Below are 72,089 nucleotides of genomic sequence, written 5' to 3'. Positions count from 1 at the left end.
CTCAGGAAAAATCTTTCATATTTCCTTCTCTCTCAATCCTCTCAGGATTTTTGACCTACCAGAAACCCAGAGGGAAGCCTGTTAGGTTTGTAGAGGCATATGCCCTTCCTCACATCATGAAAGGAGCCTGACTACTTCTGTCCAGTTGTAAAGCCTTTTGGTTTTCTATTTCCTTTTTGAAGAAATGAGATGCAACTCCCTTCCTTTTATCATATGGAGTTTTCTGACTATCCCTGATGTAAAGTTCATGGGCATCTAAGAATACGTCTCAAAAACCTTTGGCATTAGTAACCAACAACTTCTTTTTTTAATTTTCTTTTAATCTTTATTTATTTTTGAGAGAGAGACAGAGTGTGAGCAGGGGAGAAGCAGAGAGAGGGAGACACAGAATCCGAAGCAGGCTCCAGGCCCTGAGCTGTCAGCACAGAGCCGACGCGGAGTTCGAACTCACGAACCATGAGATCATGACCTGAGCGGAAGTCAGACGCTCAACTGACTGAGCCACCCAGATGCCCCAGTAACCAACAACTTCTGCAAATTCTTTACGACAGTGCTTCCATGAGTGATATATCTAAAAGTCTGAATCCCTCCAAAAGCGAAACATTTTAGCATAACATTCTAATACTATTTAAAAATATTTTTTTTAATTTTATTTTAGAGAGATAGAGACAGAGACAAAGCGCGAGTTGGGGAGGGCAGGGGGGCGGTGGGAGACACAGAATCTAAAGCAGGCTCCAGGCTCTGAACTGTCAGCACAGAGCCTGAGGTGGGGCTGGAATCCATGACCTGTGAGGTCATGACCTGAGCTGAAGTCAGACGCTTGACCTGCTGGGCCACCTGCGTGCCTCTCAAATACTATTTTTTAATGAGCAGATTCAGTTTTAGCTCCCCAAATCTTCTAAGAACAGAAACTCCCAGAAGTGCATCTATAAACCTTAAGTTGATGATCTAGCACAATTACAGTCAGCAAAATGACCATAATATGCAAAATGCACATACATGGCAGGGGCAGCAGGTCAGTTTTTCCTGAAAAATGGACCTGTGAGCTGATAGAGAAAATACAGGCAGCAGTTAATATGATGTATGTGGGGAGGGTGCCCTGGAGAGTGGGGAAGTGAACAAGACCTTGATTTCTGGGAAAGAGAAGCATCTCTGTACAGCTCCGGTGATGGGAGGTATCACAGAGCTGTGTGCTGCCAGAGGAGCCTGGATAGGTGGGTAAAATCAAAACTTAGAGGCCATAAAAAATTTTAGTCTCTCATGACCAAAAGGGAGCTGATTTAGGTGCCTGGCTGCAGTGTGGGGAAACGGTTGTTGAATACAGGAATAGACATGGGGCCAACCGGGTCAGAGGTGAGGCCGCCCTGGGGAGAACCGACAGCAGGCTGAAGGAGGGCAAGGCAGTGGGAATGGAGACGAGGAAAGGAATCTGAAATCCAGGAGGTGAAACTGACGTTGCTTAACTGTGCATTGACTTGAAGCCTACGGCAAATTCTTTGACTGAGTTCCTGGTTCTTCTCTTGGATGGTTGTCCACACACACTGCCACCCTCATGACTTGACCTCATCTCCCTCTCTCTCTCAGTTCCTGCTATTCCCTGACCATGCTCAGCACTTTTCTACCTCAGATCTTTGTCTGGGCTGCTCTCTGGAGCAAGACCCTCTTCTCCAAATACCCATATGGCTCATTCCACATCTCCTTCAAAGTTCTGCCCAAATACTGTATTCTCACTGGGACAACCGAGACCTTCCTTCCCTCCACACAACTGATCTTCCTATTTTATATTTTCCTATAGACTAATCATCTTCGAACACCCCTAAAATGAATATATCCTTTTCTTATTATTGTGTTTATTATGTATCTTCCCAGTAGGGTATAATCACCACGAGGAAAAAGATTTTAGTCTGTTTCGCTCACTGATCTATCACCAGCTCCTAGAAAATGCATAGGATGCGTAAATGCACACCGGTAGTTGATGAAGGAATGAATAAATAAAGGAAGAAGGAATATCTTAATTATCACAGTCGTCCTGGTGAGGAGACCCACCAAATACCAAAGAAATCTTTCTTTACCTTCATGTCTCATCTGAACTTTGCTTGGTATGCTTGTTTCCATGTTGCTGGTTTTTATACATATCAAAACCAGGTGCCTATGTTTTCTGAATGAAAATAAAATGAACTCAAATTCTGCAGCTTGTCAAATCCACAGCTTGAGAAACGTGGTAATAAAGAACATCCTATAAAGAGAATTAAGGTCAAAATGTAAGTCCATTCATCAGTTAAGTCATCCAAACTATCACTTTAAATATGCATATGCTGGGGCGCCTGGGTGGCTTGGTCGGTTAAGCCTCTGACTTCCACTTCGGCTCAGGTCATGATCTCACGGGCCCGGCCCATGAGTTCGAGCCCCGCGTCAGGCTCTGTGCTGACCGCTCAGAGCCTGCAGCCTGTTTCAGATTCTGTGTCTCCCTCTCTCTCTGCCCCTCCCCTGTTCATGCCTGTCTCTCTCTGTCTCTCGTCTGTCTCTCTCTGTCTCAAAAATAAATAAACGTTGAAAAAAAAATTAAAATAAATAAATAAATAAATATGCATATGCTTAGGTACTACATTGCAATAACTACATCATCTTGGTTTTCATGGTCAAAAAGAAGACACATTTGAAAGTTGTAGCCTCTGGAATCTAGAAGATAAATATTGACCAAACTACTCATCGTTTGCCTTTAACTGACTGTCTTGAACATTTTAACTGAATATGCTCAGTGGCTTGAGAATTAATATTAGCTAAATACTTTCTGTCACTGTATATTATTACTTTTTTGTTTTTTTTAAGTTCATTTATTTATTTTGAGAGAGAAAGTGAAAGTGGGGGAGGGGCAGAGCGAGAGAGTGAGTCCCAAGCAGGATCTACACTGTCAGAGCAGAGCCCCACAAGGGGCTCGAACCCACAAACTGTGAGATCATGACCTGAGCCAAAGTCAGACACTTAATGGACTGAGCCACCCAGAACCCCTACCTCACTTTTTTTAAATTGAGACATAACTCTTATACAATAAAATGTATAGAATTGAGTGTTCAGAGCTGTGAGTTTTGACATATATGCCCTATACTCTCCCTCCATTTGGGCCTCGTGCCCCATTGTAGCCAATACACGCCCACAACAACAGCCAATTTCTGATCTTTATCCCCATAGATATTAGTCTTCCTATTCCTGCAATTCATTAAAATGGAATCTTCAGTATCTATTCTTTTGGGTCTCACTTAACTGCACTCATCACCTAACACAGATGTTTATTTTTAAAAGATGTTTCTTTCCTGTCTCTTCTCAATACTGCAGGGACTTGTGTTTGTTCAATGATGTATTCCTGGTACCCAGAGCAGGGACTTGCACATAGAAAGTGTACAGAATTGGGGCACCTGGGTGGCTCAGTCGGTTAGGCGTCCGACTTCAGCTCAGGTCATGATCTCACAGCTCATGAGTTTGAGCCCCGCGTCAGGTTCTGTGCTGACAGCTCAGAGCCTGGGGCCGGCTTCGGATTCTGTGTCTCCCTCTCTCTCTGCCCCTCCCCCACTTGTGCTCTGTCTCTCAAAAACGGATAAATGTAAAAAAAAAATTTTTTTTTTAAAGAAAGTGTACAGAATTATAAGGATATGCCGTTCAGTTAGGGTGCATGTGGCTATAAAGGGGTAGCCTCAGGGGGGCTTTGTGGTGGGAGAGCAATTCTGTATCTTGATTGGTGCTTACACAAATCTACACATGTGATACAACAGCATAGAACTACACACACACACACACACACACACACACACACACACACACACAAGTACATATAAAACTGATGAAATCTGAGCCAGCTCTGTGGCTTGTCCCAATGTCTGTTTCCTGTCTGTGACATTGCACTATAATTACGCAAGATGTCACCATTATGGAAAACTAGGTAAAGGGTGCACAAGAAACCCCTGTTCATTTTTTTTTTACATCTCCCTGTTAATCTATAACTACTTCAAACTAAATAGTTTTTCAAACTGTTGAATGATTTAATTAATTCATTAAGCACAATATTCAGGTATGTTTTTAAAAATAAGAACTTCAAAAGGAAGATAATATTTAATAGTGTTCAGAGTAGCTTTCTTTGGATCTCGTACTGATGGCAGATTTATTTTTGTCTATCTAGATGTTTAAATTCCTCATGGAAAAAAAATGTAACTTTAGACTTTCACTTTTGTTTTGGTTTGGGTTTCCTTTTGTTTTGTTTTTTGTTTTTTTGTTTGTTTGTTTTTTGGGGGGCTTTTTTGGTCCTTTAGATATTCTTTGAGTCTCTTGCCAAAGAAAGAGGCTTTCAAATAATCCTTGAAATGTAAAGATATCAACCCAGCCCCCTAAGCCGAGCCCCCAGTTTGCCCTAAGGTGAGAACACGTCCCCGGAACCTAGTAAACCACGTGGTTGCCCGGCGAAGCTGCTATGGGCTGTAGATACCAGTGGTCTGTCTCCAGCCAGCCTCTGAAAACTGCTTGATGTCTGCCTCCACTGGAGAGTTGATTTGTCTAGCCTGGCACTGGACAAGCTCATTGGAAAGAACAGATGTGGTTTGTGGGTTTTAGGTAGTTTGCCTAAAGGAAATATTTTCTCCCTCCCCCTCCCACCTGAAACAGAAAGAGAAGTTTCGTGGGCATATAAGGGCATTGTGCTCCTAATGCCATTGGAAAGCCATGCCCGTGACTCATTCTTTCCATTCCTAGAAGGCAGCTCAGCTTTACAAATTGAACCTATTTATTTATTTGGGGGGAGGGGGGGCTCAATTTTCTAGTTTTTTAAAATTTAAATCCAAGTTAGTTAACGTAGAGTGTAATAATAATTTCAGGAATAGAATTTAGTGATTCTTACATATAACCCTCAGACTCTTATTTATTTTAATGCAAAACAACCTCCTTCCTTCTCCTTTCTGCTCCTCTACCCGATAGGCCCTTGGCAATAATTTTCAGAAGGTTTTTGGAACTAGCAGCCTCCAATTGTGCAAAATGTCGCTGATAGCACTCCAGTGAGAAAGCTGTGTCAGAACCAAGAACTAAGAAAGAATTTGATCCTTTAAAAGGAAAAAAAAAGAAAAAAAGCACATTTATCAAGACTAAAAGATTTTTAAGTGGTTTTGTCATTTCTTTTCACCCAGCTCTGTGAATTGCCAAAGTGTGGGAGCCCCACAAGTTGCCATCTATGAATCTTATTGAATCAGGAACATCTCCACCACAAAGCTCCAGCCCCTCGGGCCTCCAATGGGGCCCAGAAGGAAGGAAGGAGGCTTCTATGGACAATAATTCTCCTTTCACTCTCTTTTCCTACCTTACAAACTCCAGGATGTTTATCTGTCTCCTTATCACTTCTCTGAGATAACCTCCTTTTAAACGTGTTTTGAGCTGAAATAGTAGCACAGATGAGGGGGTTTTTACCTCTAAGAGTTTCTGGAATATACAAGTTCCAGATGAGAGGGTGGGAGGACCTTTTCTCGGGCAAGGTCGCAAGCAGTGCGAGTGGCTGGAATGGTGGATCTTCATGAACCCGTGAGGCATAGGAAGGTGCATCCAGGAGCTAAAGACTCTCTGTGAGCCCAGAGGGGGACAAAGCTTCCTTGAGGAGCATCTGTTTCCGTTTTACTCCACCTGTGTTAATGTTGTGCCTTCTTTCTCATCTCAAAATTTCACAGTCCTGACGTATTCCTTTTTTTCTTTAGCTATGTGGAAAGGGAACTCTCTTCATTGCCATGACCTGAAAACTGAGGTGCAGAGAAGAACAAGGGTTACTCAGCATCACACAAGGAATCAACCCCAGAGCACAGCCCCCCCCCCGCCACCCCCCCATCCCCGGTTCTCTACCTTCCATCTGTTCTTTCCGTTGCATGACCCCTGGAGCTGAGCACACTCACACCGGTTCCACATGTTTGGGGCACAGGCAAGGGCGATCCACCAGCCGGCACTCACACGCTCGGCACCCAGACTGGGGTGCAGCCTTGATTCATGATGGCAGAGGCAGACACAGCCCTTCCTCTCCCATCCCCTTTTGCCGTCTCCCCCTCCTGACCCTCCCATCAAAAACAGCTAAGAGAGGGGCGCCTGGGTGGCTCCGTCAGTTAAGCATCTGACTCTCGATTTCGGCTCAGGTCATGATCTCATGGTTCTTGAGTCAGAGCCCCACATCGGGCTGTGTGCTGACAGGGAGGAGCCTGCTTGAGATTCTCTCTCGCCCCTTCCCCTCTCATGCATGAGTGCTCTCTCTCTCTCTCTCTCTCTCTCTCTCTCAAAATAAATAAACATTTAAAAAAAAAAAGGTAAGTAAAGCAGATATTTTTAACACTATTATTGTGACTACCACAGTTCTGGAACAATTTAATTTCCAAAATGGAAAATGACCAAATGCAATTTCAGTAAAAGAGTTGGGCTGTTATACAGCCATTAAAAAACTATGTTTAAATGTATGTATGTGTGGTAAAACGTTCAAGATGTAAATCATGGGTAAAAGAATACAACATGGAATTGTATACAATATACAAAATAATCCCAATTTTATAAATACCTAAATATATGTACATATATAGACTCTATATAGATAGATACTTTATAGATACAGATGTATAATAATCGATTGGAATGTTAACTAGGGTTATTTCTAATATTGGGATTATATATAGGTGATATATTTTTCTATTATTTTTGGTATTTCCTCATTTTCTCTTTTTTAATTTACTTATTTTTGAGAGAGAGAGAGAGAGAGAGAGCGAGCACAAGTGGGGGCAAAGAGAGAGGTAGAGAGAGAATCCCAAGCAGGCTCCTCACTGTCAGCACAGAGCCCAAACAGGGGCTCAGACTCATGAACAGTAAGATCATGATCTGAGCCGAAATCAAGAGTCAGGCACTTAACCTACTGAGCCACTCAGGAGCCCCTCCTCATTTTTTTAAATATTTACTTTAGAGAGACAGAACATGTTCGTGACAGTGGGGGTGAAGGGCAGACAGAGAGAGAGAATCTTAAGCAGGCTCTGTGCTCAGTGCCTTAGCATGGAGCCTGACATGGGGCTTGATCCCACAACCCTGGGATCTTGACCTGAGCTGAGAACAAGAGTTGAACACTCAACTGACCAAGCCGCCCAGGTGCCTCTCTTCACTTTTTATAATAAACATACAGTACTTTTATCATCATAAAAATGTTATTTTAATATAAATAAGTGAAAATATTGGCAAAAGTCTGTCCATGCCTAGATCTTATAAAGCTAATATAGTTATGGTACAAAACCTGGCAAAGTCAGTATAAGGAAAAAAAAAAAAAACCCACAGATCAATGTGTCCCAAAGTTGGTATTCTACAGAAGTCTGACCTATATATTTTAATAAATAGAAAAGGTTTCCTTTCATTTTTAAGTAAATATATAGAGTGTTGCATTAAATAAATTTAAGGAGTATTATTTACTACAGGATTGCTCAGAGCCTTCAATATGCTAACATGACTTTGAATTTGCAAAAACATAGGTAAACATGGCATTTCTTAAAGTTATTTAAGTAGTTCACTTACTAATATGTTCCTGACCACTGTTCCACAGAATAAAAATCTAAAACTGCTGATTAGATGAAGTTCATTGAAAAAAAAATAGATCAAAACTCCTAAAAAAGGATTAGTAATTTTAACAACTTAATGAAAACATAATTTACCATAATTAAGTGCATATATTCTATGAATGTAAGAAGTTAAACCTGAAAATCTCCTGGATCAATAAAAAAAAGGAAGAAATTTAGTAAGATGCTTTGTTCACTCCATATTTTATATATTTTGGCACACTAGAAATAAAAGTATATTTCATTAACATGATTAAGTATTATCTCTCCACTTTAAATCAATAGCTAACATCTCACTTAATAGGTTCTTTAAAACAAAATATCAGTAGCATTCCTTCAGAACAGCAATGGCCAGTTGGAAAATGTAGTGACAAAAAAATGATATTTTAGGTGAACAAAATAAACAGGCCATAAATAGGATTTACATCAGTGTCTAAAGTCAAAACCTCACAGAATCACAGTGGTTACATACCTGGCTTTTCGTTTGACTTCTTCAGCCCCTCTGCACTTGCCATTGAAAGTACATCAGTCCTATTGGGAGCCTGCACCATCTGTGAGGGATCTTTCTTGGCAATCCAATGGGTATCCAACCTAATGGGGATGTGTAGTTTTCTATCCACAGCAAATAAAACAGGGGTGGTGGGTTTTTGTTTCTTTTTGGCAGTAGCCGAGGGTGAGGACAGACCCCACCTATCTACCTTGTAGATAGAGAGAGATTGCTATGAGCATCGCCTGGCCATCGCTAGACCCCCCCCCCCCCCCGGGGGCTTCCAGGTCAGATGGAGGCCCTAGTGGGTTAGGGGCAGAACTGACAGTTAGCTCAAGGGGTGCGGTGGGTTGAGAAAAGGGACTTTCCTCACACCCAAGGGTCAGTTGGAGTCTCTTGCCTTTCAGAACGCATGAACCTCGGTCAGCTTCCAGCCTCTTCCAGGACTTCCAGCCTAGCACCTGGAAGAAAAAAAAAGGCGGGGGGCGGGGGGGTTGAGGGCACGACATTTGTCTGGCTCAGGAGGTGTGGGTAGGTTGGGAGGCTTCTGCTGCCCCTGGGTCTGTTGGAGCCGCCCCTAGTGTCTTCAGGAAATGGGAATTTCCTCCATGAATGGCCAACCTAAATCCAACTTGCCCAAGGGTTATACACCTGAAATCCAGGCCCTGGATCTGAGGGACTGGGGCCCTAGGAGGAGGCTAGCTGAAAGAATTGGTTGGCCTTGGAGGCTCCCTTGTCCCCAGGCTCTGTTAGTGTCGTCGCCGAGGAACATCCATAAGCCAAGAAGTGTCCATGAGTGCCCCCTAAGAGTGTCCAGGCCTGCGTCAGATCTGTAAAGACTTGTTTCTGGATCCTTTCGAGTAGGTTATTTTTCTTCTTTTAGAAGGATGTTAGTGTATTTTGTTTTTCTTTCCCCAAACCACCCTATTTGAATTTCCTACATGGGATTTAAAGACAGACAGATTGAGAGAGAAAGAGACCACAGATTTAGGGTGGGGAGGCTATCTATTTCAGTGACCAGGAGAAAAAAGGCCAAGGCATTTTTTCAAGTCAATGTAAAAACTGAACATTTGAGAAATCTATAAAGGGAAATAGGTAAAATCCTTCCAGGAACATGCTGGTTAGCCTAAATGCTTCTTCTGTTAGGAGGCAGAAACAGGAAATTCCATGTAAAGATGGCAGGAGGCTAGGTCACAGAATCCCTTCCATCAATATCTAATGAAATTAAGGTAAAGAAAGGTGTACAAGCATAAAAAATACATTTCTTAGTATAAAGCAAAGAAGGAATGGGGCACAACATCATTCCATGAAGCTTAAACGTGAATATAATTTAAAAAATGCATGACATTTACTGAGCCCTTCTATGTACGAGGCTCTCTTCAAAGATGTCTTATGTAAGAATGGATATTTGAGGCCAGGATGTTTGGCTCCAAATCCTCTGCAAAAACAAACAAAAAACACGATTCTGGTTCATCTTTGAATGATATTTAAACACTCTCCCCTACTCATTCTGCCAAGAGCTCCCCCAGAGCCTGAGAAATTATGCTGAAGGTGAGTTGACAAAATGCTAGGAATTCTTGCTATTATTGGCCAATCCTGAGATAGTGGACTGGTGAGGCGCGTAGCTCTGGCAAAAGACAGTAAAATCTTTCAAGGTAGAATCATCTCTCTACATCCAACATAGTCTTCACAGAGCCCAAAGAAACCTTTAGCACTCACAGTTTCCTAGGGTTCAAAAGTGCTGCACCCCAAGAAGACATATCCAGTCAAGCGCAGAAAACTTTGGTTCAGAACACTTTGCAGTATTTCAGACATCCTTGCTACAGAGACACATTTAGCTGAGCAATTCTTTGGCTTCTTAGTTGAATTCAAGTTCACTTAAAAGTGACACTGCTAGGTACCAGGGGGGCCCTGGGTGGCTTAGTTGGTTAAGGGTCTGACTCTTGATAATCGGCTCAAGTTCGTGAGTTTGAACCCTGTATCAGGCTCTATGCTGACAGTGCAGAGCCCATTTGGGACTCTCTCTCTCCTCTCTCTGCTCCCTCTATGCTCTGTCTCTCAAATTAAATAAACAACAACAACAACAACAACAACGACCACAACAACGTGACACTCCAGCAAATTGTGAGAAAAGTATTTGTTTTCAAGCCATCCAGCTACAAAAGTTTCGTTATAGCAGCCCAAAGCGGCTGGGACTAGTTAAATATCTTTTAAATTAAAAATAGCAGGTGCAGTATAATCCTCTTTTTTCTTTTATTTCCATCTATTGATGAACTGTATTGCTTTCATAAAAATAAGGAATTTGTCATCCTAAAAACAGAAGATAGCACTTAACCATTCTTTAAAAAGAAAAATGGGGGTGCCTGAGTGGCTCCAGTTGGTTAAGCCTCGGACTCCTGATTTTAGCTCAGGTCATGATCTCACGCTTGTGAGATCGAGCCCACGTCAGGCTCTGCTGGGACTCTGCGCCCCCCCCCCCCGCCCCGCCCCTCCCCAACTTGTGCTCCCACACACAGGCTCTCTCTCACAAAATAAGAAATAATAATAATAATAATAACAATAATTTTCCCACCAGTCTTCCCTCATTTCTCCCCCATCCTTCCACTGTTCCTAATTTTGATTATATTTATTGCTCAGTGAAGTTCCTAAGACTCTGAGCAAACTTGATTTCTAAATACAAAATGTTCCAAGATAAGCTTTACAAATGTTCTTCTTTGTACTTGTGTTTGTAATAATTCCATTTTACAAATCAATTTCAGTTCCTATTAAAACCCACAGGGAGGGACACAGGAGGAAGTGAGGGAAAAAAATGGGGAGAGAAGGAATCAACCAGAAGGGCCCTCCAGTAGCCAATTTCTCTTCCTGGAGGCCTTTATCACAGACTATACAGTGAAGAGTTACAATCGGTGTAGGTAAGTGTCCCCCTCTCACCCTACAAGTCCCTTCGATATGCAACATAGAGCTCTTAGGGGTATGGAGGAGGAAAAAAGGCTCAGGCAAACACTCAGGGAGTGAGGCCCACCCAGTGTTCACCCTCCATCTCTGTAAATAAAGAAAAGCCCCAGGGAGTTGTCAGTGGTGGCCATAGGCAAAGCCCCAGTGGAGACCAGAAGCAGCTGAAACAGCAGCAAATTCCAAATGAATAACCCTGGGGGGGCAGGGGTGTGGAAAGGGGCCTGCCACAGTCAGCGCTCTCCAGAGGAATAGACCTACCGGGACAGATACACTCGGTGTATCTGTGCGGATAGTACATCACACACGGATTTATATCGAGGAGTTGACTTGGGCGATCGATTGTGGAGGCCAACTCTACAGTCAGCACACTGAGGACTCACTGGTGAAACTCCAGTCCCAAGGCCAACGGGCTCAACACCCAGGGAGAAAGGACAGGAAGAATCCTCTTACTCAGGAGAGATCAGCCTTTCTGTTCACTGGTACAACCACCGTCTCCTGCTCTCTGGAAATCTGCAAGCCGCCTGTCCTCTCTCCTCGCCTCCCTGCCAAAGCCTCGTCTCCCTCAGAACGGCCCCCACCAGGCCTGGCCACAGAGTGGAGGGCAGACATGGGGGTTCAGTTCTCAGGGGTTTCTAGAAATGAGCAACCAGCTTCCCAGACACAGAGGGGCCGTCTCTGACTAGAAAGTCCTCTGAGGGTGAAAGCAAAGCCAATGTCTGGGCATGTTTGTGCAGCTGAGAGGGGTGCTTGGGGAGCGGGTTTCTGTGGAGGCAGACAGAGTGTTCCTGAAAGACCTGGGCTTCTTTGGCGTTGAGTTTTCTCTGTCTCTCACTCATTCTCTCTGCCAAGGCAGCTGCGTTTCTCTCTTGCCATATTCCTCCTCCCAGACACTGAGAGTCAGCAGGACACATGCCTGCCTGCCCCCACTCTCTCCCCTGACACACTCACAAAACCCACCATTTTCAGTTGTTTTTCCTGAGCATTTGGTCATAGACTTTGAGAGTGAAAACATCTCACCCAACCTCCTTTATGGAAAAAAAGAAACACTGAATGCAGACAGCAGAAAGAGTTAGCAATAGGTAGCAAGAAAGCATGACCTTGACATTTCAATACCCACTGAGGCCAGTGCTTTCAGTACAAAATCCCCCTGGCAGAGATCCCTGGGCCAGCCCTCTAGGCTTTGCTCCTGGTTGGGGGGGGGGGGGGGGGGGGGGCGGCTGGCAAGAGACAGGGCAAGTGCAGCCTGCAAATCTCCTCCACCCAAGACAGCACGGACCTCAGCCAGCTAATCCCCTGCCAATGGGGGGCCCCGGCTGTTCCGCTCAGTTCCTCTCCTCCCACAGCTGCCTCCCCACACGCCAGCCCCCTAGGCCCTCCTCCTCTGAAATCACCGATATGCTCTTTGAGGACCCTCACTGGGCCTGGGAAGGAAAGTTCAGCCTGGGGTGAGGGTCTGGAGAGGAGGGGAGAGACAGGGAACTAGTACAGACAGCCACCAGTTAAGAATCTCATATCTCGAGGGACGCCTGGGTGGCTCAGCGGGTTAAGCCTCAGACTTCAGCTCAGCTCATGATCTCCTGGTTGGTGAGTTTGAGCCCCTCGTGGGGCTCTGTGCTGACAGCTCTATGCTTGACAGCTTGGAGCCTGGAGCCTGCTTGGGATTCTGTGTCTCCCTCTCTCTCTGCCCCTCCCCACCTCTCTCTCAAAAATGAATAAACATTAAAAAAACAAAAATGACGTGTCTCACACGTTATCATATGTGTTTCAACAACCCTGGAAAGCACCAGCTTTAAGTGGCAGTAAGAGCACACAGCCAAGTGTCCTTTTGATAAGGTGTTCCACCCACTACACTTTCTACCTGTAAAGAGGGGAAGTTATCTGGGGGACAGAGGCAAACAAATGCAGGAAGAGAGCAGATGAAAAGAAAGAGAAATACTATAAGCACAAAAAAGGAGGTGGGATTTAGAATTCACGGTGGACTGCTGGGTCCAGGATGGAAAGGGAACTTAACAGGTCAAACTCGCTCAGAAAGAAGTGAAACAGAAGCAGAGAAATATGCAGACACAGGCAGAGATTCAGGCGGTGAGATGGTCGGCTTTGGAGATGGGGCCCAAAAGGCAACGAATTTGGGCAGCCTCCAGGAGCTGAAAAAGGCAAGGAAGTGGAGACTACCCCTAGAGCCTCCAGAAAACACACCCCTGTTACACCTGGATCTTAGCCAGTGGGCTCCTGACCTACAGAAGTGTCAGATAATAAATGTACTGTTTCAAGTCCCCAGATTTGTGGCCGTTTCTTACTGAGGCCCCAGAAAGCAAATGCACTCCCCAGCTGGTAAGCTGGTAAGCGGCAGTCGATACAGAGTCTAGGTTTTTAGTAGCCACACCTTTCTTTCTCTCTCTCATGCCCAATATCTGTCACCTATTTGTTGGTTAGTAAAATTGTTGACACCTTCGTGTTTTATGTGACTTATAAAACAAAACATGGGCTACTTTAAAATAATTCAATGGTTATGAAGATATCAATTGCCAACTTCTTCACTCTTATCTCTGCCCTTCATATAAGCGATGCAAGATTTTCTTGTTATCGTATGCTCCATTCTAATGCAACTCGATGCTTTTAATTAAAAAATGTATCTAGGACCCATAGATTAAATTCGTCCTTAGAAATAAGTGTGCACTGTTTACAGAAAAATATATTATAATATGTCAACTGCTCACTTGTTCATGAATACTCTCAGATTTATTTTTCAACAAATTGCCCAGCCGCACTCTACGGGTGCTGGGGTCTCTGCCCCGGATTTGGGGCCGCATCTTCCTGCAGAAACTGATACAAAGCGAGGCCTCTGCGGTCCAGGGGCTGCGGGCCAGGCTCCGCCCCAGCGCTGCGGCCACCAATCAGCTCCCGGGACGCCCCCACTCCCCCCGCATCCCCCCTCCCACCCCGTCTGCCTGCGACTTTCCACGTCCCCAGCGTCGTCGGCCGCCCAGTCCCTTCTCACCTGAGAGGCGCCTTCCCTTAGGGAACTGACGCTGCCCCCTGCGAGCAGGTCTTCTCTGCCCCAACCCGCGCCGCAGGGAAGAGCGGGGCAAACGGTGAGTGGCCCAAAGAGGCCTGCTAGTGACACAGGCCACTGCTTGAAGTGCGGTGGCCCGGGAGGGGAGACCGGGGACAGAGGGATGCCCGGGGAGACTGTGCGTGGTGTGGGGTAGGGAAGGATGGGGACTGGTGTGGGCCTCTGCGGGGCCCCAAGGGGAGGGTGGCAGACGGGTCGAATAGAGGACTTCTTGCTGTTTACCTCTCGGATCCTTCTCTGCAGTCTCTGCAGCTCCGTCTCTCTTTTCTTCTTGCCGCATTGTTTTTCACCCTTGCTTGTCAGGAGGCGATGGATGAACTTCCCCTTCCCCATTTTCTTGCGCTTTTGTGTGTGTGCTCTGCAAGGAACTACGGAGATTTGAGCTAAAAGGGAGCCCTGGAGGTGATGTTACCTCATCTCCTGCGGCCTTGCTTTTGAATTATTTGGGCGTTGCTTGCCTTTACAGGAACACTCCCACCCCACCCCACCCCACCCCTCGAAAGGTAATGTCCTCACCTACTCCGTTGTTCCAGGCACCCAAAGGCTCTGAGCGTGTCAGCTCTGTGGGAGGGAGGTGCAGGGTGCCGGAGGGGTGGCGGTGAGAGTAGGTGTGGAGAAGCAGGCTGAACGTTTAGTCTGGAATGCCTCTGGCCTTAGCAGTAAGTGCCGGATTATAAACAGTTCCCCAGGGAAACAGCCCAAGCTGGCCAATGAATGAGTTGGGTCAACCTGCAATGGACTGTGAATGCCTTACCTATAGAAAGGAAAGATTTATGAATCGCATAATCATGAAACTTCTTGGAACACGTGCAAGTCAAATTAGACATAAAGGACCAAATGTATCTGTCTAGCAGACCATCCATCCATCCATCCATCCAACCATCCATCCATCCAACCATCCATCCATCCAACCATCCATCCATCCAACCATCCATCCATCCATCCATCCGTCCATCCATCCGTCCATCCATCCGTCCAACCATCCGTCCAACCATCCGTCCATCCATCCGTCCATCCATCCATCCGACCATCCATCCATCCGACCATCCATCCATCCGACCATCCATCCATCCTTTCATATTCCAAACTATTTATTTGTCCATTGACTTCATTTCAATGCCTTGCTTTCTTTTTTGCTTTGGTTTGATTTTTTTTAATCATTAAGAGGCATTATAAAACATCTAAGAATGGTCTAGAGAATAATGAATAAAATGCCTGACCACCACCTAGATCGAAAAAATAAGATATTGCAGTACCTTAGAAGCCCCCTTCTCCCTCCCCCGAGAGGTGACATCTCTCCTGAAGTTTGTATTATTTCTTTGCTTTTCTTTATAGCTTTGTGATTTGTGTGTGCATTCCAGAAACATATATGTACATATTTGCTTTCCCTTTTAAATTTTCATATTAATGGCAGTATACTGTACATACTCAAGTTTTTGAAATTCACCGTTGTTGATGGTTCCTTCGTTTTCACTGTTTATGGTATGAGTATACTATAGTTTATCCTTTCTCCATTTAGGCTGTTGCTAGTTTGGAAAAGGTATTAGCTATCTAGTGCTATGTAACAAATTACCTCAAGACTTGGCTTAACACAAAACAAAACAAAAACCTATTAGCTCAGTTTCTGTGGGTCAGGAATCTATCTGGGAATCTCTGACTCAGTATCTCTCATGGGCTGGGCTCTAAGCAAGGTGTCGAGACTACAATCATCTGAAGGCTGAGGGTAGAGGGGAACCCCTTTCAAACTCCCTCAGGTGACTCTTGGCAGGCCTCTTGGCCTCACTGGCTTGGGTTGGACACATCAGTTCCTTGCCAAATGGGCCTCTATTTAGGAGTTAGTCAAAACATGGAAACTTGCTCCCCCCAGGGTAAAGGCTCCCTGAGAGAAAGAGAGAGAGAAAGACGAAGGCCAGATTCTTTTTGTAACCTAATCTCAAAAGCGACATGTGATCTTCTATTAGAAGTGAGTCACTATTTGCAGCCCACACTCCAGGGAAAGGGCTTACACAAGACCATGAATATCAGGAGGCAGGAATCATTGGGGGCCATTATAAAGGCTGCCTACTACAGGGGATATTAACAAATAATGTTGTTCTCCAACACTCTTGTACATGTCTTCTGGTTCTCATGCACAGGCTCACTCTGGTTCCCTGGATTGTATACCTAGAATTACTGGGCTGTAAGATTGGTGTATGTTCAACTTCATTAGGTTATTTCCAACCATTTCCAAAGTATTGAGCCAGTTTTTACTCCCTCCAGCAATGGATGAGCGTTTCTGTTCCTCCACATACTTGTTATAACTTGGTATTATCAAATTTCATTTTTAGCCAGTCTGGTGGGCATGAAATAGTGTTCCATTGTGATTTTAATTAGCATTTCTCTTCTAACTAATGAAGTGTCCATCTTTTCATATATCTGTGAACTCTTGTGCATCCTCTCTGAAATCCTGGTTCCTGTCTTTTCCTCATTTTCTTAGTGGGTTGTTTGTCTTTTTCTTATTGACTCATTGGAATGCTTTCCTTATATAATGTGGAGGATAGTCACTCCTTTGTCAGCTGTATATGCCACAAATACTTGCTTTCAGTTTGGTGCTTAGCTTTTCTTTCTCTGTATGTCCATTTCTCTTAAAGAACTAAGTTTTGAATTTTAATTTCAAGTTACCAAGATTTTCTTTTATACTTTGTCTTGTTTGAGAAAATTGTTTTCTCAAGATAATACATTAATTTTACTACATTTACCTCTAAAAGCATTTATAGTTTTGCATTTGGCAATTAGTCTTAATCCACCTGGAAACTGATTGTTATATTGTTTATTGCACAGGGATAATCAATTGTCTCAACACTAGTGATCTGAATAAATTTGGTTTTTCATATATGCATGAATTTGTTATAAGCTCCCTAATCCTATAGTTATCTATTTTCCTCACTACTCTACTTTTAGAATAAGTCTTGAAATATGGTAATAAAGATCCTGCTATTTATTTTATTCTTCTTCAGAAGTGTTTTAACAATTCTTGGATCTTTGACCTTCCATATAAATATTTAAATAAACTTGTCAAGTTCTCCAAAACAAGAAACAAACAAGCAAACAAACATACCCACTAGAATTTTGATTGATATTGCATTAACTTTATATATCAATCTGTGGAGAAAAGGCCTCTTTAAGATTTGTACCTGGGGTGCCTGGGTGGCTCAGCTGGTTAAGCGTCTGACTCGATTTCAGCTCAGGTCATGATCTCACGGTTCGTGAGATTGAGCCCTGCGGGTGAGATCAAGGCCTGTGTGGGCTCTGTGCTGACAGCATGGAGCCTGCTTGGATTCTCTCTGTCTCTCTCTCTCTGTGTGTGTGTCTCCCAAAATAAATAAGCAGTAAAAAAAAAAAGATGTTTCACCTTTTCATCTATGAACTTGGTATATAATGCTATTTATTTAGTTCATCTTTAATGTTTTTCAATATTTTGTAATATTTTTATTGCTTTCCTTTTGCTTACTTTTATTAAATTTATTTCTAAGTACATTATATTTTTACCGCTATTGTAAATGTTTTCTTTTGTAAGTTTATATTGTGTAGCTTATTGCTGCTTCTGTATCATTCATTTGCCTTTTATATATTAACTGTATCAAGCTTGATAAACTCCATTAATAGTTCAAAAATTACCTATAGAGTCTTTCAGATTTGCTACATAGGCAATCATATCACCTGAAAATAATGACGGTTTTGTTTCTTCCTTTCCAATCCTTATACCTTTAATTTCTTTTTCCTGTCTTACTGCATTGCCAGTATAAAGAATAAAAGTAGAGAAGGGCATCTTGTTTTATCCTTAACATAATAAAGAGAAAAGATTTCATTAGGTCAACTTTAAATATTGCATTTGCAATGGTTATTTTGTAATTGCCTTGTCCCATAAGAAAGTTTGACTCTTCTTCTGGTAAGCACTTTTATTATGAGGAGATGTTTTATTGAATGCTTCTTCTGGAGCTATTGATTTTCTCATATATTTTTTCCATTTAAATATGTTAATATGATGAAGTGTAGTATTCAATCTTTAATATTAATTCAACTTTGCATTCCTGGAACAAATGGCCGATGGTAAATATGCAATAACTTTTATGTAAAGATACAGATATAAAGATAAGCATTAGATGTCTGCATTTGTATATGTGAATTGAGATTGACATGTAATTATACCGTTTGGTTCTAACTTTATCTGTTATTGATATCATCTCATAAAATAAGATGAGTAGTATTCTCACTATTTCTATTCTGTAGAAGAATTCTATGGAATTTGGAAGAATTTGGTCTAGGTTGTAATTATCTGGTTCTTGAGTATTTCCTTGAATCACCAGCAAAACCTTTAGGGAGTGAAGTTCACTTTATCAGAATGTATTAAACTTGTTGTTTCAGTTACTTTAAGGATTTTAGGATTATTTAGGTCTTCTTATGGAATCAATTTTCATTAAACTTGTTTTCTAAGATATTTTACCATTACATATGTGTATTATTCAAACAATATAATAAAATGGTTTTATAATATTCTCTCATTATCTGTTTAAACAGTTTCATCACCTATTATTCTGACCCATTTTTTCATTATTAATGTGTGTATATATTTTCTCATTTTATTTTGACTAATTTTGTCAGAATTTGGACTACTTTATTAGCTCTTTCACATACTTACACACACACACACTCACACTCACACACACACACACACACACACACACACACACACACCCCTTAGGGGTTTTTTTCATTATTTTATTAGTACTTCTTGATTCTTTGAATTTTTATTTATTTTCTAAGCTTTTAAAAAATATATTTATTTATTTACTTTTGAGAGAGAGAGAGAGAATATGCATGTGATTGGGGGAGGGGCAGAGAGAGAATCCCAAGCAGGCTCCATGCTGTCAGCACAGAGCCCTACACAGGGCGTGATCCCACGAAAAGTGAGATCATGACCAGAGCCAAAATCAAAAGTTGGTCACTTAACCAACTGAGTCATCCAGGCGCCCCTTATTTTCTAAGCTTTTAAGGTATATGCTTAGCTTGTTAAGCTCTTAAAACTATAAAATTTTGTCACTGCTTAGCTGTCTCTCACAAGTTTTGATATGAATATTTTGCTATCATGTAGCTTTAAGTATCTGTAATTTTGATTATGGTTTCTTATTTAAGCCATGCAGTTTTTTGGACAGTGTACTTTAATTTTCAGTTATTCACATGAAGATTCTTTATTTTGCAGTAAATGTTGCCTAATTCATAATGTAGTCAGAGAATGTACAATATCAAGTGCTTTTGATTTCTTGAAGCTAGTTTCATAACCTACCACACAGTGAGTTTCATCTGTGTGCTTGAAAATAATGTGTAGTTTCTAATTATATAATGTCCTACATATACCTTTAAAACAAGTGCATTAATTATGCAATCCAGATCTTCCATGCCGTTACCAATTTTTATCTGTTTGAATTATCAATTACAAAAATATGTATGTTAAAATCTCTCACTCCGATGGTAGATTTTGAAATTTATCATTATAGATCTGTATATTTTTACTTTATATATTTTGAGGCTATGTTACTAGTGAATTGGAGTAAATTGAAAATTTTATCATAATGTAGGGATTCAATATTGTGGCTACCTATTAATGCTTTTTGTTTTAAATTCTTAATTTGCTCAGGTATCAAATCAAGGTTTCTCTGGGGCACCTGGGTGGCTCAGTTGGTTGAGTGTCCGACTTCGGCTCAGGTCACGATCTCACAGTTCGTGAGTTCGAGCCCCACATCGGACTCTGTGCTGACAGCTCAGAGCCTGGAGCCTGCTTCAGATTCTGTGTCTCCCTCTCTCTCTCTGCTCCTCCCCTGCTCACACGCTGTCTTTGTCTCAAAAATAAATAAAGATTTAAATCAATCAATCAAGGTTTCTCTGATTAGTGTTTACCCTGATTGGTGTTTACTTCCAAGGAAGATTTATCTTTCTTTCATCCTGTGGCTTTAAATATTTCTGAATCTATGTTTCAAGGATATATATCATGAACTTATTTGTATTTTTTAAATGCGGGGTTTTAAAATTATTGTTTGACAGGGCATTTGGGTGGCTCAGTTGGTTGAGCTTCCAGCTTCAACTCAGGTCATGATTTCATGGTTCATGAGTTCAAGCCCTGCATCAGGCCCACTGCTGTCAGCACAGAGCCCGCTTCAGATCCTCTGCCCCCATCTCCCTCTGCTCCTCCCCTGCTCACGTTCTCGCTCTCAAAAATGAATAAACATTTAAAAAAATAAGTAAAATAAAATTATTGTTTGACAATTTATAACTTACCACTGAATAATTTATTCCAGTTATATTTATTGTGATTAGTAGTGCAAATAGATTTATTTCTGTAATTTTATTTGCTTATTATTTTTTATGCTTTGCCTGTCTCTTTTATGCCTCTCCCCTCTTTTACTCCTTTGTGTCCCCATTTTACTGCTCCTCTTATTTGGAAATTACATGTTGTAACATTTTAGTTTGAATGTTTTAGGAATACTCCAAAATTCCTAAATTTTATAACTTAGTTGTATGATACATTTAATTCATAACATTTATTGAGGTAGAACTGAGAGATAAAATTTGCATGTATAAAAGATATACAATGTGATATGTATAATTATTAAATGATTACCACACATGCTAATTAATTCACTGATCACCACACATAGTTTACCGTTTTTGTGTGTATGAGAACAACTGAGATCTATTTTTTTTAGCAAATTTCAAGTATATATACAATATTATTAACTATAGACACTGTACTATACATTAGATCTCCAGAACTTATTTATCTTACATATCTGAAACTTTGCAACCTTTGACCTATATATCTCCCCATTTCCCCCACCTCCCACATTCTAGTAACCACTATGCTACTTTCTGCTTCTGAGTTCGACTATTTTAGATTCCACATACGAGATCATACAGTATTTGCCTTGAATTATTTCAAAACTTAACATAATGCATTCAAGTTTCATCCGTGTTGCCACAAATGGCCAGATTTTCTTCTTTTTTATAGCTAAATAAATTCCACTGTATATTCATACAACAATGTATTTATCCATTCATTCATTTGCTAGACACTTAAGTTTTTTCCATACCTCAGTTACTGCGAATAATGCTGCAGTGAACATGGACGTGCAAATATCACTTCTAGATATTGATTTCATTTCCTTTGAATATATACCTAAAAGCTGGATTCCTGGATAATATGGTAGTTCTATTTTTTTTCATTTTTTTTTTATTTCAGAGAGAGAGAGAGAGAGAGAGAGAGAGAGAGAGAGAGAGAGAGACAGAGAGGGCAGGGAAGCGGGACAAAGGGAGAGGGAGAGAGAAATAATTTTAAGCAGGCTCTATGCCCAGCTGAGAGCCTGATTGATGCAGGGCTCAATCTCACAACCATGAGATCATGGCCTGTGCCAAAATCAAGAGCTGGACGCTTAACTGACTGAGCCATCCAAGCACACAGGTAGTTCTGCTTTTAATTTCAGAAGGAACATCCATGCTATTTCCCATAATGGCTATACCAATATGCATTCACACCAATGGCGCACAAGTCTTTCCTTTTCTCCATGTCCTCACCAACACTTTTTATCTTTTTGGTAGTAGCTCTTCTAACAGGTTATGAGGTGATATGTCATGGTTTAGATTTGTATTTCCCTGATGATTAGTGGACTTGTGTGCCTTTTCATATACCTATTGGCCATTTGTATGTCTTCCTTTGAGAAATGTCCGCTTACGTCCTGTGCTCATTTTTTAATTGGACCATTTACTATTTAGTTGCTTGAATTCCTTACGTATTTTGGATATTAACCCCTTGTTGGGGATGTATGGTTTACAAATATTTTCTCCGATTCCATAAGTTGTCCCTTCACTCTGCTGATTGTTTCCTTTGCTGTGGAGATGCTTTTCAGTTTGAAGTAGTCCCACTTGTTTATTTTTGCTCTTGTTGCCTGTTGCTCTGGATCCCTTTTGGGGTCATATAAACATTTATTGCCCAGATCAATGTCAAGAACCTTCTTCCCTATGTTTACTTCTAGTAGCTTTACAATTTTAAGTCTTTAATGCATTTTGAGTTGATTTTCGTATATAGTATGAGATAATAGCCTAATTTCATTTTTTTGCATGTGGGTATACAGTTATTTCAATACCATTTATTGAAGAGTCTATTGTTTCCCCATTGTGTGTTCTTTGTACTTTTGTTGACAATGAGTTGGATACAAATGTATGGGCCTATTTCTGGGCTCTCTACTTTTTTCCATTGGCCTATATGTTTTTATGCAAGTACCACAGTATTTTGATTACTGTAGCTTTGTAGTATAGTTTGAAATCGGGCATTTTATGCCTCAAATTTTATTCTCCTTGCTGAAGATGGCTTTAGAAACTTGAGTTCTTTTTTTTTTTTTTTAATTTTTTTTATTTATTTTTGGGATAGAGAGAGACAGAGCATGAACGGGGGAGGGGCAGAGAGAGAGGGAGACACAGAATCGGAAACAGGCTCCAGGCTCTGAGCCATCAGCCCAGAGCCCGACGCGGGGCTCGAACTCACAGACTGCGAGATCGTGACCTGGCTGAAGTCGGACACTTAACCGACTGCGCCACCCAGGCGCCCCAAGTTCTTTTATGGTTCATACGAATTTTGGAATTTTTTTCTATTTTTGTGAAAAAATGCCATTGGAATTTTGATAGGGATTATATTAAATTAATAGATAATTTTGGTTGGTATGGACATTTTAACCTTAATTCTTCCAATCTATGAACATGGAATATCGTTTCATTTATTTGTGTCTTCAACTTTTTTCTTCAACGTTTTATAGTTATCAGTGTACAGATCTTTTTCCTCCTTGGTTAAATTGGTTAAGTATCTTATTGTTTTTAATGCTATTGTAAATGGGGTTGTTTTCTTACTTTCCTTTACAGATACTTCACTGTTAGTATAGAAAAACATAACTAATTTTTATATGTTGATTATGTTTCCTGAAACCATACTGAATATGCTGAATTCATTTATTAGTTCTAACAGTTTTTTGATGGAGCTTTTAGAGTTTTCTATATATGAGTTTTAATTCTATACTGAAATCCTCCAACCTGGCTTCTGTAATTTTTTAACATACTGATCACAGTTATTTTATTTATTTATTTTTTAATATATGAAATTTATTGTCAAATTGGTTTCCATACAACATCCAGTGCTCATCCCAAAATATGCCCTCTTCAATGCCCAATCACCTACCCTCCCCTCCCTCCAACCCCCCATCAACCCTCAGTTTGTTCTCAGTTTTTAAGAGTCTCTTATGCTTTGGCTCTCTCCCACTCTAACCTCTTTTTTTTTTTCCTTCCCCTCCCTCATGGGTTTCTGTTAAGTTTCTCAGGATCCACATAAAGGTAAAAACATATGGTATCTGTCTTTCTCTGTATGGCTTATTTCACTTAGCATCACACTCTCCAGTTCCATCCACGTTGCTACAAAAGGCCATATTTCATTCTTTCTCATTGCCACGTAGTACTCCATTGGATCACAGTTATTTTAAAGTAAGTCCCTAAGAATGCAAATGTCCAAGCCACCTGTGAGTCTGTTTCTATTATTTGTTGTTTCTTTTGAGTTCTTGGCCATGTCTTCTGATTTTTAGCCTCCCTCTAAATTTTTGATGGGGCGCAGGACATCATGAATGAAAAATTATAAAGTTATGGTTGATGTTATTGTTTGTCAAAGAGGACTTTTGGGGGGACGGGGAACAAATAAAGTACCAGAAGATTACTTTCATACTATCAAAGTTGAGTTTTAAGCTTTCTTAAAACTGCTACATTTGAAGTTTTTCCTTTACCCACCCTTAATGCTTACTCCTAACGTGTCATTCTTATTGATACGCCATGGATTTTCTCAACTGAAAGCAGAGTGTTGATAAGAATCACTTACTTTTGTGGGACTTGTCCTCTACTGCTTTGTTCCCAGAGCAGTACAATTACTGAATTGATAGCTCAACTATTTAGCATGTTAGCGTCTATTTTCAACAAGTTTTTTGGGGGGGGGAAGGTGGGGGGGTCTATCCCTGTGTGTGCAGAGCTTGAAAGTCAGTCAGCCAGGGACAAATTAAGGGGAACTTGTACATAGATTTTTACATTCACTTCTTAGGGACATCTTCTTGTCTGAAATGTTGCCCTTTGGGTTCAGTTGGTTTGAGAATCCTGAACCAGTAAGATTGACACTTTCAGCTCATGAAATGCATTGTGAACTGGAAACTGTCCTAAACCAAAAAGCCACAGCAGATGTGGAACTCATGTCCTGTGTTTTTCTTCCCTTGGGACTGTAGCTTCTCAAGTTCTCCCTGTGTTGTTTGCTCTTCAAAGTCTTCCATTGTTTCCTATATTTTGTCCAACATCTATTGCTGTGAATTTTCAGTGGAAGTATTATTCCAAATAAGGTATCCTCTCAACACCAGATTTAGAAGTCTCTTAGCATTTTGTCTTACATTTTAGATAATTTACTTAATATTATTTTATTTCTTCTTGAGATACATCCTTTAGAATTTCCTTTAAAGAGCTTTTGAAAATAAATTCTCAGTATTTGCTGGTCATTTTTAAGACACTTATAATAGAAGATAATGCCAGGACAGCACTAGGGGTCAGAAAGCAGGGAGGGTAGCATTTGACTAGGCGCCAGTTTTAGATTATTATGGATGGTGCTGCTTTGAATATTCTAGTGCATGTCTTTTGGTGACGTATATATACATCTTGGGTATATGTATATACCTAAGAGTGGTATTACTGAGTAGTCCTATTTTTTTTCAAAATTATTTTTGTAACATTTAAAAAATACAAAATATCTAAAGAAAAAAATTACTGGCCAACCCGCCCCACTTCTTGAGGTATCCAAATATGTCCTTATTTTTCCTGCTAGATAAACATAAATACACAAAAGGAGCATTACAAGATTTTCACTGAAAGTATATATTGGGAGCATTCAAGGTATAACTTGAGCTCATCCTTTTTAGAACTCCATAATATTTTACAGTATGGATTTTTAACAAGTTGTTTATTCATCCCAATGTAGCCGAGTATTTACAGAACGTAACATCTCCAAATTTATTTCAGTACTTTCAGGATTTCCTGGAAATTTCTGTTACTCGAGGTAGAAACTGGAAAGAAAAACAGAAACGCTAGAGAAAGTATAAATAAGGAAGGATATAGGATTTAAAACCGAGCTAGTAATGTGCAGTCTGAAAGAGAGAGAGGCTAGAACTAGCTGAAGCTTTAGCAGATATAGAAAGAAAATGATAGGCTGACCTCACGTTCATGTATCTTGTCCATCCATCCGTCAAGTGGACATTACGAAGTACTGGTTTATGGCCACATGAAGTGGAGAATCTGAAGAAGAAGAAGAAGAAAACATAGGTCTAGACTTATGTTTCCTCTAGTGTGGTGAGTGGTAATGAAACGGTGAAGTAATACAGGATGTAGTAATCTATCCCCTTTACCACCGAGTCCGCATTCCTGTGGAAGGTCCAGCCTGGACACTGCTTTGCAGGAGGGGAGAAAGCTGTTTCATGGTCGCTTCCTGAGAAGTTTGGCCAGGGACACCTTCTCCTTAGGCACGCAGAGAACAGGGGCCAGTGCAGTGAGGGGTGAAGGCTGAGGAAACAGGCGAATGTGCAGAGGCCACACGAATCTTTCAGGTCTTTGGGACCGGCAGCCATAAAAGGGACAGGTGGTTTTCCCCCAGCTTCTCATGTTGAGCTCACCAAGCTAGATGAGCAGACATGGACTCAAGACAGGGCCATATAGTCCAGTCCCCGCTCAAAAGTCACCTGTTATATCCCACTCTTTCTTGACTGAAATGAGACAGGACGAAGAACAAAGTTCAAGAATCCCCCACACAGGGAGAAATCATATTTATAGAGGCGTCGCTACCAGCTACTTGAGCAAGGATCTTTTTATCTATTTTAGTTGATTAAATGTACTGTTTTTTTTTTTATCACAAAATGACACATATCACTATTGAAATGTTAAAGAGGGGTGTGAAGTAAAGATACTTAAAAGTAATCCACTCTTAACTGTCTGAACTGATTCTAATATTTTCATGTGTGTTTTCCATATAATTCCTGTGTTTATATAAGCATATATATTTTAAAAGTTTTTCGTACAAAAATGCAAGCTCTCCATTCTTACTACCATGGTTAAATGTTCATTAAAAATATGAATATAGCTACAGCCCAACTCCTGGCACATACATGTAGATTTAACTCATCCTTGTCTTACATACAAATCTATATTTACCAACCCCTCCCTTGTTGGTAAGTAGTCTCACGGATTTATTATTATTATTTTTTTAATCGCCCTGCCGCACTCCCGGAGCCCTGCCGGGACACCGTCCAGCATTCGTGCCTGCATCCTCTCCCAGAACCCGACACAAAGCAGGGCCTCTGAGGTCTGGGGGCGGCCGGCCAGGCTCCGCCCCACCCCCCCACCGCCGCAGCCGCCAATCAGCTCCCGGGATGCACGCCCCCCCCCCCCCCAGCCCCTCTCCGCACTGCAGCCAGTCTACCCCCACACGCCTCCCGCCCCCACCTCCACCAGTTACCAAATCCGCAGGCTGATTGCCCTGTCTCCTTGTCACGTCTCTGCAGAGGAGTCCCTTCCCCCTCCGAAGTAGCCCGGTGTGCAAACTGCTGGATAACGGGTGAGTCTCGTCCAAAGACGTTTCTAGAACCGGGGCAGCCCCCCCCCCCCCCCCCCCGCGCACCGATCAGGCCCACCGATCAAGCCCGCAAGGCCTGGGGGGCGGGGGAGGGGGGAGAAGGACGGACCCGCCCGGGGTCCGGGGGAGCGCGGGGAAGGGGGCGCCTGCCGGGCTGCGAAGGTAGTCGGGCTTTGGGCCTGAGACCGCTTGGGCCTAAGGAGGCGGATGGCTTCCAAAGAGGATTCCCTGCGGTCTCTCCATCCCTGTGTCTGGTTCTGCTCCTTTTCTGCCACTCTGGCTCTTATTTCTTTCGTGCTTCATTCTTGTTCTCCAGGAATTTATGCCTTTTAAAAACACTTCTCATAATGAAATGTTCCAAAACTGCAGATAGGTACAGACAATAAGGTAACAGAATTATCAGATGCGAACATTTTTTTATTACCTTCGCTTCAGCGCACTTGGTCTCCCCCACTCCGCCGTGTGTGTGTGTGTGTGTGTGTGTGTGTCCCCTCCTTCTAAGAAACAAAACCTGACAGTGAAAATCCTTACCCCACCAAATCTCGTGTCCATCCTCAGATGTTGTTATATTCTGTCCTTCTCATGTATGTTTTTGTACTTTTATTGTATTTATCTTTATGTAAGCAATATGTGCGTTTTTGTTTTGCCCCTTAACATTTTTCGTGAAACTCAGTATTTGGGGGTTGTGCCTTGCCGTGCTTCTAGTCGTGGCATTTCAGACTGGAAAGGGACTTAGCAAGTTTCCAGCCCTCCTCCTTCATCATCTGGGAGCCCTGAGCCCTGTGGGAGGTAAAGGATCTGCCTGCTCACTTTCACACAGGTGGTCCTTCACTGGGCAGGAGCCTGAATTGAGGTTCTCTTGGTTTCTGTTCCCTGCGTTCCATGTTTTATGCCACTGAGCTCACCTACCCACATCCCCCTGTTGGCTCTTGCTGATATGATTCGGTTTGGGGAAGGATTTAAAGAAGAAAGGAAATTGGAAAGGGGGTTGAAGGGAGGTGCCGAAAGGAAATATGACTTGGATGCATTTTCCTGAAACACGAAGAATTGAATCTTAGCACAACTTGAATATTTATTTTACTTAAGAAGCACTGGTACAGTCTTACTGATCTAAGAACGTTGTAAGTATTCACTCACCTAATTTAAGCCTTGTAAGAGATCTGTAATATAGGTACTAATTTCAGCATCCCCGGTGTACAGGTAAAACTGAAGTGCAGAGTAACTCTGGGGAAGCCACTCAGCCTGTGAAGTGTAGCACCTCGATCTGAATCCAGGGCATCTGGTGACAGCCTTGAGTTTCTAACCGCTGCGCCACCCAGCACTTCACATGCTGGAACTAGCTAGCACCTGAGGGAGGTGAAGGCTCCAGACGCAGTGAGGAGCAACAGTCAGCTGGTTACTGGAATCGAGTTCGAGGTAGAAATAGGCACGGAAATGGACCCAGATGCATAAACTCTGGCTGCCTATTGTCTGTCTGCAATATCCTCTCATTTTTCACTTACAGAAGTAACGTATGTAACAATGCAGAGCTCTAGGAAAGTTGTCCTCTGCTGTTCCTCAGGGCAGACGGTATTAACAGGTAGAGACGCAGCGGGCCTTCTCCCACCGCAATACGAATACGTAAAGGGCTAGTTTTTACTATAAAAACGAAAGCATTGTCAACAGCTTCCTACAGTTTTTATTTTCCCCTTGGCAGTGCGTCAAGTACATTCCCCCCAACCAAATGGAGATCTAAGCTCCTCCTAAGAACTGATACCCTATCATTTATTCAGCCTTGCCCTGGGTAAACGAGTAGAGTTTATGTCCCTAATCCCGTCCACTCTGCCAGGGTGGGGGCCGTCGCAGCGCCGAGCCCACTGGGCCGGCGACACAAAGAAGCGCTGTCCCCTGCCAAGCGCCGCCCCTCGGGCTGGCGGTCGCGCCCGGGAGGAAGTGGGGAGGAGGAGACTCCTCGGGAACCCCTCCTCCCGGTGCCCGCTCGCCAGCCTGCCCGGCGCCGCCCGCAGGGAAGCCCCTTCCCCGCAGCACCGCGCGTCCCCTCTGTGCCCAGCCCTGCCCCCTCCGGCTGTCCCCGTGGAAGTCGCAGGGCGACCTGGTGAGTGGCCCTCTGCGAAAGCGCAGGGGGGGCGGCCGGCGGTGGCCTCGGCCCGGCTCCGGGGAGGGCGGTGCCGGAGGCCGAGGGGGCGCGATGGGGGCGCGGGCAGACCTGCGGCAGCAGCGCGCCGCGGGGCCGGGGGGCTCCCAGGCCGGGGACGGGCCTCTCGCTGACCGTGTCCGCGCCCCTGCTGGTGATGTTCTCTGGCCTGGGCGCCGCGTCGCCGCTGCCGCAGTGCTGCCTCTCTCCGGGCTCTGACATCTGATGTTTGTGTTTGCGTGCTTTGTGTCGTCGAGACGCGCAGGCCCGAGCGGGAGCACAGCATCTCGTCCGCAGCTGCGTCGGAGGAGAATGCCGCAGCCCAGGGAGGAGGCAGGGCTCGCGCGGGGTCACACAGGTGGCTGGTGACAGAGCATCACTTCTGTCTTACTGCCCTTTGATCTTTGCAAACACCGGCGCGGGGACTGAGCTCCCTTGCCCACTCTCACCGGCCCGCTGGAGGCTGGGGTGTGTGTGTGTGTGTGTGTGTGTGTGTGTGTGTACACGCGCGCGCGGGCGCGTGTAAGTGCAGGAAGGGCCAGTGGTCTGTCTGTGTACCCCTACCTCACCCCAACCGTGCCAGCGGGTCTGGAGCCATTCCCTGCCAGGCAGAGCTTTTCCGCTTCGCTCCCCTCCTCCCCATGCTGTCCTCCCCCGCCCCCCACCCGTGTACCTCCCCCGATCCCAGCCCCTCTCCCTTCCTCCCTTGACGTCACCGCCAAGCTCTTTGCCTACTGGTTCTGAGCCTGCGTAGGATAGTCTGGCTGGGGTGGGAGCCTGGAGGTTAACGGAGAGGATCCCACACCAGAAGAAGGTATCAACAACCCCTCGAGGTTGAGAATGACCTGTCTTGCACGTTGTCCCTTTGATAGAACGCTCTGCTCTCGGAGGCAGGCCGGTCACCACTCCGGGGCTCCTCCGTGATGCCTTCTCCTGGGAGTTTCCTGGTGAGAGAACTGAGCAAATATGAGTGAGGGAAAGAGAGCCCCAGGGGAACTCAGGAATTAAGGGAATGTAGTGAGATAGGAACAGGAGAACAGAAAACAGCATTTTGAATCGCGCTTTTTAGGGAATGGGGGAGGGATGGGACAGGGCCACCAGGAGGCCTTCAAAAACATTGGTAATGGTCTGTTTTTTAAGTTGGGTAGTAGCTACATAGGAATGTTTAATTTTTTAACTTGTTTTACCATCTGTGTCCTTCCACACACATTACATATTCCTTACCATTAAAAAAAATTTTAATGTTTTTTTTTTGAGAGAGAGAGTGTGTGGGGGAGGGGCAGCGAGAGAGGGAGACACAATCTGAAGCAGGCTCCAGGTGTGAGGCTTGAACTCATGAATCATGAGATCATGACCTGAGCCGAAGTCAAATGCTCAGCCTACTGAGCCACTCAGGTGCCCCAATGAAACCATTTTAAGTGAAAAACAAGTAAGATTGATCTGTAAGTATGTAGGACAGAATGCAAAAGAAGGGGGAACCCACCCCAACTCTAGTTTAGTTGATGGACACTGGAAAGGATATTGGATGTATGCAGGGAAAAAGAAACAGGGGCTCGTGGAAGAAAATGGCATGGAGAAGGGAGGACCTATAGGACTGGATGTCTGTGGTATTACTCATTCATCAAAGCCAAGGTAGCTATTTGCTGGAGAAGTGATCCTAGGCCTGCCCTTGATACCCACATCCATCTCCCAGTCACCCATCCATGGAGTACGTCTTCATTCTCCTAGGGAATCCAAAGAATCAAACATATCCACTGATTTCAGACACGTATCCTGCTTTGGGGATTTGAAATCAAACCATAATGCAGGATGTGGCACATTATCCAAGACCAGCCCACTACCCTCCTTCCCTTCCAAATACAGCTCTTACAGGAAAACACCATTTAGGTAGCATGAGGCCTCTTTGTGGTAGGGGGAGGGATTTGTAGAGTTACAAGTTGTGCTTGAGGTACTTTCTGCTTTATGGGTGCCTTGGGTTCCAGCAAGCTCAGAGGCCAGAGTTGGCCCAAAGGAGAGAAAGCAGGAGCCATGGAAGGAGAATGGAGGATGAAGAACTTAGAGAAATAAAAGGGATTCCCCCAGGCCGTGTCCATCTGCGTTCCCCAAGCTAGGAGAGCAAACAGGGATTTGGGCATAAACAGGAAGCATTTCGTTTAACAGTCAAGTGCTGCAGTCCTGGATATAACTGGTTAAAGTGGGAACAGAACCAGCTGCAAAGTTCAAGGAACCCCACAGAGGAGGAAACCAGATTTCTTGGTGGGTAAATGCTCAACCGATTGGGAGATGAACAAAGACATTTTAGAATGAGTGAGAGATGATCGGTTGAGGCCAATGATGTGTATACTCATTCATTTAATGTTTGCTTGAAGTTCTATTATCTGTGTTATTTTTCACTGTGATACACACAGCAGTTCAAAGGATGCAGACTTGTGCGCCTCGTCCCTTCCTGATGCAGTGAATGTTCGCATGCTGAAATGTGGCCTCCGTAGATTTTTTTTTTTATCGTATATAAAATCCTGGTACTTAAGAGGCTTATCTATTTCCGGTATTTACAAGTGTGGACTTCAGTATAAGATTCCCCAGGTTTGGGGCGCCTGGGTGGCGCAGTCGGTTAAGCGTCCGACTTCAGCCAGGTCACGATCTCGCGGTCCGTGAGTTCGAGCCCCGCGTCGGGCTCTGGGTTGATGGCTCAGAGCCTGGAGCCTGTTTCCGATTCTGTGACTCCCTCTCTCTCTGCCCCTCCCCCGTTCATGCTCTGTCTCTCTCTGTCCCAAAAATAAATAAACGTTGAAAAAAAAAAATTTAAAAAAAAAGATTCCCCAGGTTTGAATCCTGGGTCCCACCGCTCACACCTGTGTGACTTGAGCAAGTAACACATTCTCTGACCATCACATTTTTTGTTTTTGCCCACCTATAAAATGGAGATAGTGATAATACATACCTTACAGGTGTATTGTTAGGATCAAGGAACTGATGTAAAGCGCTTCCAGTAACGTCTGGAGCCTGGGAAGCACTTACTACTACTAAAACGATTACTATTTTCATTCATACAAAAATGGGTGTGTGTCCTGTGTACAGTGATTTGAAAGTTTCATTTAAAACACACCTAGGGTGTTCTACGTACATGCAAAATTTAACACATTCTTTGTAACAGTGATGGGATATTCTACAATATAGATGATCATACTTTATTCAGACATTCTCCCTCTCAAAAGCTGGCTTGCCACACACACAGTGTTGGTATAAAGCTGAGGCTGCACTCAAGTCCCCACTCGTGATGCAGGACGGAGAGGAGGTGAGCTTGAGTGTCCCCACCAAACCCCACTCACCTCGGGCCACTCACTAGTCCAGCCCAGGAGACAGGTAGAAGGAGGCAACTCCACAGGAAGAGCCCTCTTCATTCTGGTCACCTCCTTTTCAGGTGTCGAGGCCATCTGCCTGTGTCTTTGTCACTTTTCCACAGATAGTTCTTCTCCCATGAACTAGCTGGAAAGACAGCTAGTGAGAGAAAAATGTGAGCTCCCTGCCCTGAGCATTTTTGGAGGATCCGCACTGGCAGCGACAAGGGCCCCCAGAGGAGGGATCTGACGGGAGGCTCTTTCCAGGTGGGGCGTGTATGGGTGGCTGCCTGGGGGCTGCGCCCTGGGGTCTTATGTTGCCATAATGGGCTGTGGGGTGCCACAGTTTGTGGAAGTGGGGTAGGTGTGCTTTAGGGTAGAGAGCTGCACCCACAGGAGTCACAGATGGTTCCAGAAAACATTCTTCGTCATTTATCTCCTAGGTTTGCATTTATCCGTCTCCATTCATAGTTTCGTATGGCAGCGAGCATCCTTGTACATATATCTGTAATGCTGCTCTTATTTCTGTAAGCAGGGTAATCAGAAGAGGGATTGCTGGTCTGGGGACAGGCTCGGCCCTGAAACGGAGCTGCCACTCTGTTGACAAAGCAATCTGTCAGATCGCTCTCAGCTTCTCGGCCCGTCCGGCAAATTGCAGTGGTGTCCGCTTAGCCTTTTGGACATTGGGCATTATTGTCTGCCTTCACCTTCTCCGCCTTCTCCTCCTCCTCCCTCCCTCTCTCCCTCACCATCTCCCTTTTTTGACAATCTTGTGGGCAGCATCATGCATCCTATCGTGAGTTGCCTGAAAGTGAGATTGAGCATATTTTCATAGACTAATTGGCCATTTAAATGTCCTCTTCTGTGAATATCTTCTCTTAAAAGGATAGGATTTCAGCAGATAGAAAGATGTGGGAGAGGGAACAGGAAGGAAAGAGAATCTAAAATGACAGCAGGGTATGTCCAGGGATGCCAAGTGTTCTGGAAACTGCAGAGTGGCCGGAGACATGGCTGGAAAATGGAAGGAGCAGCCCACCCCGGAGACCTTAAACCCCAGGATAAAGGTGTCCGATTTAACCCCATAGGAAAAGGCGAAGCTCCAGGCGGGGGTTCTCTTCTGGGAACTAATGTGATCTGTGGCTTTAGGAGAACAGAGGCCAGATCATCAAGACCCTGGTGACTTAGAAACTGGATCACTTCAGTCGAGGAATGAATTACCGAGCACCCGAACTAGGTTACTGGCAGTGTGGTTGGAAACCATGAACGATGACCTTGACAGGCCTGTGACCAGCTGGATACGGGACAGGAGAGAGAAGGGACACAACCGTGCCTGTGTGGTTTGCCGTCCTGGCTATTTGTGGACACCAGGAAGAACGGAGAAGGCACAAGCCCTTGGCAACCAATCACTTGCTGATTCTGTGGTCTCAAAGCTTCTCTGAGGTAGATGTCTCCTTAACAACTAGGGCCACTAAGCTCACATAGTTTGCCTAAGAGGAGCTAGTTTAAAGGGAAAAGAATAAATTTAGTACTTCTTTAGTTTTAGAGGCCTCTGCAAATGGTAGAACGTGCTCCTTCAGGAGGGATCTTGGGTTTATTCATTACCTCAGAACCAGGGCCTTTTTGACTGTGCCTTGGACCTTTACAAAGGCCCGTGGAAATATTTGAGAACTAAATGTAGTCATCGTTAGTTTTAGTGTCAGCATTGGCTCCAAAATGTGAAAACTATAAAATCAGAATCATTAGGGGCACCTGGGTGTCCCAGTTGGTTACGCATCCGACCCTTGGCATCGGCGCACGTCACAATCTCATGGTTCGTGAGACCCAGCCCCGCGTCGGACTCTGTGCTCTGGCAGCATGGAGCCTGCTTGGAATTGTCTCTCTCTCCCTCTGTCTCTGCTCCTCCCCCCATCATCTCTCTCTCAAAATAAATAAACTTAAAAAAAATCATTAAATGCTTAGTCCAGTATTTGTAAATTCTAACATTAGGTTTGCTTGTTGTTCACTTTGTAAGAATTCTCTATTATGCACGTTGGCAAGTTAAATAGCTTACCCTTAACTAAATAATTATAGGCAAACATACATGTGTATGTGTGTATATACACATATAAGTGTATATATGTATATATATATAGGTATATATGTATATATATAGGTATATATATATGAGTGTGTATATATACAGGTATTTCATATATATACAGATGAATATATGTATGAAATAAGTAATTGAAAGGCACTTAACCTGTTACTTCCTTTAATCCTTGGGACAACCTGATGTGGTAGATACTCTTATCCCTTCTTAATGAATGAGGAAATGAGGACGGAAATGTGCTGCCCATCTCACAGTCAGTAAGCGAACAGCTGAGATTCAAGCCCTGGTAGCCTACCTCCAGAGTCCGGGCTTGGAGCCGCTTTGCCATATTGCCTTCAGAGAGAATATTCTCTGACAAGGGAAACAGAAAGTAAAGAGGTTACGGGCCCAAGACTAAAAACCTGGGACTTTTCAGAAGGGGTAAGAGAAGGCTGGAAAGTAAATGGGTCAGCAGGTTGAAGATGTTGCGCTTGGCCCAGGCAGTAACGTTACTGGTGGTGACAGCCTCGGGGACCGGCCCTGTCCGGTGCCACCGGGTGGGCAGTGAGAACAGCAAGCCCTCGGTGTCCTGATGATGAAAACACATCTGCTCTTGAGGGGATCGCTCCAGTGCCGTGCCCACAGTGGAGGTCAGACTGTAGCGCATCCCGAGCAGGGAGCTCACGGGGAAGCAGCAGAGGATTTATGCGAGGCCACAGCCACAGACATACACACCCGTCTCCACGGTGTCTGGGCACAAGTGAGAATCAGCCATCGTTTCATAATGTGTTGCATACATTCCGCTTCTGGATTCAAGCCACAGAGGACTTCCGCTTTCCTCTTCTCCAGCTGTGACTGTGACCAAGGACACTTCTCAGAGGACGCAGGCTTTCCAGACTGAAACTCTGGGGTCCCCGAGCTGCACTTAGTGAGATCGGTGTGGGAGCTGAGTGGGGTGGGGACAGCATGCTGCACCAGTGTGTGTGTTTCCGGTGGCTGCTGTAAGACATTCCCACGAACTGGGGGACTTCAAACGGCAGAAATCTATTCTCTCCCGGTCCTGGGGGCACAGAAGTTTGAAGTCAAGGTACTGGCACAGTGGTTCGGTCTGCAGGTTCTGAAGGAAAATCTGCTCCTCGCCTCCCTCTCTTGGCTTCTAGTGCTCACCAGCAACCTTTGGCCGCCCTTGGTGTAGATATATCACTCCCATCTCTTAGCATTCTCCCCTGTGTGTCTTGTCTGCATCCAGATTTCTTCTTAAAGGACGTGACTCATTGAATTAGGGCCCACTCAAATCCAGTATGGCCTCATCTTAACTGGATTGTACCTGCTTCCAAAGAAGGTCACATTCACAGGTACCGGGAGTTAGGACTTGAACGTATCTCTTTGGGGACACAATTCTGCCTTCATTTCTGTTTGTTTCCTTCTGCGGTAGAAAAGTGCCGGGCTCTTTTAGTTTAACCACAGGAGTTTAGGAGGACTGGTCAGGGTGCGATGCATTCTCCTGGATTGGATACCTTGACCCCCCTTGGTGAGTCCCTGAGTCATTTCATAGAGTCAGTCTCGTCTGCATAGACAGAAGAATTGCCCCAGCTGGGGGAGCAGTGAACTGTTTGGCTTGTTTATTTATTTGTTTATCTGTCCTTCCCCAAACTGAGTCTTTGATTTTCTCTCTACAGAAGCCGATCCAGCCATGGCGACTCCCTCTGCTGCCTTTGAGGCCCTTATGAATGGAGTGACCAGCTGGGATGTCCCCGAAGATGCCATCCCATGTGAACTGCTTCTCATTGGAGAGGCCTCCTTTCCGGTCATGGTGAATGACATGGGCCAGGTCCTCATTGCTGCCTCCTCCTATGGCCGAGGCCGCCTGGTGGTGGTGTCCCACGAGGACTACTTGGTAGAAGCCCAGCTCACTCCCTTTCTCCTCAATGCAGTGGGTTGGCTTTGTTCTTCCCCTGGGGCTCCCATTGGCATACACCCGTCCCTGGCACCCCTGGCCAAAATCCTTGAGGGTTCTGGGGTAGAGGCGAAGATTGAGCCCGAAGTGAAAGACTCCCTGGGGGTTTACTGCATTGATGCCTACAATGAAACCATGACAGAAAAGTTGGTCAAGTTTATGAAACGTGGAGGGGGCTTGCTCATTGGAGGCCAGGCCTGGGATTGGGCCAACCAGGGCGATGATGAAAGGGTGCTTTTCACGTTCCCTGGCAACCTCGTGACCAGTGTGGCCGGCGTGTACTTCACTGACAACAAAGGGGACACAAGTTTCTTTAAAGTCTCCAAGAAGATGCCCAAGATCCCAGTCTTAGTTAGGTAAGTGCATTTACCCCGGTGGGGATTTGGTTGCAGGTTCAAAAACAGACATGGTTCTTGTCTTTAGGTTGCTCCCAGGCTAACAGAAGAGAACTTGGCACTTAGGCATTGATTCACCCTAAATCAACCAGATTTTAAAAATATTCTGAGGCACAGGAGGGTTCCTGCCTTCTCAGACCAGGCACTCAGACCAGACCATTGCTGTTGCCTCCCAAGACCAGACCACTTGGCTCTTTGAGCAGAGAAACTTCTTAGTGACCATGATGTTCCCTGACGTCTAGCTTGAAATATGTTGTTTGTGCTAAGTCTAAGAGTTAGGGGAGGATTTTATGTCTGCAGGCAAAAGACCTGATGATGGAGAATTAGGGATGCCGATGATAGGTACAGAGACAGGCTACATGGAAGGTTCTTTAAGAGCACTAACCAGCCTGTTCTGTACACACTATGCTCCAGCATCTCATACAGTGCTGGACGTAAGCAGGTTTGTAGATGCTCAGTAAACATGTGTTGGCTGGTGACTGGATGGATGAATGAGGGAGAGTAGAGGCGGTGTAGTTCCAGGAGTAGAAGAAGTGTGCCAGGCCACACCCTGTTGTACATTAAAACTCACAGCATCCTTGAAGCAAAGAGCACTGGTATTTCTGACTGGTGGGAGCATGGTAAAGTAGGGTTGGGTGAGGAAGGCACAGCAGGGTTAGAACAGACATACAGATCATGGGCTGTGGCCTCTCCTTGGCATGGAACATTTGAAACAAAACCCCATATGTGCAAGGAGGAAAGACACGGTTATTCTGGGGCATAGTGATTGATCAAATTGATCAAATTTCAGTTTACCAATGACCTTCATCCTAAGGAATAGGGAGGGAAGGCTTGGCCATAATTCTCTTTCTTAACTACCTAACCCCCCTTACTTGCCTTCACAGATGTTTTTCTCTATCAAAACCATACTTCTTTTTTCTTTGGCTCTACCTAAATCATTTCTCATCATCAGTGATTCTGAATTGCGGGTGGAGCTCGGTTGTGTGTGTGTGTGCACTCATGTATGTGTATGCACACGTGTAAAATCAACTGGAAGACTGATGCTTGAGGGAAAATCAGAGTTAATAAGGCAAGTATGCAGACTCTGTTGTGGAGATTTTGGGTTTTAGTTTTGGTTGTTAACTAGGTGAGATGGCATCACAATCATTGACTGTCTTTACTTCTACAGGTAGTTATAGCAAAGTGTTGCTCATATGTTATGTGGGTCATTTTAGACGTGTAGATGGATTGAAGATGGCAATACTGATTTTCCTGAGCTGAGCGTGTGCATGTGTGTGTGTGAGGGAGAGAGAGAGAGGCGTGAAATACTGATTAAATGCATACGTTGAGATTAGTATGGGAAAAGAGAAAACAAGAACCCTCTCCTCCTCTCCCCATAGTTTTAATATTCACTCTCTTGTAGCCAAGGCTGAAAAGTAGACGTTGAGGGATATTTCTCCCACCTGATGTTGTTGCAGTTGCTAAACTATATATTTATCCACATTCATTAATTATAAACCTAAATCTGGGGCCCCTGGGTGGCTCAGTCAGTTGAGCATCCAACTTAGGCTCAGGTCATGATCTCGCAGTTCGTGAGTTCCATCCCCACATCAGGCTCTGTGCTGACAGCTCAGAGCCTGGAGTCTGCTTCAGATTCTGTCTCCCTCTGTCTCTGCCCCTCCCTTGCTCGTTCTCTCCCTCTCTGTCTCTCTCTCTCAAAAATAAACATTAAAAATTTTTTTTAATTATAAACCTAAATTGAGTAAATTTTACTTTATGTAAATTAGACCTTAATAAACCTTTAAAACTAGCATTTTTATTTTTATTTATTTTTATTTTTTAATTTAAATTCAAGTTAGTTAATGGGTGCCTGGGTGGCTCAGCCCATTGAACGTTTGACTATTGATTTCAGCTCTGGTCATGATCTCACAGTTTGTGGGTTCAAGCCCTGCACTGGGCTCTGCGCTGACAGTGTGGAGCCTGCTTGTGCTTATCTCTGTCTCTCTCTCTGCCCCCTGCTCCCCCGTTCATGATCTCTCTCTCTTTATCTCTCTCTCTCTCAAAACAAATAAACATTAAAAAATACAATAAAATAAATTTAAGTTAGTTAACATACAATGTGGTATTGGTTTCAGGAGAAAAAATAGATTTTTTAATAGGACTTTAAAAAAAATAATCAGAGACAATCAGATTCATGTCCAAGTATATGCAATGCAGCACTATTTGTAATAAGGAAGAGTAGTATAGCTAAATAAATTATAGAATTATTAACCAACCATTAAAACTATTTCCAAGAATATAGTTTTAGGCATGGGGAAAAGGGCATGGTAAAAACCTCTCAGGGGGTACTATGAAATGAAATAAAGTAGGATACTAACCTGTTATTCAGTATGTTCCCACTTCTGTTCAAAAAATATAGCTATGTGTAGAAAATATTATCAAAGGAGAAGGCCATAATATCACTTCACATACAAGAACATTAAAGACAAGAAAAATAATTTAGAAGTCCTGTTAAAGATCTTCCACATCTATCAATGCACCATTCTATGACATAAACAAAAAATATAAAACCAAATTTAGGTCTCTTAGTTCAATTTTTTTGACATCTCTGATATACATATAAATGTGTGTGTGTGTATGTGTGTGTGTGTGTGTGTGTGTGTATTGCCAATTGCCAATACTTTTGAATTATGTTTCTTCTTCATGGATGGTCTTTTAAACCACTTTTTCAATATTGTGGGATCTGTTATTTTTTTAATTTTCATTTTATTTTAAAAAAATTTTTTTAAGTTTATTTATTTGTTTTGAAAGAGAGACAGCACATGCATGAGCAAGGGAGGGGAAGAGAGAGAGGGAGACAGAGAATCCCAAGCAAGCTCCCCGCTGTCATTGTGGAGCCCAGTGCAGGGCTTGATCTCACAAACCAGGAGATCATGACCTGAGCCAAAATTAAGAGTTAGATGCTTAACCAACTGAGCCACCCAGGCGCCCCTAATTTTCATTTTAAAAAGTAATGTCATAAACTCACAATACAACTCTTTTCATCTTCATATATTATTTTCCCCATTCATCCATAATTTTACATCATTGTCCTCTTAGTATACATGCTAGTTTGAATTCTACTCACGAATATTTTTCATTCTATATAATCTTTAAAGTTTTATTTGATTCACTTCATGAGAATGCAGTGCATACACCATATTTATTTAATCATTTGCCTGCTGTTGAGCATCTCTGGATCTTTCTCTACTCTTGTTCTTATAGGTAGTACTGCAGAGAATATCTCCCAAACATTTTAGAAGTATTAGACAATACAAGACACCAAGATGATTCTATTAGAATTCAAAGGAGATTATTTCCATCACTGGCTGAGTGAGGTTCAGATGGAAAGCCCCTATGGATTTAGTTACTCTGCCAAAGTATCTTATTTATTTTTAAACCCTCATTTAAACATAAGAGTGTGAATTAAGCTAACCTTAATCTTATTACTTGCATATTTCTTACTAAATTAAATTCTACATAACGATCCTGGGATCCTCTTAGCCTTCTAAAAGAGTAAACTGTCCACAGGTTGTTATCAAGATGAATCACATTTTTAGCAGAGGAAGAGTCTAATTTATGATCAGAAAAATAATATCCCTAAGTAATAAAACCAGATGATCTACTTTTAGCCGGGTGAGAATACCCACAGTTGTCAGGACATGAGCCTCCTAGTCACTGCCCTGGTTTCCTGCCTGGAAAGCAAAGCGTCATCATCTGCATTTAGAACACTAGCCTCCATGGGCCACCTGGGTGGTTCAGTCGGTTAAGCTTCTGACTTCGGCTCAGGTCACCATCTCATGGTTTGTGAGTTCAAGCCCCACGTCGGGCTCTGTGCTGACAGCTCAGAGCCTGTAGTGTGCTTTGGATTCTGTGTCTCCATTCTGTCTCTGCTCCTCTCCCGTTTGTGTTCTCTCTCTCTCTCTCTCTCTCTCTCTCTCAGAAATGAATAAACATTAAAAAAAATTTATTTGAAGAAAAACACTAGCCTCCACGTGCCCTGTAAGACCAAGCCACATGTAGGCTGTTCCCTGAGCGATTTCTACTCTCCTACCAGCTTCATTCAGTGCCTCGATTGCACCTTGGTTCTGAGGCCAGTGGCACTGCACTTTATGTGCAAAAGAAGCCTCACCTTCTATTAAGTATTTCATTTGAAAAACACTGGGTCCATTGTCATAAACTACCTGGTCCCATTGCAGGACTCAGTATTCATATAACCTGGAAAAGGCCCAGATTTTAGAGTAGGCAGACTTCAGTAAGTTCCCAAGCTCTGTCTGGTGCATGTGCTATAACCTCGTGTTGGAGCCACCCTCTCTAAGCCTCATCTTCAAAGTGGGATTAACAATGACTACCTTTCAGGGTGGTTGTGAGGATTAAATGAATGAAGAAAACATGCTCAAATACCTAAGGCACTTTAATTATTCTGACATCCAGCCTCCACACTATGGTATGTAAGTTGTAGGATGCCATGAATATCATCCCCAACCACTGATGATTACCTAGCATCCATCATTATGCTGCTTTACCCCAGGTCATGTGTGTTCTCCGAGTTGTGTAAAGTATTGGCCTTTTAGGAAATTATTTATTTATTTTGAGAGAGAGAGAGAGAGAGAGAGAGAGAGCGCATGTGCATATGTTCGCATGCAAGAGGAGAGGGGCAGAGAGAGAGGGAGAGACAGAATCCCAAGCAGGCTCCAGGTGGTCAGCACAGAGCCTGACACGAGGCTCCATCCCACCAACCTTGAGACCGTGACCTGCGCTGAGATCAAGAGTTGGACGCTTAACCGACTGAGCTACCCAGGCACCGCAAATATTGGCATTTTTACTCATGTTTCCACCTACTTCCTCTACCAAACTGAAGCTGCATCATCATGATCAATTGCCATATTTTATCCTCTTTATACATTTAATAAAACAGGTACTAGGGACCGAATTGGCTCCACCAATAAGAGATGTGATGTAAATTAAACGCATCATTAGATGATCAACCTAGGGAGGTTTAGGAGAGGAGGAGGTTAGGGAGACAAACCAGAATAGTTTGTCTGGTCCCTCTTTTAAATTTTTTTTTTCAATGTTTATTTATTTTTGGGACAGAGAGAGACAGAGCATGAACGGGGGAGGGGCAGAGAGAGAGGGAGACACAGAATCAGAAACAGGCTCCAGGCTCCAAGCCATCAGCCCAGAGCCTGACGCGGGGCTCGAACTCACAGACCGCGAGATCGTGACCTGGCTGAAGTCGGACGCTTAACCGACTGCGCCACCCAGGTGCCCCTGGTCCCTCTTTTAGATAAGAAGTCCCTTATCTCACTTTTACCAAAATCTCAGGCTTCTATTACAGAGTTCTATTAAGGAATGTTGTTCGTTCATACATTTATATAGCCAGCAATTTATTGAATACATTCTATATCCCAGGCAGTATTTTGTATGTCAAGACAATGATTTCCAAAGATCTAGTAATTAAAAACACAGAAACTTTCAGTAACAAGACCTGGAAGAATTTACAAAAAACAAATAACTGTGTTAGGAAGAGGGCTGTGATACTGAGTTTCACTGGAACCTGGAAACCTGTGATCTTCCTGCCAGTATATGCAGCAAGACATGCTTGGCATGCAGTTTCACCTCTTCTTCCCTCTAAATGGAAAGTGCTGGAGTAGAAACATCCTTGTCCTCCTTTTAGCTATTACTCCATTGAGACTGGTTTTCTGTCTACGGTGATCCCCATATATATTCAGTCATCAGAGATGCATAGAAAAGAATGTTATACCAATGGTCGTGCTCTCCAATGTCTGCATGCTCCAAATTCCTTGGCCCTGTGAAACCTGAATTGACGAACCTTACGCAGATATTAATTAATAAGCTTACTTATAACAAGGATCCACAAATCGTTGGAGGTCATTGCTTGTTACATGTTAGGAATATTCAGAATGCTAACTATAGAATTTTATGTCAGGATCATGGCGGGGCGTGGTGGGGGTAAATATCCTCACCTAACTCCTACTCTGTCCTCACGGCATGCTTAGTTATGTAGGCTAAAATGGCATAACTGGCCTTCAAAAAATAAACAAGACATTTCAGAGAGCGAATCCAAGTGGAAAGACAGGCCACGTTAGAAGAGTAATTGCTAGGGGCTCCTGGGGGCTCAGTTGGTTGAGCTTCTGACTTCTGCTCAGGTCATGATCTCGCGGTCCGTGAGTTTGAGCCCCGCGTCGGGTTCTGTGCTGACAGCTCAGAGCCTGGAGCCTGCTTCGCATTCTGTGTCTCCCTCTCTCTGTCCCTCCCCCACTCATACTCTGTCTCTCTCTCAAAACTAAACATTTTTAAAAATTTTAAATAAAAAAGAGGAATTGCTAAATCACAATTTAGATTGCTTTCCCTTTTTTTTTAACGTTTATTTATTTTTGAGACAGAGAGAGACAAAGCATGAATGGGGGAGGGTCAGAGAGAGGGAGACACAGAATCTGAAACAGGCTCCAGGCTCTGAGCTGTCAGCACAGAGCCCAACGCAGGGCTCAAACTCACAGACAGCGAGATCATGACCTGAGCCGAAGTCGGCCGCTCAACCGACTGACCCACCCAGGCACCCCTGCTTTCCCTTTTTATGAACATTTTCTTCCAGTTTCAAAATACATGCTTGCTGGAAAATAACAGAAATAATCCAGAAGTAGGCAAAGTAAAAAGGGAAAGATCTTCATCTCTGCCTGTCCCTCTGCCCCTGCTGATTTGTTCCTCCAGAGTTTGGACTCTTATCTTTTCTGACTTTTCCCCCATTTGTGTGGGAGGACGGTGTGGAAGAGCTGGGGGAACAGAGAGACAGAGACAGAGACAGAGAAACCTGCAACTTGGTTTTCCACTTAATTATCTTGAACATTTTCCACGTGCATCTTTCTGATAATGTGCATCATCCTTCAGAATGGCTGTATAGCGTTTTGCGTTGGATTGTTCCATAAGTCATTTAACTATACGCCTGTTAGCACACAGTAAAGTTACTTTCTAATTCTTCTGTAAATAAAGATATAATGAATATCCTTTCACTGAAACCCACACAGGCTGGATATATACTTATTCATTTTAAGTGCTTGGCAGTTTCCTTTTAGAAATTTCTTATTTTGGAAATCTTCAAACGTATATATTCTTAGAAATAGAAATAAGAGCAGTGAACAAACACGTATCCGTCACCCAGCCAGTGCAATTCTCAACTACCAGCTAACTGTCTCCACTCACCACCTTCCTACCCCTTTCCTCCCTCTTCCAGTTTGTTTTGAGCAAGTCTCTGACATTGCATCATTCTGTCCATAAAATAGTGTATCTCTAAAAGACAAGGACTGATCTTTAAATATAACTACACTACTGTTATCACATATTTTAAATAGCATTACTTTTTCTGACCTAGCAAAATATCAGTAACAATATCGTTTTTTGAGAGCATTCTGTAAGTACTCTCTCTTATGTACATATGTCTAAATTTATCCCTTAGAGAAACTGGATTATTCATATTCTCCATAAATTACTTAATTTTTGCATACTTGATCTAAAAGAGATCTCTAAGACAACTGTTCCAAACTCCCACTGAGATTTTAAAACTGAACTTGGCTTTTATTTCCCATGTTTTAAAGCTATATTTTGGTATCCTGAAAACTCCTGAGTTTTTTTCATGGTGTGTACATTTTGTCAGAACATACCCTTTCTAGCAACTGGTGTTTTTCACCTTGAATTCTATTTTGTCTAGTATGTAGTTACTATTCCCTATTTTTTTTGTTTTGCTTCTCTTTTTGTTTTGTTACTCTTTCTATGTTTTTTTTCTAAAAGGTTTGTCTCTTAGTGTAAATCTGATTTTTTAACCTAATCATAGTGCCTCTGCAGTTTACAAGGTAAATAATCCATTCATATAATCAAAAAATTGATGTTCTAGATACTATAATCTTGCTCAATATTTTGTTATACTTTCTCATTGCTTCTTTTAAAATTTTCCTTTACAGCCTTTTGCTCCATTGGTTGAGTTTCTTTTTCTCTTGTCACTATTTGGAAATTACACAGGATTTTTCTATTCTTCTTGTAGCTATCCTTGATTTTTTCCCACATCTTTATGTAAAAATTTTTCACACTTATGGGAACATTGCAAGAATAATGTAATGATAACCATACCCTTCACCTAGATACGTCAGTGACTAGATTTTGTCACATATACTGTATAAACACACAGAAACAGATTACTTTGCCTAACCATTCGAGAGAAGCCTACAGACGGAGTAACACATCACATCTAAATACTTCAGTATAGGGGCGCCTGGGTGGCGCAGTCGGTTAGGCGTCCGACTTCAGCCAGGTCACGATCTCGCGGTCCGTGAGTTCGAGCCCCACATCAGGCTCTGGGCTGATGGCTCAGAGCCTGGAGCCTGTTTCCGATTCTGTGTCTCCCTCTCTCTCTCTCCCTCCCCCGTTCATGCTCTGTCTCTCTCTGTCCCAAAAATAAATAAAAAAACGTTGAAAAAAAAATTTTAAATACTTCAGTATATATCTCCTAGAGACAAGGGCATTTTCCAGTATAACCATAATACAATGATCTAAAAAAAAAAAACCAAATGGTGCCATTGATACAACACTATTATTTAATGTCCATGTTCAAATGTCTGCAATTACCCCAACAACTTCTTTTTTAGATTTTTTTTTTAATATAGGATCCAACCAAAACATTTGCCAGCTTTTCTTATCTTTCAGGACACTGGTGTTTTTGAAGCATCTAGCCCAGCCATTTTGTGGAATGCGCCTCAGTTTGGATTTGTCTAATTATTTTCTCATGATTATACTCAGTCCAAACATTTTTTGTCAAGAATACTACATAGGTGACATTGGGCTCGTTACAAGGTATCAAATTGGGAGGCATATGACATCAGTTTTATTGTTACTGGTGATGACAGAATTGGCTATTTAGTTAAATTGGAGTTTGCCAGATTTTCCTAGTGTAATAGTGCCTTTCCCCCCTTTTAACCAGTTTAACCTATGGTGTGACAATTTGAGAGTATTAATGTCCTGTTCACCAGCAACCTTCCACCCAGTGGTTTTAGCACTAGTTGATGATCTGTGCCCGGGTCAATATTTACAAAAGTGATTACTTCTACTGAACACGGGTACTTCCTGCCCCTTTCTTAAAGATTCATGTCAAACATCACCTCTTCCAGAAAACCTCTCCCACCCTCTCCCATTCTGACATGGATGTCTCTCTTCTGAGCATCTGTAGCAACCTGACCTTCTAGCTGAGTGTAGGTTTACTTGTAGATTTCTGCCAGAATTGGTTGGGATCCCTCCCCACCCCCACAACATTTGTTGTTGATTTTGTGGTGGTTTTAAAATTTTGCTTGAGTATCACTCTGTACTCATGGACCCTTTTATTTTTTTTTAAGTTTATTTATTTTGAGAGAGAGAGAGAGAGTGCAAGCAGGGGGGGGCAGAGAGAGGGAGAGAGAGAACCCCACGTAGGCTCTGTGCTGACAGTGCAGAGCCGGATGTGGGGCTGGAACTCATGAACCATGAGATCATGACCTCGGCGGAGACCAGGAGTCAGACGCTTAACCGACTGAGCCACCTAGGCGCCCCACACGTGGACCCTTTAAAAAAAAATCAAATATAAATCATTTATAGTGCACGTTTTTGGAAGGTCATACTGTCTCAAATTTGGCAAGTGCAAAGCCCTATTAAGCTGACTACTAAATCATTTGACACGCCCCATCAGTTTTCTTGTATTTACTCAGTGTCTGGTACAACAAGACGTTGCAGGTTCATGTTGTCCTTTTCTACTCCAAAACCAGATTCAGCCATTTCTTCAAGAATTCTTAGTTCCTTTTGGTGGTGAATGGTATTTAGAAACTATGGTCATCACGGTGTACTCCTGCTGTTGGACTGTCCTCATTCCTGGGCTCCTCAGAAGACAGCCAGGAAATATTGATCTCATAATCATAAGTTCATACTGATACCCCCAGTTTTAATCCAAAACCACAGGGAAGATTCCCTGTTTGTATCTTCCATCTCCCATAATGCGAATACTGGTTTCCACAACTTCAGTATTTACTCATTAGCTCAGTCCTACAGTGCGCACAAAATAATTTCATGATTACTATTCCCACAGTATAGCCAAGAGCATAAATAGTAAGTTTTAAAGATTTCTTTGTATTTATTTTTATCCTCAGAATATACTTCACTGAGCATAGAATGTCCGAGTACTGTGTTCAGAAGGTACTTGGATTGTTTGTTTTCATTTGGTCCTACTTTTATTTAATGTGGGTTTTTGCCTATATTTGCTTATTTAATTTTATTTTTTGAATGTATTAAGTACTGACATGGTTGTAACAGCAAAGTACACTTCTTTATTTTTTTTTAAGTTTACTTATTTATTTTGAGAGAGAGAGAAAGAGAGCATGCACGAGTGGGGGAGGGGCAGAGAGAGACGACCTTAAGCAGGCTCTATGCCAGGTGCGGAGCCTGACAAATGTAGGGCTTGATTAACCTCCATGAGATCATGTCCTGAGCTGAAATCAAGTGTCGGACTCTTAACAGCCACCAGGAGCCCCTATACATAGTATGTTCTGATCACAGTGGTACTGCACTAGAAATCAGTGGGATAAACATATCTGGAATATCTAAATATTTGTAAGTTAAAAAATACATGAATACCCTACAAGTCAAAAAAGAAATTGCCAAGGAAATTAGGAAATGTTTTGAACTGAATAAAAATGAAAACACAACATGCCAAAATTTGTGTAATGTAGTTAAAGTAGTGCAGAGAAAGAAAGGTATACTTTTAAATGCTTTTATTAGAAAAAATGAAAGGCTTAAATTCAGTGGCCTGAATTTCCACATCAAGAAGCGAAAAGAAAAGAAAAGAAAAGAAAAGAAAAGAAAAGAAAAGAAAAACCTGACCCAAAATATGTGGAAGGAATAAGAAGATAATAAAGATGAGAGCAGAAATCAATAAAACAGGAAGTAGAAAAACAATAGGGAAAATCAGTAAAAACAGAAGTTGGTTAGTTGGAAAAAATCAATAAAGTGATAAATCTCTAGATACATTGATCACAAAAACAAGAGAGGAATACAAATGATAAATTCCAGGGATGGAATACAGATGATTAATATAGATCCTACAGACATTAAGATATAAGGGAATATTACAACTGTATGCCAATGCATTTGACAGCTTTCCACAGAGAGACAAACTGCTAGAATTGACACAAGAAGAAACAGAAAATGTATGTTAAAGGAGTTGAATTCTAATTTAAAACATCCCAATACTAAATGCAATCTGGTATCCTGGATTGGATCCTAGAAAATATCAGTGGGAAAAGGTGAAATTTGTGTAAAGTCTGGAGTTAAGAGCATTTTACTAATTTTAACTTACTAGTTTTGGCAAACGTACCATAACTGTGTAACATGTTAACATTTGGAAAACTGAGTGAAGGGTATATTGGAACTTGGTACTATTTGCAACTTTTATGGTTTTTTATTTTAAAATAAACAACAATGCAAAAAAGACCAATAAGGAAATAGCTTCACTGATGAATTTTACCAAACATTCAAAGAACAAAAGATACTAACCCTACATAAACTCTTCAAGAAAGTAGAAGAGGAGGAAACTTTTTGCAACTTATTACACTAGTATTTCTCTGATACCAAAACTGGAGAAAGACATCACAAGAAAACTACAGAACAATGTCCCTCATGCAGATGCAAAGATTCTTAATAAAATATTGTAAAAAGAATAAAAGTAATATATAAAAAGGATACTACATCGTGACCAAGTATGGCTTATCCTGGGAATGCATGGCTGGTTTAACACTCTACCATGGAAGTAATTCATCATACTTTTTTTTTAATGTTTACTTACTTTTGAAACAGAGAGAGACCAAGCATGAGCAGGGGAAGGGCAGAGAGAGAAAGAGAGAGACACAGAATCCAAAGCAGGCTGAGCTGTCAGCATGGAGCCGGACGTGGGCCTTGAACCCACGAACTGTGAGATCACGACCTGAGCGGAAGTTGGACACGTAACCGACTGAGCCATCCGAGCACCCCAGTAATTCACCACATGAACAGAATGAATGAGAAAACCATATAATTCAGTACACGTGTGCGCACACACACACACACACACACACACACACACACAAAAGCATTTGACAAAATTCAGTACCAAATCATGATAATATTTTAGCCAACTAGAAATAAAAAGGAACTTCTTCAATATTGTGAGAATCATCTTTGAAAAAGCTATAGCTAAGAATGTGCTTCATAGGGAAATATCCTAAAATTGAAAACAAAGCAAGGAAGGATATCTGCTGTCACTGCTTTTATTCAACACTGCACTAACGATCATAGCCAGTTCAGTAAGGCCGGTAAAAGAAGGTGCAGAGATGAAAAATTAAGAAGTAAATCTATGTTTATTAGCAGAAAACATGAGATCTATGTAAAAAAACACTCTTTAAAACTCTAGGGGCACCTGGGTGGCGCAGTCGGTTAAGCGTCCGACTTCAGCCAGGTCACGATCTCGCGGTCCGTGAGTTCGAGCCCCGCGTCAGGCTCTGGGCTGATGGCTCAGAGCCTGAGCCTGTTTCTGATTCTGTGTCTCCCTCTCTCTCTGCCCCTCCCCCGTTCATGCTCTGTCTCTCTCTGTCCCAAAAATAAATAAACGTTGAAAAAAAAATTAAAAAAAAAACTATAAAAAAAGCACTATAATAATTGAAGTTAGTAAGGTTGCAAGATACAAGGTCAATAAAAATCAATTACATTCTTATATACTAGCAGCCAAAAATTGACAATTGAAATTAAAAATAATCCAATAAAGATAGGACCCCAAATCATGAAATACTAATGAATAAAGTTAACGAAATGTTATGAGACCTATATCCTGAAACTATAAAACATCACTGAAATTAAGTAAAGCCTAAAGAAATAGAGAAATACACCAGATTGATGAATCAGAACTCAGTAATTTTAAGATGTCAGTTTTCCCCCAAATGACATAAAGATTCAATGCAATCCCAACCAAAGTTCAAATGGACTCTAAAATTAATGCAAATGAAAGGAACTAATATAACCTAAATTCAAGACTTCCTAGAAAGCTAAAGTAATCAAGATACTGTGGCGCTGGCATAAGGACAGCCATACAGATCAGTGAAATGACTACACGTGGTTCAGAAATAGGCTCACAGATCCATGCTCAATCTTTTCAACATATGGTTCTGGAGTAAATGGATACCCTTATGGAGAAAAGGTGAATCCTGACACTTCTCCTGCTCCATACAAAACAAATAACTGAAAAGATCTGGCCCTAAAAGCCGAGGCTAAGATTCAAAACCATCTTTTCTTTTCCTTTTTCTTTCTTTCTTTCTTTCTTTCTTTCTTTCCTTCCTTCCTTTTCCTTTCCTTTCCTTTCTTTTTTTTTCTTTCTTTCTCTTTCTTTCTTTCATTCTCTTACTTTCATCCTTCCTTCTTTTTTCTTTTTCCTTTTTTATGTCAAAAACTTCTAAATGAATGCAGAGGAGAGTATCTGTGACCCTGGGTTAGGCAAAGATGGACTAGATAGGACACAAAAAGTACATGAGCCATAAGAGGAAATGATTGATAAATTGAGCTTCATAAAATTTTAATAACTTCTGAAGTTCAGTAGATAATATTAAGAAAACAAAAAGGAAAGAGAAAAGAAAGAAAGAAAGAAAGAAAGAAAGAAAGAAAGAAAGAAAGAAAGAAAAAGAAAAAAAAGGAGAAAGAAAACAAAAAGGCAGGCTATAGACTAGAAAAATTATTTGCTGTATTTGTATCTGACAATGGATTTGCATTCAGGATACATAGAGAACTCTTACATCTCAATAAGAAGACAAACGATCCAATAAAAAAATAAAAGGACAAAATATTTCAACATACTTCATGGAAGATAAGCTATGAAAGGCCAGTAAGCCCATGAAAAGATTCTCAATATTGTTAGTGATCAGAGAAATGCAAATTAATGTCACAATTAGATACCATACACCCCACTAGAACTGCTCCTAAAAAGACTGACAAGAAGTGTTGGTAATAATGTGGAGCGACTGGAGCTCTCATACATTACTGTTGGGAATGTACAGTTGGAAAACAGTTTGGCAATTTCTTATCAACTTAAACCTACTCTTCCCATACCACTCAGACATCTCATTCCTAAGTATTTATCCAGAAGAACAGAAAACACGTCCACACAAAAATTCTGCACATCATTGTTCATGGCAGCAAGCCCCAAAGTGGAAGCTACCCAAATGTTCATCAACAGATGAACAGATAAACAAAATGTGACATATCCACCCAGGGACATACTACTCAGCAGTTAAAAAAAAAGGGGGGGGATAGATTACTGATAGGCTTAATAATATAGGTGGCTCTCAGAAATGTACTCTAAGTGGAAGAAGCCAAATGCAAGAGTATCTACTTTGTGATTCCATTTATATGAAGTTTCAGAAAAGGCAGACCTAATCTACACTGAAAGCCAGCATGTCAGTGGTTGCCCGGGGACTGAAGTGACCAAAATAGGGCAAAAGATAGCTTTATGTGGTGATGGAAATGTTATGTATTTTTATTGTGATTATACCAGTGTATAAATGTAACAAAATCTCATCAAGATGTACACTTTAAATGGATGGATTTTAACACATGTCTGTGAGGTTGATTTTTTCAAAGTTGGCATATTCAACACAATATCAAAGGAGAACAAAGTGGGACTCACTATACTTGAGACTCACAGTAATCAAAAGAGAAAAGAGTGTGGTATTCATGAAAGAACAGACAAACTGAATGAAATAGAGAGCCCAGAAAGAGACCCACATAAATCTGCTCATCTGATCTTTGATAGAGGAACAAAGGCCATACAATGGAGCAAAGAAAGTCTTCAAAAATGATGCTAGAACTGGACATACACAGGCAAAAAAATGAAACCTAGGCACAGACCTTATAGCTTTCATAAAATAACTCAAAATAGATCACAGACCTGAAGGTAAAACACAGAACTGTAAAACTCCTAGTAGATAACATAGGAAATAATCCTAGATGATCTTGACTATGGCTATGACTTTTTAGCTATAATACCAAGGAAACATGAACGTGATCATGGGTAGGCTGGGCTTCATTAAAATTGAAAACTTCTTCTCTGCAAAAGTCAATGTCAAGAGAATGAGAAGACAGGCCACAGACTGGGAACATATATCTGCAAAAGGCACATCATATAAAGCATTATCATCCAAAATATATAATGAACTCTTAAAATAACAATAAGAAAACAATATAATAAAATGGTCCAATGACCTTAATAGACACCTCACAATAAGATGTACAGATGTAAGATAATCCTATAAAGATACTTCATATCACATGTCATCGGGGAAATGCAAAGTAAAACAATGAGCTGTCACTACACTGAAAATCCAAGACATTGACACCACCAAATGCTGATGAGGATGTGGAGCAACAGGAACTCTCGTTCACTGCTGATGGGAATGCAACATGGTACAGCCACCTTCAAAGACAGTTTCACAGTTTCTTACAGACTAAACTACTCTTATCATATGATCTTGCAATCACACTCCTTGCTGTTTACCCAAAGGAGTTATATCCACACGAAAACATGCATGTGGATATTAGTAGCAGCTGTGTTCATAATTGCCAAATGTAGAAGCAACCAAGATGTTCTTCAGGGGGTGAATGAGTAAGTAAATTGTGGTACATTCAGAAGTGGGGTATTATTCAGTGCTAAAAATAAATGAGCTAATAAGCCATGAACAGACATGGAGGAAATTTAAATGCATGATTAACGTATGATTGCGACTGGATGACATCTGGAAAAGGCAAAACTCTGGAGACAGTAAAAAGATCTGTGGATGCCAGGGGCAAGATGAGAGGATGAATAGGCAGGACACAGAGTATTTTGGGGGCAGTGAAAATACTTGATGATACCATAAATAGGGATACATGTCATTATACCTTTGTCCAAACCCACAGGATGTACAACAAGAGTGAACCCTAATGAGAACCATGGGCTTTGGGTGATAATAATGTACTAATGTAGGTTTGAGTGTAACAGATGTACTACCCTGATGGGGATGTTGGTAACGGGAAGCTATGCGTGTGTGTGTGTGTGTGTGTGTGTGTGTGTGTGTGTGTGTTGGGGGGGTGGTATATGGGACTTCTGTGTGCTCTCCCCTCAATAGTGCTGTGAGCCTAAAAGTACTCTTAGGGGCCTTTGGCTGGCTCAGTCAGTACAGCTTGAGACTCTTGATGTCAGGGTCATAAGTTCAAGCCCATATTGAGCATGGAGCCTACTTAAAATAAGTAAAGCGTAGTTTTTTTTAATTGTCATGTTAAAGCCTGAAAAAAAAGAAAAAAACCTTCTCATTCTCTTTCCCTCTGTTTGTAATCTGTTCTCACCCCTGTATGATAACCAATTTCATTAGTTTCTTGATTATTCCTTCCTGTTTCTTTTTACAACAGTGTGTGTGTGGATACATATTGTGCCCAGTATTTCACAAATTAAAGGAAGCATGCTATGAATACTCTTTTACACCCTGCTTTTTCCAGTTAATATATCTTGATAATTATGCTTTGACAATATTTAGAAATCTCCCTTATTTTTTTTTTCCATAGTGGCGTTCTGTTTGTCTCTATGAGTATACCATAGTTGATTCAACCAACCTCTAATGTACAGGCATTTGTGTTGCTTTCATGTTTTTGCTATCATAAAGTTGCAATGGATAACTTTGTTTTAAGTGTTTTCATTTTATTGAAATTGTGCCTTTTGGCTAACTTTCTAGATATAAAATTGCTAGGTCCAAGGATAAATGTATGTATACTTTTGTTAGAAATTGCCAAGTTCATCTCCATGTTGGGTTGTACCACTTAGCATTCTCACCAGCAGTGGAGAGACGATGCCTGTTTCCCCCACACAATTCTAACAGAATAGTTATCAGACTTCTGAAGCTTTGTTAGCCTGATAGCTGGGAAATGGTATTCCAATATAGTTGTAACTTGTATTCTTTTTTCTGTTTTAAGTTTATTTATTTTTAGAGAGAGGGAGAGAGAGCATGAGCAGGGGAGGGGCAGAGAGATGGAAAGAGAGAGAGAATCCCAAGTAGGCTCTGCACTGTCAGCACAGAGCCTGAAGAGGGGCTTGAACCCAGGGACCATGAGGTCATGATTTGAGCCAAATCTAAGAGTCGGACACTTAACTGACTGAGCCACCCAGGCGCCCCTTCATTCTTTTTTCTAGAAGTAAATCAGTGTGTGTTAAGAGTCATTTAGGTTTTTTTGGTTGCAAACTGTCCTTTTACATGTTTTGCCCATTTTCAGATATGTTTTTCGTGTTCTCATTTTAAGAGTTCTTTACAGACTAGAAATATTCATCTTTTATCTGTGATTACAGCATGTTTGTTTTTTGAATGTACCTAGTATTTCTGCCATTCAAAAATGCATATGTAGCTAATTTTATCAATCTTTTCTCTTAGCACATTTGATTTGGGGTCATAGTTAGGAAGCCTTTCCTCACACCTAGATTAGGAGATTTCACTCTTGGTTTCTTCCAGTACTTGGGTGGTTTCCCTTTTAAAATTTACCGCTCGGATGCATTTGGAATCTTGTCTTGTGTGTTGTGTGACAGAGGGTATCCATTTTATCTTTTCTCAAATGCCTATCCAGTCATCCCAACATTTATGAAATTATATTTATAATTTATAATATGATAATATATTTATTATTTACATTTTATTATATAACTATATATTATATAATATGCATTATATATTATTACATAAATATTTACTATAATAAGTTATTATAATATAATTTATAATATCGGTTATTTGAAATTATATTTATGAAAGTATCTTTTCCCAGTAATACAAGATGCCACCTTTATTATACACTAATAGCCATATTTACTGTGTTGCCCTTATTTAGTAAGCTTTATATTTTTAGATCTGAGTTGCGAATTAACTAGTTTTTATAATCTACATCTCCAAATTAAGAACGCCATTTGTCTCTTTCTCGCACTTTTGCATGCTCACCCTCTACCTCCCAAAACAGCGGCACCTTGGTTCCAGTTTGGTTTTGCCTCAGTTTAGTTTAACGTCATGGTCCTGCTAATTTGGGATTCTTTCTTAGCAACTGCAGCAAGTATCAGAAGACCTTTCTCAGCATTACTTATAAATTACACTGGTATTCGTGCCCGCCACTGTTTCGTGAAGCCAATCTGTTTGTCTGTTGTACTTGTTTTTCTTTTTCTAGACCTACAGGGTAACCTTAGGTACATTTTGGGGAAAACTTTCATGAGTGGTACATTTTCTAAACCCTTGATGTGGTATCAGTATTTCCACGTGCCAACAAAGAGTTTTAGGCGGCTGTGTGTGCCATACAGAGTGCCTTCACTGCCCTCAAATACTTTGTTTTTAGGGAATTTGTTTCACTTCTTTGTAGGTAATTTGTTCTCTTTGGCTTTGTTTTCTTTCTGGCGGCCTTCAAGGCTTTTTCTTCATGTTTGAAGTTCATTAGCTTGTCAGTAACCAGCTAGATCCTGCACTTCTCATTTACGCTGCTTTGCATTCGGGTAGTCCTGTCTTTCTGAGAACTGAAATCGGTTTTTCAGTGCAAGGAAATTGCATGTAATTGTAGGTTTCTTGCTCCTTTTTTTCTCTTTCTTTGCTTTCTTAACTCCCGCTTGCTGGATCTTCTCCTTTGTCCTTCATTCTCTTTTTTCTGCTACTGTTTAGCTTCGTGCCTTTCAGCACTGCCCTCTGGAACGATCACTTGACTCAGTTTACCTGTTGACTTATTCATAGTGTTCATCCCCATCAAGATTTACTTTCTGCCATGTATTAAAATTGAGATTCTCTGGCAATTATACTTTTATTCTAATGAGTAACTTATTATAGCAGCCTGTTCTTTTTTTTTTTTTTTTTTTTGGAGACAAAGTATGTCATCTCAAAACTCCAGTAATCTACAATATTTATGTAGGACTTTCTTCTTCATTTATCACTGTTACTAGAGTGTTGGTTTTCTCTGGTTAGTTTCATGCTTCTCTTTCACGGTGTTACTTTTCATCACATATTCAGTGATTCTTGTTTATTTAAATGTTAAGTGGCATTGAAATTCTAGATTGGTCATTACTGGTTACTGAGGTGTATTTTCTCAGGACAAATGATAATCCCTACTCTTCCTGTTTTCTTGGTCTTTTTCTTTCACATAGATGCAATTACAGATTCTTCTGTTTTCAAGGGTTTCTGATCAGTCTGATTCCATTTGATTTCCATTTTCTATAAATTTCTCACTGGCCCAGTTTATTGATTGTGCCCTTCTCCAAACCCAGTGCTATCATGGATGTATTCTGATTTTAAAACTTAATGTTTCATTTCAGAAGAGAATGGGAAAGAGAAGTAAAAATCCAGTTCAGATTTTTTTCAGTTTATGAAAGAAAAATTTTTCTCCCCCTGCATAGAAGTCATGGCTATTAGACATAAAAGACACTCTGAGGGTGCCCCCCAGCTTAGCATGAGCAGGACCTCACCCAGGGTCATCGTCTAGATGAGGTTCTAGCGACTCAGTGTCTGGACCTCAAGTTTGCACATTCAGTATCACCCCCCCTTGTCATAATAGTGTATAAACCTTGATGCCAGTGTATTTATCTAAAACACAGGGGTGCCTGGGTGGCTCAGTCAGTTAAACATCTGACTCTTGGGTTTGGCTCAGGTCACGATCTCACAGTTTCTTGGGTTCAAGTCCCGCGTCGGGCTCTGTGCTGGCAATGGAGCCTGCTTGGGATTCTCTGTCTCCCTCTCTCTCTGCCCCTCCCCTACTTGTCTAGTTTTTGTCTTTCTCAAAATAAATAAATAAACTTAAAAAAAATAAAACAATAAATAAAACACAGTGACCTACCTCTTCACTGATTTCACCTGTAAAACAACTGCGTGAAATTTATACACAGAACTGCTTCTTATAAGAATGTAAACACATTTTGCATTTAATTTTATATGCAGGTATAAAGTCATAAAAAAAATTTTTTAATTAATATTTTTAATTTTAGAATCACCAAATTAAAGACAGACTGTCCAAGATATTGCTTGAGAAATAGACATGTCACAAAACTAGAACATTCTGCGTGGCCTGGCCTGTTGGGGCAGGTGATCGTCAGAATCAGAAGCAAGATTATAATCACAAGGTGGTTGGGTAAACTGAGAATCAGAGCAGGAACAGCGAGCTGAATAGCTTCGGAGGTTACTACCTGAAGGAGCTGGAGAGTCACTAGGGTGATACCTTGTCTCCAGGAGAGGCTCGTACCCACTGAGAGCACCGCAGTCTCCCCGTCGGTTAACTGGAGTTCTCCCATCCAGAGGACACGACTCAGCTCTGCTGTCCGCCTGGCTCCTGTTTTCCATTGTATCCTGGCAGCTGCCTTCTGCAGTTACCACATCTTTACAAAAGTGGCACAGCCAGTTCTGGGATCTCAAACTTATGGAGGTCACTCCACCTCTTACCCCCTGAGGATCCCACTAGGTGGCCAGGGCTGCATCTCCTGTTTTGGGGTTACAGGTGTCCTGAGGTGATAGGGGTCCGTTACCCAGAGACGGGTACAGATGGTGCTGAGAAAGACCTTATAGTGTGGATGTCACTCCAGCGAGCCGGCAATGAGTGGGTGGAGTGCTGGGTGTCAGCAGTCAATCCTTTTAGGTTCAAGTTACCAGGAGGGTCTCACTAAAGTTGAAGCCACTCAGCTCCCCTGCCCCACCTTTTGAGATAATACTGGTGCCACCAACTCAGCTCTCCATTGACTTTATTTGCAGAAAATTGGCTGCACAGAACTTATAAATAAGGTTCTTTATGAGAATGAAAACATGATTCACCATTCAGTTATTTATATAATGTGCAAAAGGCTGAAATAAACACTTAAATCTGGAATATTTAAGATATAATATTAAGTAAACACAGCAAGCCTTCCTTTGAGATTTCCTTTGGAGAATTTGGGTTTGTTTTTTTTTTTTTAAATAAATTTGTGTTGTGTTTTTTTAATGTTTATTTTTAATTTTTTTTAACATTTATTCATCTTTGAGAGACAGAGAGAGACAGAACATGAGTGGGGGAGGAGCAGAGAGAGAGGGAGACACAGAACCTGAAGCAAGCTCCAGGCTCTGAGCTGGCAGCACAGAGCCTGATGCGGGACTCGAACTCACTCACTGCGAGATCGTGACCTGAGCTGAAGTTGGACACTTAACTGACTGAGCCACCCAGGAGCCCCTGTTTATTTATTTATTTTGAGAGAGAGAGAGAGAGAGAGAGAGAGAGAGAGAGAGAGAGAGAGAGACAGCACACACTTGCAAGTGGCGGGGGGGGGGGGGGGGGGGAAGTGCAGAGAGAGAGAGGTCAGAGAGAGAATCCCAAGCAAGCTCTGAGCTCTTAGTGCAGAGCCCAACATGGGGCTTGATCCCATCAACCGGGAGATCACGACCGGAGCTGAAATCAAGAGTAGGGCCCTTAACCGACAGAGCCACCCAGGCGCCCCTGCTTTGGAGAGTGTGTCTTCCAAGAATGAGTAGACCAGAATCAACGTCCCCCTGTCTTCCCTCTGACCAGCCTCCGTACCCAGGGAGGTCAGATATGCCCACCTTGTTCTCCCAGCTGCCCTGTGAGAGACAAAAGTGGTCATATTAGGAAAGCTGCTGCCTGCTGTATGCTGGGTGCTGTCCCCGGGGCTTTCTGTGGCTGCTCCTTGAATGGAGAACACTTGTGTGTCTTTGCAGCTGTGAGGATGACCTCTCCGAGGACAGAGATGAGCTCCTGCACGGGATTTCAGAGCTGGACATCAGCAACTCAGACTGCTTCCCATCCCAGCTGCTGGTGCACGGGGCTCTGGCCTTTCCCCTGGGGTTAGACTCCTACCATGGCTGTGTCATAGCAGCTGCCCGCTACGGCCGGGGCCGGGTGGTCGTGACCGGCCACAAGGTATTATTCACCGTTGGCAAACTGGGCCCCTTTCTGCTCAATGCCGTGCGCTGGCTGGACGGGGGCCGCAGAGGCAAGATCGTGGTGCAGACAGAACTGAGGACACTGAGCGGCCTGCTCGCAGTGGGGGGCATAGACACCAGCATCGAGCCCCATCTGACCAGCGACGCGAGTGTCTATTGCTTTGAACCCGTGAGCGATGTGGGGGTCAAAGAGCTGCAGGAGTTCGTAGCAGAGGGCGGGGGACTGTTCGTTGGAGCCCAAGCCTGGTGGTGGGCCTTCAAGAACCCTGGAGTGTCCCCTTTGGCACGGTTCCCAGGAAACCTCCTCCTCAACCCCTTTGGCATCAGCATCACAAGCCAGAGCCTCAATCCGGGGCCCTTCCGTACTCCTAAAGCAGGGATCAGGACCTATCACTTCCGCTCCACTCTGGCTGAGTTCCAGGTCATAATGGGCCGGAAGAGAGGGAATGTGGAAAAGGGCTGGCTGGCAAAGCTGGGGCCGGACGGGGCTGCTTTCCTCCAGATCCCCGCAGAGGAGATCCCTGCCTATATGTCTGTGCACCGGCTCCTGAGGAAACTGCTGAGTCGCTATCGGCTCCCGGTAGCAACGCGAGAGAACCCTGTTATCAATGATTGCTGCAGGGGTGCTATGCTCTCCCTGGCCACTGGTCTGGCCCACTCGGGAAGCGACCTCTCTCTGTTAGTGCCAGAAATCGAAGACATGTACAGCAGCCCCTATCTGCGCCCCTCGGAATCTCCTATCACCGTTGACGTCAACTGCAACAATCCAGGTAAGGAATGGGGGCAGGGAGAAGGAGAACTCAGCATGGGGGCCATGGGGACGGGGCCTGATGGCCTCAGAAGGCCATCGCCACCCTTGGCCATGCACTTTCCAGGAGATGGGGGTTGGGGATTTAGGTGACATTTAAGCACCTGAATCAGGGTGGCATGAAGGGAGGGAGGCGGGCGGAGCTCCCCAAGGGGCTGTGGATGTGCTGGACAGAGATGGCGTCATGGAGGAGGGATAAAGTCTGCCCTTCTGTGCGTCGGCAGGCACCAGATACTGCTGGATGAGCACCGGGCTCTACATTCCTGGAAGGCAGATCATAGAGGTCTCGCTGCCTGAAGCTGCTGCCTCTGCTGATCTGAAGGTAAGGCCAGGCCCCATCTCCCATGTGACGCAGAAGCCAGAGGTCCTCGCTGTCCGGGTTGCCAGTTAAAAACCCTACTGGCCATGTGAGGCAAGGACTTACCCCATTTTAAGGGTAAGACAACTGAGGGGGGCAGGTGGATTGAAAATATCAATCTAGTACACCTGGAACTAATGTGACACTGTGTGTCAACTATACTTGGGTCAATCAGTAGATCTGATGCATTGCAGAGCCCAGGACTCAAAGCTCACCAACTGCTAGCTCTTAAGTTCTGTGCCTTTCACTTATGTCCTGCAGTGGGGAATAAGAAGGGCAGCAAACAGGAGTGCCTGGCTGGCTCACTTGGTACGCAAGCGACTCTCAATCTCAGAGTCGTGAGTTCAAGCCCCACGTTGGGCACAGAGCCTACTTAAAAATAATAATAATTTAAAAAATAAAATGCTTCAATTAAAGTAAAATAAAATAAGGCACCACATGGAGGGAGGGACCCCAGCATGCAGCAATGTTCAGTCAACCTCAGTTCCCTTTCCATGCCCATCTAACCTCCCACTGGAGCCCAAGGTCTTTCTGCCTCTTCCCTGTGACACCGAAGACTGTTCCTGCTTCCCTGTTCCACCTTCATCTCTGTCGCTGTCACACACACATATCACAAATTAAGTAGCCATCCTGCTCAGCCCCCTTGAGAGTTGTGACAGGTAGGGTCTGTTCTGTGCCTGTACCTCTCCTGGAACTCTCTAGCATCAGCCTGGGAGAACCATCCCAGGACTCTGCGAAGTACAGGGACTGCTCCACTGGCCCAGGAGGGGGGCCCTGGAGAACAGGAGGAACTGAGTCCATCCTCCAGGCCATCAGCCGGTCACCCTGCCCTTCACCGGGCCTCCTCTCTAGTCAACAAAACGCAGGAGTCCGCAAGATCCCCTCTGCCCTATTACCAATGCCAGAATGGCCACAGTGAAATAGGCAACCCAGTATCCTGTGGGTTTCAGAGACACCCAGGGGCCCGGGAGTCGGCCCTCCTCAGCATTAGCGTGTGGGTTCCACCCAGTGCCCCTCACTTCAGCGTCCCTGGGAGGACATTACATGTGGTTCAGTCCACGCGGCCCTGAGGAATGATGGAATTGCATGGGTTTGGCACACATGGTTCACAAATGGTGGAAAAACTGGGCTTGCGTGGGGTCATGGCCCAGTGATCCTGACTGCCCCCACCTCCTGGGAGCCTTCCCTTTCCACCTGCACACTCCCCGAAGTGACTCTGGGCGGGGGGGATCTTCTGCTCCAGATACAGATTGGCTGCCACACGGATGACCTGACCAGAGCCAGCAAGCTGTTCCGAGGCCCGCTGGTGATCAACCGGTGCTGCTTGGACAAGCCCACAAAGTCCATCACCTGCCTCTGGGGCGGCCTCCTCTACATCATCGTGCCTCAGAGCAGCAAACTGGGCTCCGTGCCCATCACTGTGAAGGGGGCTGTGCATGCCCCGTACTACAAGCTAGGTGAGTGGAAGCCGTGGGGTGCATGCCTGCAGGAATGGGTCGTCTGGGGCTATTCGGTGTAGGAAGAGAGACACGTGGGTTGGTAGAGGGAAGGAGAGAAGGACCAAACCACATTCATGGGGAGGGACTTCACAGAAGGAAAGAGAGGGGATGTGGTTGTTCATGACCTTGCTGTTCTCCGCCTGGGCTCAGGTTGTATCTTTTCACGTTAAGGGATTTGGGAAAGTGAGTTTCAAGCCCCACGGCCTCTCTTCCCAGGGGAGACCTCGCAGGAGGAGTGGAAGAGGCGTATCCAAGAGAATCCAGGTCCCTGGGGAGAGCTGGCTACGGACAACATCATCCTGACCGTGCCAACCGCCAATCTCCGTACCCTGGAGAACCCTGAGCCATTGCTTCGCCTCTGGGATGAGGTGATGCAGGCTGTGGCGCGGCTGGGGGCCGAGCCCTTCCCTTTGCGTCTGCCCCAGAGGATCGTCGCCGACGTGCAGATCTCAGTTGGTGGGTGCCCTGGGCGAACCAGCTGTCTGTGCGCGCTCCCCTCGGGCCCTCTCCTTTTTTTTTTTTCCAACAGCCATCCAGTGGGCGGCCAGCAGGTTAAAAATGTTTTTCTAGTAAGACATATAAGATGTAAGTCTTGCCATCTAGATGAAAAGGGGGAAAATGGATCTAAGAAAAATAGACACAGCCATATCCCCCAACAAAAAATGGGAAACTACCTAAATGTCCAAAAGTATGGAATGGTTAAGTGATATATGGTGTGTACCTTCAATAGTCATTGAGGAAGATATTTAAAGTGATATTTTGATGGCAGAAAGAAATATGATGGGATTACGTGACACAAGAAAAGCAGGCTACAGAACTATATGAGCAGCACATTAAAATATGTAACAGTTGACAGGCGCTTGGGTGGCTCCGTTGGTTAAGCGTCAGACTTCAGCTCAGGTCATGATCTCACAGTTCGTGAGTTCGAGCCCCCATGAGGCTTTTCACTCTCAGCCCGGAGCCCACTTGGGATTCTCTCTCTCTCTCTCTCTCTCTCTCTCTCTCTCTCTCTGCCCCACTCCCACTCTCCCACTCTCTCTCTTCCTCTCTCAAAAATAAAAATAAAGTAAAACATAAAAGTATGTAACAGTCGAAGTCAGCATGTCAAGAGAGGTCTTCAACAGCAGGAACCATTCAGAGAATAGTGCCGGGCTTTCACAGCAGCCCCAGCAGGGAATGTCAAGGAGAAACTAAAAGTGGCAGAGGGTCTGGACCTAGGTCACAGTTGTTGGGAGAAGGAACTTAACAACTTTGAGAAGACACTGAATGAAGAGATCTGTGCCAGGGGGTCAAGAAGCCTAGAAAACCAGGGGGGGGTGTGGACATTAAAGAACAATGGAAATTTCTCTGGACCCCAGTTTTCTTGCCCCTCCGGAGATGATCCCTATAAAGTAGTGTCAATGTGGGCAACTCCACATCTAAATATCGAGAAGGGGAAACCACCGTCAGGAGTTTTTCAGTTTTGAGAGAAGGGTATAATGAGACAGGTTCACATGGACAGGACACTCTCACAAAAATAGAAATTGAAGGGGCGCCTGGGTGGCGCAGTCGGTTGAGCGTCCGACTTCAGCCAGGTCACGATCTCGCGGTCCGTGAGTTCGAGCCCCGCGTCGGGCTCTGGGTGATGGCTCAGAGCCTGGAGCCTGTTTCCGATTCTGTGTCTCCCTCTCTCTCTGCCCCTCCCCCATTCATGCTCTGTCTCTCTCTGTCCCAAAAATAAATAAACGTTGAAAAATAGAAATTGAAGAGGAACACGAAGGGCTGTCTGTAATGTGCATCAGTCCTGCAGCCACACCCTCTCGGGTGGGAGTGGGGTGGGGGCACCCATCCACCATGAGAGGAGGGGGGAAGCCCAGGTGGGTCTTGTGTGGATCGTCCTTCTGAGCATTATGGTTTCTGGGAGTCCTGGTACAGATGCGTGGGGAGCATCCTAACCCCTCTTCCTCCCTCCTGCGGCCCAGGCTGGATGCACGCAGGGTACCCCATCATGTGCCATCTGGAGTCTGTGCAGGAGCTCATCAATGAGAAGCTCATCAGAACCAAGGGGCTCTGGGGCCCCGTCCACGAGCTCGGCCGTAACCAGCAACGGCAGGAGTGGGAGTTCCCCCCGCACACCACGGAGGCCACCTGCAACCTGTGGTGTGTTTATGTGCACGAGACAGTCCTGGGCATCCCTCGAGGCCGCGCCAATATTGCTCTGTGGCCTCCGGTTCGGGAGAAGAGGGTCCGAATCTACCTGGGCAAGGGTCCCAATGTGAAAAACTGGAATGCGTGGACCGCCCTGGAAACATATCTCCAGGTACTGGGCAGCCGTGGAGGGGGATGGGAACCTCCCACTCAGGGGACCGGCAGCGCAACCTTGTTAGGTGATGTTCTAGTGACCCAGGAGACCTGATGGAGCCCAAGTGTGACAGTGCTAGCTGATGAAGCCTCCCAGTGGACATGACTGCCTCAGCCCCACCCTCACACCATGATTCTGAGGAGGTTCAGTAGAGTGGATAGAAAGCACCACGAAAGCTTAAACTTGGTAGAGGCGAAAAGAGTACTTAAATACAGTTATCATCTCTGGCTTTAAACCCAGACATACCTGAGACTGAAGCCAAGCCGTGCCAGAAAATAGCCCTCTAAAACCAAACACCCCCCGGCCCTGCTCCCCACACACAAGATATGGGATGGAACCTGTTGTTTCCTTACAGGAGGCGGATCTTCTCCCTGCCTCAGTTTCTCCCTCTTAGGCAGTCCCAGATTCCTCACTGGCCTGGACACGAGGTTGCCCCTGCCTTTGAACTACTGTTCAACACGCCAGTTCCCTCCCTGTGGTCGCTGGGGCAGCGTCTCACCACCTGGGATTCTGGAACTCAGTCTCCAGCCAGGCACACTCTATTCTGGTTCTTGCTCTGTTCGAATCTGCTGCCCTGAGAACAACAGTGAAAGTGCCTGCAGACCTTAACCTTGTCGTTGGGCCGCTTTCACCCCAGGGACAAAAGGTGTTCACGTGTGAAATCCAGCTGACGCTGTTCCAGAGAATGGCTAATGTCCGTCCCAACTGTAAAGCGCCATAACCCAGCCTCACGTGGGCTGTTGCCAATGGCCTCAGGACAGCTGCCTTTTCCTAAAACTATGTCTTACGTAACTTAATTCTAGCCACCTAGACTGTACATAATCTTCTGTGTCTATAGGACTCACCTTCTTTTCCCTAAAGGCCATGTTCCTAGCCTTGCAGATTGACATAGGCCTGTGGCCGATGCAGGCTAATGTCAGGGTAAGGGTGGAGGTTCCCCAACTATTGGGGTTTAACTTTGCAACTGTTGAAGATACAAGGATTTTTTCACGTCAGCCTGTTTTGAATCCTTGTGTGATATCCTGTGGTCGCTTTCACGATCTAGTGAGCTTCATGAATAACGATACTGGTGGTAAATACCGATAATAACCTTTACAGTTATTACCACAGCCATCATTTATTGAGTGTCTGCTCAGGGCTGAGCACCGTGCTAGCTCAGAGGCCCTTCCAAAGATAAGATCAGGATGGCCCATGAGGCCAGCAGCCACAACGGGAGACAGGGTCAGTGACAGAGATGAAACTTGTGTTTCAGAGGTTAAATACATTAATTTACTGTAGTGTCTGCTGGGCCTTCTTTCTGTGGATTAAATGTCTCATCTTGCTGCTGCTTTCTCTTCCCAGCTACAGGAGGCCTTTGGGTGGGAGCCGTTCATCCGTCTCTTCACTGAGTACAGGAACCAGACCAACTTGCCCACAGACAATGTTGACAAAATGAATCTGTGGGTGAAGATGTTCTCCCACCAAGTGCAGAAGAATCTGGCTCCGTTCTTTGAGGCCTGGGCCTGGCCTATCCAGAAGGAAGTGGCTACCAGCCTGGCCTATCTGCCTGAATGGAAGGAAAATATTATGAAATTATACCTCCTCACACAGATGTAAGGAGTGCCCAGCGAGGTGGCAGGTAGAGAGGTTTGGGGAGGTAGGCAGAGATGGGGATTCAGTCCTCGACCTCTGTCTCTTAGGGTCCTAGCCTTGCCCTCTCAGCTCCCTGCCCCTGTACCTGACTGCCTGGCTCCATCCCTAGAAAGTGGGTTAAGAACACAGCAAAAAGGGGAATCCTAATTTCTCAGGAGCAAGGCCTTCTGTTTGTGAGTCTCGTTCCTCTGCTCTCAGCTGTCAGATTCCCTCCTGGCCCCATACTGGCCTGGTTCTGAGAGCTTTGACACGTGCCTTCATGCCAGCCCTTGGCTCACCATTGGGGGCCATGGCCCTTAGGGGGTGGTCCTCATTCTAACATCCTGAGGACTCTCTGGTCTTGTATGTTTTGACCAGCTGCTCCAAAAACCTGACCCTAGAATCTACTGCAGCACAAATTTACCAGGATAACCAGACAGTTCCTTGATATTCTGTGTCAGGTCATTTTCCAAGAGCGTGAGACACAATCTAGTGTACCAGAAAGAGCCCATAGCTGGGGTTAGCTCTTGGGAAAGTCACTGTAGCTCTATGAGTATGAGGTGAGGACAAAAATCCCTGCCTCACAGGGTGGTCGTGAAGACTCAGACCAATAGCTCTGAAGAGGCCTGCGAATACAGTACTTGCACGTCTCAGAGACTGCTCCGCGTTCTGCTGGCCCACGGAGTAGTGAGCTTAGTACATCCTCTTTTCTCGCCACAGCCTGGAGGTTAAGACCATCATCTCTCACAGCAGACTCCTTGCATCCAAAGCCTGGTTCTTCCACCTGTTAGTCATGTGACTCTGGGCAAACTGCTTATAAAATGGGATCTATTTCATAGAATTATTGTGAGGATTAAGTTTTAGCACCTCTAAAAGGAATTGGGACAGTACCAGGCAGTTGGCAGGTACTGAGAAAGTGTCAGCTTCTGTTGTTACTGTCTAATGAATTCGGTATCATTGTAGAGCTAGACTGCCCTTTTAGATGGCATTTACAGATGGCAGTGTGATCTATCCCATCCCATCCTACACTTTATACACCAGCCTCTGAAAGCATTGTGGAATCTTGCTTTAGCATCTACAGGATCCACAGGCTCTAAATCCACAGTGGGGTTTTAATAGCTACTTGGGGTTTGGTCTCTTCATTCAGTTCCACCTTTCAGGTAAAAGCCCTTCCTTGATTAGATCAAGAGTGGAAGTCACTTGAAAAACTGGAACAAATCCATGAGGGTGTTTGTCTAGCAAACAATGGGCACCCAGCTTAGTGATGGTGTCTATATTTCCAGAGTGGCACAGATTCCTATCGCTGCCCAGAGTTCCTTACCAGTTTGGCAGATGAAGTCTACACACACAGAGAAATCTTTACTTCAGAACCAGCTAACTGGATATGACTGACCCAAATTTCATTTAATTACAATGCAAAGACTTTCTTAAGTTTTCTTCTGATCTTATTCACAACTTCCCATTTTCTGTGTAATTTTAACTAGAGTTGAGGCTCTGGGATTAATTCGTACACCCAGCCAGTTTCCTTTAGATCACTTCTATTCATTTAGTTGTTTTAATACACTATTTTATTCGCTTTGTTAGGAACTGGGTGGAGGCATAGGCAACAAGATTGGACCCACAGAGTATTCTTCTGTGGATTCCTTTATTATGTCATTTCTCAGTCCTAGAATTATTTTCCTCTATTTCATGAATGTCTTCCTCTAGATGCTTTAAACGTAGATGTTGGACGTTCATTCAACATTTGAAAAAATCCTGCCAATTAGAGGGTTTTTGAGTGTGTGCCAAATAACATACTTGTTTTTTGTTTTTAATATAGATTAATTTAATCGTCACAATAATCTGATGAAGTGGAAATGTATCGCTCCCATTTCAGGAATAAGTGAGCTGAATTTTATGGAGATCAAGTAAAGTGCCTGAGGCTACATTGCTAACAGGTGGTAGACCTGGGATTCGAACCAGGGCCCTCTGATTACCGAATGGGTGTTAGTAACGAAAGTGCTTTGAATAAGCAAATCAGTGAGTAAATGAAACCAGCCAGCAAACAAAAGGACCTTTATGTCCTTCTTGCCAGCTTTTTGGCTGCTTGTGCTCACCCCCCATCCAATTTTATCAGAACAGAAAGTCCCTTTGTTTACCCCAAATGCCAGTTCAAAGGAAGAATCTACGGTAGGCTCCTAAAGTGTTTTCCAAAGACAGTGTGGGTCTTTCAGGTTCAGTTTATTCAGGTTTCACGCATTATCTCTAGGGCACCATGAACGCATTCTAGTAGCTTACTGGGTTTTGAATGATGGGTTATTTTGGTAAAGTGCCTGACTCCCAGAAGTCTCAGACATTGCATGTTCTCAGTGAGGAAATCAGATTCTTAGTCCTCTAGAATAATATTTGTATGCATTCTGGCCCTCTTTAGTTCATTTTTAGCATTGCGGCCCCGGGGATCTCTTAAATATATAAAGTTATTCATGTCACTCTTGTGTCTAAAAGCTTCCAGTGGGACTTTGAATTTAAGATGATGAACTAAGCATATAAGTTTACTTCCCCTCCCTCCCCAGGCCCCACTGAAATTGAAGTCAAGAAATGCAAAAGAGAATTGACACATCTCAGCAAAGAAAACAGAACAGATTTGATTATAACTGAAGAAGATCTCAACACATTTCTGGAAGAGAGAAGGTGGATGAAGCATAATAATGAATGAAAGAGTGAAGGTGTCTTTCAGACAGAATAGAAGCTGATCTGAACAACCTAATCCCAAAGAAACATGAGCACCTGAAGAGTCTATAGAGTTATACCTTATACCCGTTGTAAATCTGAACCCCGTCCTATCCTACCCCAACCATTGTGCAGAACACAGGCAGTATTTCAATTGGTACCCATTAAAAATCTGTTGTTCTTGTTGTTGTTGTTGTTTGTACAGAAGTTGATTAAGCTGCCTGAGGAGAGGTAGAAGTTGGTGCCCCAGAATAAGATTTCTCTTTTTTGGAAATAAGTGACCCCTCCCAGCCTATCAGCTAATTCTCTGTCAAAATCCCTCTGCAAATGCCCAAGGGCTTCTAGTTCCAGAAGAGGCTTAACTAGAGAAACAGACCCAGCCATACAATGGCAGAGGATACCCACGCCAATTCCTATAGAAGTTAACAGTTATATTGATTCTTAAATGCAAACGGTCAGCCCAGTAGTTTGGGCATTAGGAGGTGGAGGGGGAGGACCAGGGGAGAAGCATGTAAGAAAAATAACCAGTTAGAATTGGGAGACTTGAAAAATACAACCAACTCTAGAGGAAACAAAGTGAACATGGTGAACAAAGTGAACATGAAAACAGAAGGCTACAAAGGAAAGAAAAACTGAATAAAAAGAGCCCTTTGAAAATGAAATAAAACTACCCAAAATATTCAGTAGACAGGCTGGAAAATAAAGTTGAGGGCAACTCCCTAGATACACAACAAAAAGAAGCAGTAGAAAAAAATGAAGGAAAGAGATCTAGTCAATCAGTATCTAAGCATTAGGACTTTTTGGAAAAGAGAACATACAAAATCTAGGTGAAGAAATTTTTTAAAAATTGAAGAACAGAAAGAACTAAGTCTCCAGATGGAGGGACCCTGATATCACCTATATCTAGACACGATCTTGTGAAATTTTGGAATATTAAAGAAAGAGGGAAGATATTACAAGTGCCCAAAGAGAAAATAAAGTCATCATAATTAGCTCAACTAAAAAGGGATGAGAAATAGACTGGCAGCAGATTTTTCATCAGCAACACTGAGTGCTGGAAGCCAATGGAGCAGTTTCTTCCCTTATGGAAAATATTTGGATCCCGGATAACCTAGCAAGCCAAACTGTCAAGAGTGACATCAAAATAAAGACATTTTCTGACAGGCAAGTTTTCAGAAAGTCTACCTACTTTGCACCCTTACTAAGAAAGTACCTTGAGGAAGTTCTCCAAGAAAATGAGGAAGAAGACCAGGAAAGAAGAAGAAATGGAATCCAGGAAACAATGGACCTCACCTAGGATGTCTCACTCTAGAGTGACAGTTGTCCAGCAGGATGTCTCACTCTAGAGTGACAGTCCAGCAAGATGTGTCACTCTAGAGTGACAGCTGTCCCAGCAGGATGCCTCACTCTAGCAGACCCATTTCAGATGAGAGCACACAGTCTCAGGCTCTTTGGGAAGAATATACATTCTGTTCCACAGATCGTATCACTGAGAAGCTGGAATGTTTGAAAATATGGAAGACATACATGCTTCAGTCGGCAAAAAGAAAACAGAAGTATGTCGAGACATTCACGTCCAACTGTGAAACAAAAACTCATGGAATGTACGAAGAGATGCAATTTGACATTGGCGGTAGGTACCTTTCCTTACAAGTGGCATAGGAATCATGAACACTGGGTTTTGAATGGCAAAAAAATGCCCTCGCATCTACTCGGCTCTCAGTAAACACTATTTACCTAGACAAAATAATGTAGATGCTGTCTGTTGGTATTCAGTGTTCTGATCAGCCTAGAGACAAAACATGAGAAGCTTAATTTTTTATTCAGAACTGAAATGGAATATAACGAATCCTGACAAGCTAAGAAACAAGAGAACAGAAAGAGGTTGAGAATTGGTTGGGGGAGGAGGGGTGGAAGGAAGAGATGGGCCACTTCTGCATTCACAGCGAGAATGAGAAGATGAAGTCTGCAGTTAATGGAACAAGAACTAGAGGGCAGTATACTGTCCAAAGTTATAAATGAAATCAACAGAAGTCTTAAAAATGGCATTATCTATCGAAAGCTTGGGAAAGGACAGGCAAAGGAAAGGTGGGGATAGTGTAAGTTAAATCCTTATCTTTTGTAATGGGGAATTATTAAAGATTGTCTAAAGTTAATAAGTCAAGAATTATTGTTCAGACATATTATTTAATGTTAGCAAGTTAGTTAACAGAAGATCTAAAAATAGAAAATGTTAAATGCATTGCCTCTAGGGAACGGGGCTAGGGTTAAAGAGGGTGGGGTGGGAAACCGTGTTTTTCATTTTAAGTCCTTCTGTACTATTTAATTTTTTACCTTGTGCATGTATTACTTTGAAAAAATTTTTAATAAACTCAAATAAAAATTCTCCAGTGACTTCATATTGACTAAGATATGCTCCAAACCAAACCCTTACAATGGCTTATGAGGCCCTCAGATATTTGGATCCACCCAGTGTGTCCAGGTTCACTGTTCTTCCCATTACTCTCTAGGTCCGGCCACACTAAATCTCTTCCAATTATTCACACTTCACCTTCCCTTGTTTCTGCAGGTGTTCCACAAAAAACAAAGCTTGTCCCTGATCTCACCATGTAACTGAGATTAAGCTTACTCTCTAGCAGATTTTTAATATTCATTGAGTGAAGGAACACTCAACAGGTGTTGCATGAAGATTGCCAACCAGTGTTCTTTCCCAAGAAGGCATGATATTTGTCCCTATTCTATTCCAGGGAATATTTCAAGATCATAATGGGGCTGTAAGTCTTCCTGCATTCCTATTTATTTGACGATTTGGGTAAGTTTTAGTCTTAGATGAGACCAGGTCATGTCAGAAGATTTCTATCCATCTGTCAGTCTCCTTGTTATGTTCTTTGCCACTTTGCTTGAACATCATAATCTGTTTTCTCCAATTCTCCCTCTGCCTCCCACCCCCGTATTTTGGAGAGGCAGTCAACTATGTAGGAGAAATCTTCAGGCTCCCAAATTTCTTGTGTTTTGCTATTCCTCATCTCTTGGTGGCTCTTCCTTCCCCACTAGTTTACTTTCTTCTGTTGTCCAACTCCCAAGACCAGGTGGAGCTCTCTAAGGAACATTGGCCTTACAGCCATATATATTGGCCTTACACATTAGGCTGCTATATTTAGTCCCTAAACCAATGTCCTCACATTGGTGAATCGCAACCTCACCTAAGGAATATGCTAGCAAGCCACTAGGTAAGTAGATATGGCATTAGATGTTGACTGGTTTTGCTGACAAAAGTAACACATTCTATGCCTTCTTTCAAGATGACATCACTTCTAGGTTCTTTATTCCTTCAATGCTTTTGGACCCCTACTTAGCTTCCATTTTGAAAAGGATTTCTTTCTTTGACCCTCATCATTAGAGTCAGAAGTGTGGTAGAGAAGGTGGGGGGGGGGCGGTGATCCTCTACTTTTCAAGCATCTTCTAACTACACACACACACACACACACACACACACACACACACACTCACACACACTCCACATCTAATTCAAGAGAGCTATAGAAATGCTACTGATTCATTTGGATTCTTACACATTTGAATGCTATAAAGAAGCATTTCTTTGAGAGGAAAGGTTGTGTACATTGTTATTGGCAATGTTCTCATGCTGGGTGCTTAGTTTTATAGGTGTTCATTATATTAGGAAAAAAATAGAATAAATAAGTAAATTAGAAACAAAACAAGCATTGATCAGTGATGACAGTTATCAGGAGCCAAGGACTATGTTAACACAAGTATGTGTACATGAAGGTCATTAAAATGTTACTTCTGTTCATCTGAACTATAAAGGAACTCAAATATACATAATTAAGAAATATGTACGTGTGGGTACTAAAAATTTCTTTGCATGAACTGCCTTAAATTTGGCATAAAATTCACTGTCACAGACTGCCAAAATTATTTAGTATAATTTGAGTTCAGAGATAGTACAGGTGGGTGGGTGGGAGAATGTTGAGGGTGGGAGCCAGGAGGGCAA

The 72,089-nt window shown here is 43.1% G+C and overlaps 1 protein-coding gene across 4 annotated transcripts; it reads left to right on the top strand.

The window, feature by feature from the left end:
* Nucleotides 1–14,014: 14,014 nt before the first annotated feature.
* TCAF1 (TRPM8 channel associated factor 1) lies at nucleotides 14,015–68,259 on the top strand. 4 transcript variants are annotated; one of them, XM_047838893.1, is made up of 9 exons: nucleotides 14,015–14,129; nucleotides 36,051–36,684; nucleotides 58,524–59,518; nucleotides 59,781–59,878; nucleotides 61,158–61,371; nucleotides 61,630–61,869; nucleotides 63,375–63,712; nucleotides 65,096–65,346; nucleotides 67,918–68,259. In XM_047838893.1, the coding sequence occupies exons 2-9, from the start codon at nucleotides 36,065–36,067 to the stop codon at nucleotides 67,925–67,927; spliced, it is 2,766 nt and encodes a 921-aa protein (XP_047694849.1). In that variant the 5' UTR covers nucleotides 14,015–14,129; nucleotides 36,051–36,064; the 3' UTR covers nucleotides 67,928–68,259. The 4 variants fall into 4 exon arrangements, with proteins under 4 accessions (XP_047694849.1, XP_047694833.1, XP_047694857.1 ...); XM_047838877.1 differs by lacking the exon at nucleotides 14,015–14,129 and adding an exon at nucleotides 26,666–26,810; XM_047838901.1 differs by lacking the exon at nucleotides 14,015–14,129 and adding an exon at nucleotides 26,666–26,810 and having other exon boundaries at nucleotides 65,096–65,372.
* Nucleotides 68,260–72,089: the final 3,830 nt, after the last annotated feature.

This window comes from Prionailurus viverrinus, chromosome A2 (assembly GCF_022837055.1).
Source record: "Prionailurus viverrinus isolate Anna chromosome A2, UM_Priviv_1.0, whole genome shotgun sequence".
NCBI lineage: Eukaryota > Metazoa > Chordata > Mammalia > Carnivora > Felidae > Prionailurus > Prionailurus viverrinus.
Note: the sequence above shows the minus strand (reverse complement) of the source record. Positions and strands in the feature narration are given on the sequence as shown.

Coding starts and splice junctions, on each gene's coding strand:
- TCAF1 (XM_047838893.1), top strand. CDS start 36,065: ATGGCGACTCCCTCTGCTGCCTTTGAGGCCCTTATGAATGGAGTGACC. Junction 61,372..61,629: donor TGCCCCGTACTACAAGCTAG/GTGAGTGGAAGC, acceptor CTCTCTTCCCAG/GGGAGACCTCGCAGGAGGAG. Junction 61,870..63,374: donor CGACGTGCAGATCTCAGTTG/GTGGGTGCCCTG, acceptor CCTGCGGCCCAG/GCTGGATGCACGCAGGGTAC.